Below are 72,089 nucleotides of genomic sequence, written 5' to 3' on the forward strand. Positions count from 1 at the left end.
ATTAGCATCTGCTGTGCGATATGCTTTCTGACCAGGAGACTTAGGGAGGATTTGTTCCTGTAAAGTACCCCTAGTTTGGCATAGGTCTTGGTTGTCAGGGTATCAATGTGCATTCCGAATGTTAAGTGGGAGTCAAACCATAAGCCCAGGTATTTAAAACTAGTGACAGGGGTTAGGGTGGTGTTAGCGTTGGTTCGAATCTGGAGCTCAGTTACTGGAAGCTTTAAAAATTTAGTCTTGGTCCCAAATACCATAGTTACAGTCTTGTCAGTGTTTAAAAACAGTTTGTTTTGGGAAATCCAGTTTTCGAGTATCAAAAAGTCAGACTGAAGTATGTGTTGAAGGTCAGAGAGGCTATGGCTGTGTGCATATAGGATTGTGTCATCTGCATACATGTGTATTGAGGCTTCCTTACAAGCTGTGGGAAGATCATTAATGAACACTGAGAAGAGTAGTGGCCCCAGAACAGAGCCTTACGGGACACCACAGGTGATATCAAGGGGGTTGGAGTTAGAGCCTGAGATGGACACATGTTGAATCTTCCTGATAGGTAGGACAGAAACCAGTTTAAAGCATGCTTCCCTATTCCAGAGCTCTGGAGTTTGTTAAGCAGGTGTCACGCCTGCATGCCCACAGACCTGGCAAGACCCCAGTACCGAGGTGGGAACGGTATGATACCACACACCCACAGCAGTGGGAGCAAGCACGGATTGTGGTATAGCATTGCTGGGCCTGTAGAAAGAGCTGTTAGCATATACTTGCAACACTGGGGATTGTCCGAGAGAATAGTCGTGTCCGTGTGCCAGATCCAGGAGTCCAGAGGTTAACATAGTAGAGGGCGTAGCAGTGTTCACAGGGATACCAGATAGCAGAGTAGTCCAGTACAAGCAGGGGTCAAAACCAGGGAGATCCAATAAAATCACAGGAGCAGGATACAGGGAGTACACGGAGAGAGCAAAGCATAGGTCAGGTACACACAGGGAAACAGGAACTATGCAGAGCAGGGAACAAGTGGACAGACAGGGATTATAAAGGAGGAGTTACCAATGGGAGAGAGGGGAGGAGTAGAGTGAAAAGTGGGAGAAGACAAGGATAGGACAGGAAGAGAAGAGGAGGAGACTGAAGGAGCGGACAGGGGAAAGGCCTGAAGGGATTGGGAGGCGGAGACCAGGGAAACAGGACAAGAGGAACCTGTGCGCGCGCACTGTGCAAGGTGGGAGTGCTCGTGCACTGGTTGCAACCCAGCAAGGGATCGCATGGAGCAAGGGAAGACCGCAGGGGGCAGACGGAGTTAAACGAAGGGGAACATGCGCGCGACGTTAGACTGCGCGATGGCGTACAGCGGCATATCGGAGGAGACAGGTGAGTCAGGGAGTGCCATGGCGGAGCGTGTGCATGTGCCCTCCGAGGATTGGCCGAGTGCACGCACTGGATGCATCACCAGGCGCGCAGAGCGCCGCGGGCACCATGCCAGGAGGAGGCAACGGCTCAGGTGGCGCTACAGGAACAAGTAATGCCGTGACCACGGGAGCAAGGGAGCGGGGAGGGTTAGAGCCGGGGCACAGGGAACGTGTGGGTACACGGGACCTACGGGGAACGCGCTGCAGCAATGGGAGAAGGGCAGGGGGAGTCACAGGAGATGGGAGAGAGGTACAGGGAATCTCCTGAGTTGTCACAGCAGGATAGCATGATCAACTGTATCAAAATAAATAAATAAAGACATACAAAAGCCTTTGCAAAATCTAAGAATACTGCACCAGTGAGTTGTCCCCGTTCCATTCCACAATGGATTTCATTGCAAACTTTTAGCAGGGTAGTTACGGTGGAGTGTTTGGGACAAAAGCCAGATTGGAATTGGCTAGGGAAATTTGTTTTGGTATAGAAATCGCTTAGTTGGGAGTGGACACATTTTTCCATGACTTTGGATAGAATTGGGAGAAGTGAGATTGGCCTGTAGTTTGAGACAGTGTTTTTGTCCCCACTTTTGAAGATTGGGACAACTCTGGCAGTTTTCCAGGTCTTAGGGATATGGCCTGCAGACAGGATAGAGTTGACTATGGAAGGAATTGGTTTGGCAATGGCTGGGGCACCAAGTCGTAGGAACCTAGATTGTAGTAAGTCAGGTTCGCATTGGCTGCTTAGTTTTAGTTTGAGGAGCGCTTGTGTAATCTCGTCTTCAGATACTGGGCCAAATTGAAAATTGTGGGCAGTGTTGGGAGGGGGTGGGGCTATGTGGGCCCTTCCAGGATGAGATTCAGGTTTGTGGTTTGGGCTGCGTTTCGCTAATAAGTTAGTGGCACACCCCACAAAGTAATCATTGAATGCATTTGCAATGTCAGTGGTGTTTGTCAGAGTAATATCCCCCTTAGTGATATTACTTGGTTGTTGATGGTTAGGAGGCTGGAATATATTGTTGATAACCTTCCAGAAGTTAGCTGGGTTTGATGTATTTTGGTGGAGATTGTCAGAGTAATGTGCTTTTGCGTGCCTTGTTTGCCTTGTGCACATGTTCCGCAGGCATCTGTAGTGATTGAGTTCCTTGGTAGTGCCAGTTATTTTGTAGCTTTTCCACAAGGTTTCCCTGAGCTGGTAGAGTGCAATAAGGTCAGTTGTAACCCATGGAAGATGGGCCCCTCGTACCCTTATTTTGCGTAGTGGAGCATGGGTATCGCAGAGTTTTAAGAACTCGGATTGGAAATAGTTGAGCGCAGAATCAGGGTCGGGAATTAAATCGATTCTGTGCCATGGGCAGTTGGTAAGGTCATCCAGAAACTGTTGTGGGTTAAAGTTTTTTAAATGTTCTAGTGAGGAGAACTTTAGGGCTTGAATGGGGCTTTTAATTTTCCTTTCACAGTACACTATTGCATGGTCACTGAAAATGTCAGGAAGGATGCCAAAGGATTGGATTCTGCTGGGGTTTGAGGAGAGAATCCAGCCTAGAAAGGAATGGTTATGCGATTTCAGGTTTGTCCGTTGGGTTGGGAAATGAGTTGTGATAGGTTAAGTGACTTGAGTTGTATCTGGATTTTATGGTTTTTAGGGTCAAGTCAGTTGAAGTTGAAATCCCCAAGAACTAGCAGCTCACTCTTCTCGTTCAGAGAGGAAATGGAGCCAAGAAACTGGGTGATATCAGCCAGGGATTGTAGAGGGGCTTTAGGGGGCGGTAGATGCCAGCGAGCAAGATGGGCTTAGAAAAGGGGAGGCAGATTTTGCCAACTAGAATTTCAAAAGAGGGTGGGCTTGCTAGATCTCCCTTGTGTTAGATTTCTGGATAGCTGCAGATGTTGTATTACAAGCTTGAATATTAAGCTTCTGGTTTCCATGTTTATGTTTTCTATAAGATCAATAGATTTTCAGTTGTATTCATAGACCAATATTCTTTGCATAAACAGTTAATGAATCAGAAACACTATGGATTAGACATGATAAATTAGACAAAAGTCTATTACAGACTTTCTGCATCATTCAGTGGAAATAAAATATGTTATAGTAACCAAGAGCAATTTTAAAATAAAAAAAATAATATAATAATAATAATTATTTTTATTATTATTTAAAAAAAAAACACTTAATACAGTGTGTATGCGTTCCAATTGAACATACAATATACTACAATATATGTCTTTACAATGCCAACTGTACTGTAAGTACATCTCTGGAATACATACAATATGCATATATTTCAGAATATCTTCTTATGGTTATTTGTTTGCTTTCATAAACTGTGCAATGGCACCAACTATCATAAATGAATGGCAACAGTCCTTGCGGGATATCTGTACACACCAGCACACAAAAGAAAACCATGATTCTCCTCACCTAATAATGTGTTAACAGTTATAATACATCTGTAGCAGGAGGAGACAGTCCAATGACCACTCAAAATGTGGAGATCCCAGTTTAAGGCTTCTGTTGCTAAAAATAAATGACACTCTTCCAATCAGAAAATCAGAGAATTGACGTATCTGTATTTACACACAGATGAGAATGTCTGAAAAAGTGTGTGGGAGCACTCAACATGTGAAAATCAATGTTACCGAAATCCCACTACATGTAAGTGTACTAGAGTGGATGAAAAAAACTATGTTTTTATTTCAGTGAAACACCCATAGTATAAAAGTATAATAATGTATATGTTTCTCTGTGCATACTCCAATTAATATATTTCAAGAGTAGAAAATATTACACTGAGTCACTTTGCCTCTACTTCCTATACTTGAATTCTCTAAGAAATAAAGGCTTATGATACTGTGTTCATGATTTGTCTATGCTCATCCGTGTCTATGGAATGCATGTGCGTCTTTGAATTTAAATTTATGAGTGGGTAGTCTTCACATGAATGAATGAAAGGCTGAAAAAACAGTTGGAACCCTTGACAATGGTATTTTGGTGCGGGCATGGCTAAGATGCACCACCACAATTAAAATGAATATCCTTCCTCGAATATTATATTTTTTCCAAACTCGCCCAATTCCGATCCATCAAAATAACACACATTAAACAAGTTTCAGAGTAAAATCGACAAATGTGTGTGCATGGCAAAGTAACCAACATCCTCAGCTACTCTTCTTCAAAGACTCACCTCCCAGGGAGGATTAGTTTTTCCCAATCTTATTGACTATTATGCGGCAGCCCAACTTTCACAGCTGATAACCAGGCATGATTCCAGGGATATAAGAGATGGGTATATATTGAGAAGTCACTGATCACACCTTTATCCATTGAAAACCTGTTGAGAATCAAGTAAACTATTAGACGCAAGAAAATACAAGACATACCCACAATAAATAATTCCCTACATGTAGAGGATAGGTGAAAAGCAAAAGTGAACCTGACAAACTCAGACTTTCCCTATAGCTACAAGGCTATTCCATATGTTCAACAAGGGGAAACTAAAACCCACCTCTGATTTCCACAAACAATTAAAGCTGTTCAATATGGAATTGTATCACTATTTACAAATTTGATATTATATATCTTCCTTGACCTATTAGGCGGCTCACCAACCTCAACCACACGATTCGAACAACTTTGTGAAGAATATTCACATAAAAAAGAACTGATATCAGCTTTATATAATACATTACAAGACACACAATAAAATATTAAAACCCCATATACCGTATGTTGAAATGGGAAAAAGAGAAGGGTCTTGAATTATCACTGAAAACATTTTGCTCAATTTCTGTAAAAACATCCATGCTTTCAATCTTTACAAAAATTAAAGAAATCTGATATACGATCCTATTCAGGTGGTACTTGGTTCCTGAAAAACTAAACTAAATATTCCCTGATGTGTCGAGCATATTCTGTGGGGGCTGTGGGGAAGTGGGCTACATGTTACATGTGCGGTGGAGTTGTTCAATAATTACCCAGACTTGGGTCCATATCTCCAAGGTCATCTATGATATTTAACAGTAAAAATTCCCCAAGAACCTTTGAAATTTAAACATACCATATCATGTACATAACAAAAAATGGTAAATTATTAATAACTCCTATTTTCACAGCCACCAGCTTCACCATATCAAGCTACTAGAAGCAGACAAACCCCCCACCAATTAAAACTATTATAAATAGAATTAAGAACGTTATGCTTATTTATTTTTTATTTTTTTCTAATGCGCAACACACCAAGAAACTTTGAACTAGAGCGCGTAGAGATTTAAATGCCCCATCAGTGACTTAAATTGCCTAAAAATGTCCTTTTTCAGCCCTAGAAAACCACTCACCATCCCCACCTCCCTCAACTTTTTTTCTGGCAACCTAAAAATCCTCCCTTGAAATTCTCCAATAGAGATTGGTGAAACTGTTGGAATCTATTCCATGAATTTGTGGCACTGGTTTAACCAAAATCCAATCCTCCCACCAGTAGACAACGGTGAATTGGGAGGGAGGGAGATAGAGGGGAAATTGGGGGGAACAAGGGGAGTAGAGGGAGTAAGAAAGGGGTAGGGGATAGAGCGAGAAAGCCCTAATTTATAGAAGGAGAAAAATGGGATGGGTAAGGGGGAGGGTACAATGGTACATTTAATACATTACAGTCAGTTCATCTGGCTAAACACTTTGCTAGAAAATACATAATTCAATTCTAGAAATAGGATCCACCTCAGACTCGTCTCGTTTCCTGTTCACAGAATTCCGGAAATTTGTTCTGTGACTCGAGCTGTTGCGTTCCTAGCCCTATAAGAGTAATGGATCTGGTGAGTGGTTTCTGACTCCGGCTATTTGGTCCACATACCGTATGTGAGGGAATGGAAAGAGTGGTTGAGTTTTGTAGCTGTGTGTGGTAGTGGGGAAATGGATAGTGCCCAGGGTGGTGAAAGCACCAGGTATCAGCTGGTGAATTTCATGTTGGGAATGCAGGTCAGCGGGGTCAGTGGAAAGGTTGCTGGTTGTTTTAGCCTTTTCTTTCGATTTTTAGGCTTAAAGGATTAGAAGAAAGATTTCCTGGTACCAGGTGGTAACAGGATGGAAGCAGTTAGAAGAGAGGATGATAGGATTCAAGCATCATCTGACATGTTCGTGAAGCTGGTGTGAGGGGTTAAGACTGTTTGCCAGTCAAGTTTTGAAGTGAAAAAAAATTCTGCTGCCTTTTCTTTAGCATTGTTTGGGATCAATGAGGGTTAGTGACCTGTTTATTGACTCCAGAAGGGAGGAAGGGAGTTTATAGAGTGGGGTTTGTAGAGTGAGGATGTCGTTTTGCATTGGAGGAGTACGATTTTTTTGATAAGGCAGTCAAAAACTAACCAGAAGGATAAAGGAAAGTGGGTAGCACTTTGTGAGCTTGGCAGGAGAGTCGTTTGCCCGGGAAGGATGGTGGACATTTGTTTGGATGTTAGATCAAAGGTTGGGGGCCCATTGAATATGCACTGATCTGCAGGGTTCTGAAGATGTCTTTGGGGAAAGGTGAGTTAAGGATACGTTCCCATTATTTTAGGATTGGTGTGGTCTCAGAGGCAGCAAGGCTAGGTTTGAGCTAGGAGGCCATCATGTGGTTAGGAAGGTGGTCTTCAGTGATGTTTAAAGGTTATTTAAGTTAGTGCATTTTGTGTTACAGGTTGTTCCCACGTTCAGTTTTGGTCGTGTAAGTTTGGTAAGAGGGGTATGAAGGTGTCGCAACTGGTGCCAGCGTTTTTTAGGAGGAAGTTTGTGTATGGACAACCAATGGTTTTGGTTTTGAACATTGGCAGTGACAACTTAAAAACAATTTACTTATTGGATTTGTTGAGGTTAATTCAGAGGGAGGTAGTACAGGTGTTTAGAGACTTCTGGGACCCTTTGTATGTCTGGTCTGAGATAACTCCAACAATGGTGTGGAAAAATGAGCCAGGATTTTAAGGGCGATTGAGGGATCTAGTAGCAAAGTGAACAAGGCTAGGGCTGAGTTTGTGATGGAGTTAGGTGGGGTGGCATTGATGCATGTGGATTTAGAGAGAGATCCGGCCGGTCTTCACAATAGGAGAAATAGTGCATTTATTGGATATCTGGAATTATATTTTTTACTTTAGACTGTAGTCAGGTCGTCAGAAAATGTTCTGTTTAGTGGAGGCTGCTAGGGCACTTTATGGGCGGTAACTGCCCTTACTGTATGCGGTAAGGTGTTAGATGGGTTGGAAACCCTGTAAAAGTTGGCTCCTTGTGGGGAGGTTTAGGCTACCTCCATAAAGTTGTTTTGGGGAAGGCAGTGTCATACTTGGCTTGGGTGGCCAGAATTGCAGTGACCACCCAGTTGTGTGTGTTTGGACCAAGTGGCCTGGGCAGCTGTTGGCATATACAGTAAAGGTACAGTACAAGCTAGGGGTATCCATGTTTGATAGATGGAGCAACTTAGATAAATACCCTAGTTTTTTGTGACATTTTGTATGTAATAAATAAAGCTGCAACCAATTTACAAGAAGGGATACAAGCCAAAGACTATTGCCAGAACTATTACATCTGCACTAAAAGCCCCACGAGAACACCCGCTACAATACAGACAGAAAGAACCACACGTATACCACTAGTGGCTACATACAACCCTACCCTAGTGGGAATACGAAAAACCCAACCCATGCTGGCAGAGGATGCAACATTAAAAGAAATCTTCCCCAAACCTCCCATTCTTGCGTTCCCGCAACCACCAAACCTCAAACAGAAATTAGTCAACAGAAAACTTCATAACGACTTAAAGACACAGATAATGGCACAAAACCAATGTCGGTCCAATATAAGGTTTGTGAATAATACTACAGTACCTATTTTATTTTCCTTTTACAAGTACACTTAAGCAGTAGTATACTTAATTTAAAGTGGGTTTGAATCCCAGTGTATACAAGTGTTCTTTAGCTATAGTTATTGTGGCTACAATTCTTTTCTGCCTTCAGTCCACAAATAAATATAACTTATAGAATAGACAGTAGGATAATGAGATACATAGACTAATGTGACTACAAATCTCTTTTATCTTCTTGTCCATTATAAAATCAATTCCTAGAGCACTATTAGGTTAATCTTTCAATTTTAAAATCATTTATCTTTATTATTTTAAGTGCCATCTCCTTAGGCCTTGCCCCCGCTGCATGCTGCAGCGTCCGCTGTGGCGGACGCTGCGCTCACCAGAGCCCTCCCCGCAACGGCGCCGGGCCCGCTGCGAGGGGGGGCCGCAGCGCTCGCGCGAGAGCTACTCCTGCTCTCAATAGAATTGAGAGCAGGAACTCGCGTCGAGCGGCTAGGCACGCCCCCCGGCGGTTCAGCCAATGAGGGCGAACCTGCCGGGTGACGTCATGGCCGCGCCCCCGTCACTCCTCCGGCACGCCCCCCCCCGGTCTCTGCTCCTGCAGTGAGCTGCAGACCGGGGAATCGCCGGAACGCACAGCCGAAAGCGCGGGCGCGCATTAGAGCGCCGTGACCGGGGCCTTAGCCTTATGAAACAACACATTCTGCAACATATGTGCTTAATATAAAGAATCAGTAACAATAAATACTTAGATCTACAGTATGTGAATTGAAAAAAATATATATATTTTTTAATTTCTAATCAAAGTAATTGTTCATTTTTTTAAGCTAAAAATATTGTTTAACACAAAATTGTAATTGAATGCTTAACTTATTAAAGTCCAATGAAATTTTTATCTAAAGGCAGAATATGGGGTTATTCATTAAAGCTCCGATAGACCCAATTGGAGAACTGTCACACGGAACCTCCCATTGACTTCAATGGCAGTTTCCGTGGTATAATGTCTCAATCGGCACTATCAAAGTTTAATGAGCAACCCCTAAAGTATCAGAATAAAACATTTTCATCTTACATTTGAGGGTGCAATTTTACGCATTAATTCCCAGTTACCATACTATTTGGAACAAAATGAATACAGTTAATTATACCATACGTTATTTATCGTCACACCGTTTTATAATGCACTGTGCAATTTAAGAAACTGAACTACTGTAAGCTCTCCATAACTATTCTATCCCATTTTATTTATTTGTAACAGAAGTTTTTTGTCTGCGCTCCTTCTTTTTTGTATATCTGTACCACATCGGCCTGCAATACATTGCTCTGCTTTACAGTTTGTTGCTGGACCCTCTGGCAGTGAAATGGTTAAACATACATCATACATTACAGCTTAGTACTTAGTTCTAGGTATAAAAAATCTCCCATCTCACCTCCTGTTTTTCCATCTGATCCTTACCATCTTGTTGATACATACAGTTGTATACTCTCTTCCTCCCTTAAACAGCATCCCCCCCACCTTTTTTCTCCAGCACACCCGCCATTATAACACGCAACCTTGGCTTCACACATCTACACTCTTCCTATGCTCATGCACTCGTTCCTCTGAACACCTCTGGAGGAAATCTCACCCTCTCACGGAAAAATCAAACCCACATCACATTTTCTCTATCTTTGACTCCTTCCTGCAACCTCCTTCTACCTGTTATTCCATCACAACAACTACATGTACTGTACAGTACTCCTCAAGACTTCGCTGACGGTTTCAAGGAAAAGGTTGATTTAATCTGTTAATATATCCGCCTCATACTCCTCACCTTCCTAATTCCCTTTCTCTCATCTGTGATAAGAAAGGGGAATTAGGAAATGGGGAGAGGGAAAACTCTAGCTACTGTTATAAGTAATGTTGGGGTGCTGGGTCTATAACATATTAGGAAAGAAATTCCTATGAAGAGACATAGGTTAGAGAAGAAGGCCCCTAGTGTAGCACTCCCAACGATGTGATATTTATATAATTAAAATGTAACCTTTATTGGTATATATTTAGAATAATGGCGGACTATACAACATAAAAGGTCTCAGAGGAACCACTTACTCAAACAGTCTCTATCGGATACATATATGTATAATATGCCATATTACTATCCTCCTCACCTTCCACTACGTGCAACCTTGACCTTTGTTTAACATACTTGTTTAACTTTGTATATTATCTCCCTGTCCCGTCTGTAGTATAACTCAGTAATGTGCTGCATATATTGGTGGTGGTTTAGAATTAAACATACCGTATACATACATAATATATAATCTAATTATTAACAACCTCAGACTCCAGGAAGTAATTTGGTTCAGCCTCACAAGAAGATATTAATTTGTAGATGGTCCGTGCCGGGAAATTGGAATAGCCATCATCCAATCCAGAGTGTATCTGAGTCCGTGAGATCAGCTAATTGAAGCCCAGCTTTACTGAATATCCATTTCCAGATACCTTTATGAGAGAGTATCCAGGAACCCGGGTGTAGAGATGGAGAAGTGGCATGCTGTGCTGTACAGATGTTCGATGGTCACTCACTGCCAGAAATATCAAGGTAGACAGCACCTGCTCTGAAGTTACTGAAACTGGGTTGCAAAAGACTGTCACCAAAAAGGACCGAATCAGGGTTTTTGTTATGCAGTACGGTTTGCTTTATGATTTCATGCTGTTCCCCTGTGTCGAGCTTCTCAGTATTAATGACACATTATTTCCAAAAACTTACACTAAATGAATCTGTTTTATTATAGAAATAATCTATACAAGTCAATTTCCTAAAGTGCTCGCAGGCTCCGTCTGCAATACGCTGGAAAGGAATGCATTGCACATTGTCAGTGTAATATAAGGCAATGGATCCGATGTTGGCAAAACTTTGTATTTTATCCAATTGCTCACAAGTCAAGCATGAAATTGTCTTTATCAGCTTAAACATGAGGTCGTTGACACATTAAAGCTTGAAAGAGTAACTTTCTGAAAATAGATACTATTGTATAATTATTTGTTTCTGTATTCCTTTGCTTCTGGTAAATTCAGCAACACGTTATTACAGCAGCAAAAAGGTTTCACCTGGGTACTGCCAGGTGAACCAATTTTACAATTCATTACTGCCTCTCTGTCACTTAATATTGTATCTAGATGGTACCAACATGTCGAGCAATACATTAAAATACAGTATATTCTACTACCTATACCGTACCAGGGACAACTATTATCCTATTCAGTGCTCTTGAACACTGCAATACATGGTACAGAAAATCAGGCACCTTCTGCTCATTAGACTTGTTCTATAATCAACTAAAAGCGATCACCTGATACCTGTGATTATTAATGGCACTGCCATGCAGTATCAGAGATCTCATGTAGCTAAATTGGTTAAGGATTGGAAGAGCTGCCCTTAAGAAGCACAAATAACCAACTGAATTAACTTTAAATCACTTATTACACAGTTACTGCACTGCGGGATTAGGAGAAAAACTGGGCAAATGTTTATACAGTATGCTGGTTTCGTGTTCCCTGTTTGGTCAGATCACTTACAAGCCTTTATGAAGGAAAGAGGCTGGCACTTGTGCTGCAATAATCGTTCTCATTATTAAAAACAATTTAATAGAAAAGGGGACTACTTTTCATATCACACTTATTTTATATGTGGTGGCTGGGGGTGTTGGCGCTGCTGCTATGACGTGTAACTTCTTCTGTGAACGAAAGATAACCTTAGACATTGGCTCCACTAGGATTACAGGTACAGATGTAGTAAGACTTTCTGTCCCCAGCGGCGAGGACGAACAAGCAAATGTCCGTGGCGATTGGCGACCGTGTCTGCCATAATCGCACTGCAGGAGGTGCATGCTTCTAAATGGGACCACCGGCAACCGTAATCCTACGGTGCGACAACAACTGTGGTGGCATGACCGTGTGTGGCCGCAGCACCGAAGACGTCAAGTCTGTACATCCAAATCATTGGTAATAATATTCCAAAAATCTGACTTATGATCCCAATACTAGAGATGGGCAATGAAGGCATGTGAAAACAGAATCTAATATTCCAAACCCAAATGTATACATGGGAAGGATGTTGATCCAGGAATTAATACGATTGCCAATTCTTGGAGTCAGGAAGGAATTTATTTTTCCCCTTATGAGATATCATTGGATGATGTGACTCTGGGGTTTTGTTTGCCTTCCTCTGGATCAATAAGTATAGATATATGATAAAATATCTGTTGTCTAAATTTAGTATAGGTTGAACTTGATGGACGGAAGTCTTTTTTCAACCTCATCAACTATGTAACTATGAATAGCGAAAGTTATAAGGTGCATTCATGAGCATGGGAACCACCATTTTAAGTGCAATCACACGCAGGACCACATGGTCCTCACGATTCCTACGAGAATAGGCTTCTGCCCAATACAGATCAATACAGGTCTCCAATCTTGGGATGGTCCCTGGACCTCCACTACGGGCCAAGGGCAGCCAAATCAGTCCTTACTCTTCCCTGTCCCTCTAGCAGGGACAGGGCAATGGTAATCACTCACTTTCCCCCAAGGGGAAGAGGAACAGGGGATGCCAATGCGCAGACAATCCTGTGTGTTACCTGTCTCTCTCAACGGTAGAGAAATCTGCCTAAATTTGATGGTGCAGCCGCTTAAGTACAGTGGAAGGAAGGTACAAGGTCTGAACCTAGGATTGGGTAGAACACAGGCCTTGTTCCACCTCCTCCCCTGTCACTCAAGGGAGCTGCTCTGTGGGGAAAACCCATGATTGGTCTTGTCACTGCCTGCACTGTTACCAGAGCTTCCATGACAGGGAGGGCAGACTGGTAGCCAAAACCAGGCATGGCTACACTTGCATATTGTACAATACCTACCAGTGGCAGCTTTCCAAATCCGCCGCCCCTAGGCACTTACCTGGTGCCGCCAGTGGGGTTCACACACACCAACTCGATGGGGTTCAAAGTAGGCGATCTGTAAGTATAGAGACAAACACAGTATGGCTATTGCCAAGAATAAAATAAATACGGTACACACAACAGCACAGGAAGCAGAGTACTACAGTATGTTATACAGGTAATAGTCTTTCTTTTTTTATGCTTCTCTATGGGCAATAGGGCTATTAGCCATTGCTGTGTACGGTGGTGGGAGATGAGTGCAGTTGCCCCGTGGAGGCTGATTACACCTTCTGAGGGAGAGGCAGGAGGTGTTACCAATTATTTACCTTAATGTTTAATTATTAATTAATTCCTTTGTAAATCTAACTCCTCTTTTTCCTCCCCCACATTTTTATGTATCTGCAAGCGCCTGTGGCACTCCACGACTACCCTATATTCGTATACAAAACAACTATGTGACGTGCTGACATCAGGATACTCCGCAATCTCCCTTCATGCACCTGGGTGTCGGCATGCATAACCACAAAAATGGAGACGCTTCTGTGAGGCTCCACCGATCCCCTTATGGCTTATTGAGTGCCACCACGCATCGTGCTAACATCACGGCCTTCGACGGCTCAGCAGCTCCTTGATGATATCATCAGAAAGAGGGGTTTTACAGACGCTGATATGTTGAGTCAACTAGGCGACCACAGGTTACACAGTTATTGGATTCATTTGGCTATGTCTGTGCTTTGAATCATGTTATTTTGCCTACTTCCTTTGTCTACTCTGGTTGCAAGGAGCTTGTCCTGCTTCCACGTGAAGTTTATTTTTTTGCATCTAGGTATTTATGGATAGATTGTTCCCTTTCCCAGTGATTCCTAATTAATTGTTCCCTTCCCCATTGCTTCCAAAATCTGATTGTTCCCCTCTCAGTGCTCTCAAAATGAATTACTCCTGTCTCAAATGCTAACAAATGACCGTCCCCATTACAAATGACTCCCCCACTAACTGTACCCTTTACCCCTACACAGACTGCCCCATCAATAACTGACACCTCCATCGACTATAAACCACAACAATTATGCCTATCCCTTGCTGAACTACCACTGTTCACCCCAACCTCACAAATCATTATCAGTCCCTCAACAACTATCCTCTCCTCTGCCCCATCCTCTCTCTCACTGAATCTCGCCCCACCCACATAAACGGAGGCACCCTCGAACTTATTCTCACGGCAAGATGCCATGCCGAATCCCCCACAATACTCATTGTCCTCACCTCCTCCTCTCCACCATCCTTTGCCTCACCCTCCCTGCTCTTCCTCCCTCCTCATCTCCACCCAATCCCATCCTTTGCAGAAACCTCAAATCCATTGACTCATCCTCCCTTATCACCTCCACATCAACACCTCACTCACATTATTTTCCTCTCTCCCACTGATCTCTGCCCTATCCACCCTCAAATCTGCATTATCCTCCTCCCTCAATTCAATGGCACCACTCCACCCTGTGGGTCCCACCACAAAGCCACCTCAACCCTGGCTCACAAGCCAACTTAAAACACTCTGTATCTCCTTTCGCACAACTGAGAGATCATGGAAATCTTTCCGTTCCCCATCCTCACTGGCCATCTTCCAATCCCTCCTCCAACAATACACCTCCACTCTCAAATTGAAAAAAAATATATACTATAACACCCTAATCAAATCACTATCACCTCTTCCACGCCAACTATTCTCCACCCTAAACAATCTGCTACGACCCTCCCCATTTCTATCACCTAAGCCACCCTCCCCCTCTCAGTCATGAACCTTGACTCCTACTTCTCACAAAAAATTAATATCATCCATGCTTCCTTCCCCACTGCTGTCCCCCCTCTTCCTCCATCCACCACACCTACCCACACTTTCCCCTCCTTCTGCTCAATCTCCGACGATGATCGCCTCTCAAAAATCAAACACTCATCTCACCACATCCCTTTCTGACCCTATTCCACACTCCCTCATCCCTTTCTCCTCCCATTCCTCCTCCCCTATCTCTCCTCCTTCTTTAACTTCTCCCTATACAGAGGACAATACCCAGACTCCTTAAAAACTGTGGTAATCATCCCTCTCCTCAAAAAAAATCTCTTGACCCTGCCCTTCCCTCCAACTTTCGCCCTATCTCACTCCTTCCATACGTCTCCAAACTCCTCAAACGCATTGTGCACAAAGAACTCTCCACCTTCATCCACACCCAATCCCTCATTCCCTCATTCCCATTGTCCAGTCTGGCTTCCGTCCCTCACACTCTTCTAAACCGCCCTCCTCACCATCCACAACTTTCACTCCCAAGATCACTACTCAAAACTCTCCTCCATACTCATACTCCTCGACCTCTCTTTAGCCTTTGACACCGTTGATCACCTCACTCTCATCTGTATGCTCACCAACCTTGGGATCACTGACACCGCCCTCTCAAGGCTCTCATCCTATCTCTCCCACTGCTCTTATTCTGTCATCTTCAACAATTCATCCTCTCGGCTCTCCAGCCTCCAAGTGGGCATGCCCCAAGGGTCTGTCCTTTGTCCTCTCCTCTTTTCCCTATACACAGCCCCCCTCTTTGATCTCATCTCCTCCCATGGATTTAACATCCATTTTTTTGCAGATGTCATACAAATCTATTTCTCCTTCCCACTTTTCTCACCTGAAATTTCCATCCGTATCTCGGCCTGTCTTATAAGCAGAAGGAGCCTGTTGTGTACTTCGGTAAGTGAATTGCAGACTTCAAGAGCATTGAAAAGTATAATAGTTGCCTCTGTTGTAAGGTAGTATATTATATTGTAATGTATTGCTGGATATGTTGGTACCATCTAAATTAAATATTGCCGCTCAAAAATGGCAGAGAGGCCAGCAATGAATTGTTAAACTGGCAGATCTGGCAGTATCAGGGTGAAAACTTTTTGGTGCTGTAATAATGTGTTGTAGAATTCTCCAGAGACAAAGGAATACAGAAAAAAAATATTATATATGTAGCCAGGTCCCCTGTTGGTAGCGGAGCCGTGCGCGAGCAGCGCGCCTCTCTCTCTCTTATGCGGCCGGTTGCCAGGGACGCGAGCGGGCCGGTTGCCGGGATCGCAAGCGGGCCGGTTGCTGGGGACGCGATCTGGCCGTTGCTAGGGTCGCGCCTGCGCAGTACAGGGCAGTCCACCCCCAGGGTGCACAGGGGCAGAGTCACATGACCCCAGGGAGCCAATAGGGCTGCAGCATCTCCCTGCAAGGAGATTGATACATTTTTCATGGGTTTGCAGCACGTTGGGCAGTTGGTGACAGGAGCAGCAAGGGGAAGGAGGTAGGGTGCAGGAGTCAGTGACTCCCTGCACTAGGCCAGCAGTCCCCTAGGCCCCAGATAGCCCTGAGTCACAGTAGCTGAGTTTGTAGGGACAGGCCCTAGGTTAGGGACCCTGCCCCATTAGCTATTTGTTAGTTAAGGACACAGCGGACGCTGCGTTTCCTGCTGAGAGACTTGGGTTCAAGTCTCTGTCACTAAAGAGAGCTGGGCTATCTTCAGGGAGGGATTGGCCCTGACGGATCACCACGCAGGAGTATCCAGGATATCGTGTAGGAGCTCGTCTGATCCTTTGCGAAGCCCGTTGCAGGCCCAAGCACTGGAGTGCTCGGCAGGTAATCTGAAACATCAAGTGCACCAACAAATCCTATTACCAGACATAGTGGCTGCGCAGTCACACACACACATTTATATGACTTGGTAGTGCGGGACATTGTGTGGGGTTACTGGACACGGGGTGGGATCATTTGGTGGAGTGTTGGCGTCCGCCATGGCGCGTGGAGGGTTGGTGTCCGCCGTGACGCCAGAGTGTTAGCGTCCTGCGAGACGAAGTAGTTAATGTCTCCTCTAGGGAGGGACACCTGTTGATATTACAAGCACGTACGTTCTTATGCTCGCAAGTAAAGTCATTGATTGGTTACATACGTTTTGCTGGTTATTTATATGTGTCCTGCGAGGAACCATTCCTGCTCTGCTAGAAACTATCTCAGGTGGAGGAGCTGCACCAAGTAAAGGGTTACTCATACTATAATTGCCCCAGGTTCCCCGTGGCGGAAGCTCAGCCCTCCTGTGAGCCAAGCAGGTAAAGCACCACACCTGGTAACATTGTATGTTCTCCGCACCCACACTATATATGCGATTGGGTGGGGTGGAATACCCGTTACATTTGGAGGCGCTGCTTAGATTCTATCTGGGGTGCCCTATTCAGTATCAAATTGTCCGATTTAAACGCCATTATGTCCGTGCCATCCAAGCAAGACGTCCATGACTGGGCCTTAGCGCGCCGCGTGTCCCCCAGGCGCGTGGTTGAAGTGGTGGGAATATCCAATGATACAAGCAACCCACCGTATGCACCCAAGTACGGGATTGTCCGGGACTGGCCACTGCCCGAATGATAGACTTTAAACGTGATGCTGACGGCCGGGGAACCACCTACCTCATGGCCACAGAAGTTGACATATGCTCAAAGACTGTTCCCAATGTATTGAACCTACCCAAGCCCTCCGCAGGGGAATGTATCATGATCTATCCTGACCCCCAGGCTTCCGAAGAAGCATCAGTACCTACTGGACCCATCGCGAGCCACTGGGCCATCAGTACTTCTCACGGGGCAGACCCCCCCAGAGTCTCCTTCACCCCGAGCGGTATCGGGGGGGATCAGCAGCTGGGCGGCGAGCCCACCCCCCTCGCCTATTCCTGATAGACGGCCCAGCCGGGACCCAACCATGCCTAGCGTAAGAGCTGGCACCAGTAGTCATCCCCGTAGTGGCGATCCTTCCTTGAATATGATCATGTCCCAACTAGTAGAAGCTGTCACCATCATGACCCAAGCCCAGAACTATCGGAAACTAAAGGTTTTTTCTGGGATTCTGCCGACGCCTGCGGGAGAGGAAGGGATCGAGGCCTGGAGAGACCAGACGCTCCAAGTCATAGCGGAGTGGTTGTGCTCCGAAGCCAGCAAAAGACAGAGGCTAGTCGAGTACCTCCGAGGCCCAGCCGCCGGCTGGTACGGACGCAGCGTGACGTAGAAGGAGAAGTTACGGCACAGGAACTAGTGGAGATGCTAGTTCAGTCCTATACCAGAAAAGACGACGAGGATGAGCTAATGGCTCAGTTCAAAGATCTTCGACAAAAAGAAGGAGAGGATTTATCTACTTTCGCTCACGAACTACAGCTGTCACTGGGGACCCTTGTGAACAAAAATATAATTTCTGCCGCCGAAGCGGACCGATACCGACTCAAACAGCTACTCAAGGGGTCGTTGCCTGATCACAACATAGCTATAATGATGCGGGCCGCACCGATCGCTATAGTACCCCCCAAATACGGGGAATTAATGGAGTACATCAGAGAACATGAAGTGCAGCGACATTTCCATGAATTCAAAAAGACCAAAGCTTCCATCAAGGGTGACTCCGCAGTTCCCGTTGCCCAAACGGGTAAGAAATCTTCCACCCCGAAGGAGGAAGTGACTCACCAGTCGCCTTCCAGGGAAGGCCGTGCTTCCGAGAGGTCCTCTTCCGCGTACAAGGCCCGCCCGGAGTGTCGCGATGTGTTTTGCTATACCTGCGGGAAGAAGGGCCATTTCTCCTACAATTGTCCGTAAAGGAAAAACCTCCCGATAGAAGAAACCCAGCCCGGTCAATGGTATGCCGAGTACAAACGGCCGAGTCTGAGTCAGAACCCCCTCCTGGAACCCCAGAGGCCCCGCCTGATGCCGGCTCCGGTGATGCCGTATCCCCAAGGGAAGCTTACAGTCAAGTAGGCCCCGTGGCCATTGTGCGGGTGGTAGTGGAAGGGAACTATGCATTGGCCCTACTGGACATGGGATCACAAGTGACCATTATATATCGCAAGTTCTATGACCAGCACCTTAGACACTGTCCCCTGAGGTCGGCCGAACATATGAAGGTTAGGGGGTTAAGTAATGAAGACTACCCCATCGATGGGATTGCAAGGGTGCAACTGCAAATACTTCAACTGAACACCGGCAATACACACCCCATGCATGTAGCGGCCATGGTATGCCCGGAGCCCCAAGATCAGTGCAAGTATCCAATCATCTTGGGAACCAACACTGATATAGTGCAAGCGGTAATCCGAGCATATCTGAAAGAGACTAACGAGTGGCCACTAGCCAATTCTCTCCTAGATCCCGTCCTACGAGAAGAGTGCAATCGGGTATATGCCCTGGAGCGTCACGGGGACCTCTACAATCATCAACGCGGACTGACGATCATATTACCAGGGGGAGTGCAACGGATGGCTGTCTGGTGCTGTTATCCCGAACGAGATGGGAGCGATCAGCCTTTCTCTCTGGAAAAGACCCCTGAGGAAGAAACTCGGAGAGGGTATAGGGTTGTACCCGAAGTGAGGGAGTGGACGACTAAGATCCCTCTACGAACCCACGTGTATGTGCAGAATCTCTCCCCCTTCCCGATGGAATTTGATGCCGACCAGAAGTTGGGTTGCATATATCCGGTCAGCCCTGTAGAGACCACGCCTTAGGTGAAGGCGGCAGCCGTGAATGAGCGGTTTGTCGATCTGGATTTCAACTTCGGCGAGTCGACGCTGCCCACCAAGTGGAAAGAACGGCTGACAACCCAGTTGAATCAACGACGACATGTGTTCTCCACAAGTGAGATGGATGTGGGGTGCAGTCGCAGCGCCCAACATACCATTCGACTGAGTGATGCCACCCCGTTCCGAGAAGGCTCTCGTCGCATCACCCCGCGGAATGTGGACAATGTGAGGAACGTCATTCAAGACATGGAGAATGCTGGGATTTTGAGTCTCGGGGGCCTTACACGTCACCCATAGTGGTGGTGCAGAAAAAGAACGGGTCCGTACGACTGTGTGTCGACTATTGAACTCTCTGAACAATCGTACGATACTGGATCAGTACAACCTTCCTCGCATTGAAGAGATCCTGAATGCCCCAATGCCCAATGGTTCAGCGTTATCGATCTACGATCTGGGTACTATCAGGTACCTATGAATGCAGATGATCAGGAGAAAACAGACTTCGTCTGCCCCCTTGGATTTTACCAATTTACACGTATGCCCCAAGGTATATGTGGGGCCCCTGCTACCTTCCAAAGACTGATGGAGAAGACTATCGGGGACATGAGCCCTCGGGAGTGTCTTGTCTACCTGGACGACATCATTGTCTTTGGAAGAACTCTGGAGGAGCATGAAGAAAGGCTGCTTAAATTAATCGACGTCTTGGGAAGGAAGGGCTGAAATTGTCCCTAGACAAGTGCCGGTTTTGTCACACTTCAGTGACCTACGTGGGACACATCGTGTAAGCTCAAGGGATAGCCACCGACCCAGCCAAAGTAGAAGCGGTCGTGAACTGGCCGCGTTCAGAGAATGTCACAGAACTACGATCCTTCCTGGGGTTCTGTGGGTATTATCGTCGCTTCGTGGAAGGGTACTCTAGTAGAGCAAAACCCCTGAACAACCTGTTGAAGATATACCCCGAAGAGACCGGAAGGAAGGCCGTATCGGCTCGCCAACCGTTTGGTGATAAATGGACGTCGGAGTGTGAACAGTCCTTCCTGAAATTGAAGAAATGTCTGACCGAAGCGCCGGTGCTGGCGTATGCTGATTCCGAACAACCATACGTTCTGCATGTGGATGCCAGTCTTAATGGACTGGGTGCCGTCCTGCACCAGAAGCACCCCGAAGGCCTTCGGCCGGTCGCCTACATCAGTCGCAGTCTGACACCCAGTGAACAGAGATACCCCGTCCACAAGTTGGAGTTTCTGGCTCTCAAGTGGGCGATCACCGAGAAGCTCCACGATTACCTTTACGGGGTAACGTTTGAGGTAAGGACGGATAACAATCCCCTCACGTACGTCAATACATTGGCCAAATTAGATGCAGCAGGACACCGATGGCTGGCCGCTCTGAACAATTACCGCTTCTCCCTGAAGTATAAGCCGGGACCATTGAATGTCGGGGCTGACACCCTCTCCCGAAGGCCAGGGCTACTTGCTACTCAAGACGACGAGGAATGGGAAGAACTCCCAGGACCCGGAGTGCGAGCTATGTGTAGCACTGCCGCCATCGTCAACGACCAATTGGCCTTCTCAGAATTACGAGTGGCAGATTCATTGGGATGCCAGTCGCAGGCTGTCCCAGCTGCTTACTGCGACCTAAAGGGGATGAACATAACGCACGACAAGGTGCTACGGTGGAAAGATCTGGTAGACTACCAAATACGAGATCCTGTCGTCAGTATCATTAGGCGAGCCGTTGAAAAGAAGAACCCAGCCCTTCTGAAGCGTGCTCCCAATGACTTGGTGGCCTTGCTCATGCGGGAAGTGGACAAATTCGAAATAGACAATTGCTTACTATATCGGGTGGTGCAATACCACAACCACCCGGATAGGCGACAACTAGTCCTCCCTAAGAACTTGCAATACATGGTATTGAAGTCCCTACATGATGAGCATGGACATCTGGAATAGAGAAGACCTTTGGGTTAGTCAGAGACCGTTTTTTCTGGCCCAAGATGCGAGATGCCGTTGAATGCCACTGTCGCCGTTGTACGAGGTGTATACAGCGCAAGACCCTACCCACCAGAGCAGCCCCTATGGGCCATCTGAAGAGTTCTGGCAAAATGGAACTTGTGTGTATGGACTTTCTGTGCATTGAGCCCGATAGCAGGGGAATATGCAACGTGCTGGTCATCACGGACCATTACACCCGGTATGCCCAGGCCTTCCCCACGAAAGATCAGAAAGTCCTCACAGTGGCAAAAATGTTATGGGAAAAGTACTTCGTGCACTACGGCCTTCCCAACCGACTTCACTCAGACCATGTGCTGGACTTCGAGAGCACCTTGATCAGAGAACTGCTCAAAATGCTGAACATCGCCAAGTCACGAACGACCCCGTATCACCCCGAAGGAGATGGACTGCCCGAGCGCTTTAATCGAACCTTACTGGACATGCTCGGAACACTACAGAGTGCTCAGAAAACTGAATGGAGTCGACACGAGGAGGCCCTGGTGCATGCGTACAATTGCACCAGACACGAGTCAACTGGATTCTCCCCATACTTCCTCATGTTTGGGCGAGAGGCGAGACTGCCAGTGGACGTACGTCTTAGAGTTTCGACGGATGGGATACACAATGCTACCCATTTCAAATACGTGCAAAGACTTAAAGACAGTTTACAACAGGCCTATCAACAGGCTGAGAAGGCTACAGCTAAGCTGAACGCTGGAAATAAAAGGCGATACAATCATAAGGTCAAATATCGGGAACTTCGTCCTGGGGACGCTGTGTTACTTAGAAATCTGGGAGTCCCGGGAAAGCACAAATTAGCTGACCGATGGAGAGACGGGGGTATATGAAATAGAATCTCAGATGCCTGGCATCCCGGTCTATCGCATCAAAGACACTGAAGGCCAGGTAAAGGTATGGCACCGTAATCACCTTCTCCCCATTCCACAAGTGGGAGATGAGGACGCAGAGAAACTGGCCACACCGGTCAACGGTGAGTCCGACTTATCAGAGCTGGGTCTAGAGACTCTTCATAACGAGACCCACTCTGAAAATCCTGAAGATTCTATGGAAGGACCCTCTCAAAGGGACTACCCCACAGAAGGGGCATGTCCCGGAGGAGCTACGGGTAAAGGGCCCCGTAGGCCAACGCCTACTAAGGTGGCACCAACAGGCCAGCCTTTGGATCCACAGAGCCCGAGCTTTGTGCCTAAGAGAGACTGTTCAGAGACATTTCTCCCCTCAAGGGAAGAGGCTGAGCCTCAGGACTGTGTTTATTACTCCCCAGAGGGAGTTGCAGAAGAACAGCTCTGCCGGAGTCAAAGATTCAGGTATCCTCCAACTCGGGTAACCTATGATCAAATGGGGGCACCCCATTATGAGGCTCAGCAGTACTCTCGGAGTAAGATCCAATCTGTGATTGTGATGCTCACCGAATTGTGCAATATCGTGTAGAGTCATGCATGTGCTAAGTTATAATTTGAAATGCATTTTTATTATATAAGTTCTGTACATGGTTGAGTTGTGTCCCAAGTGAGGACGTTGGGGTTTTTACCAGGGGGAGGATGTAGCCATGTCCCCTGTTGGTAGCGGGGACGTGCGCGAGCAGCGCGCCTCTCTCTCTCTTATGCGGAAGGTTGCCAGGGACGCGAGCGGGCCGGTTGCCGGGGACACGAGTGGGCCGGTTGCCGGGGACGCGATCGGGCCGTTGCTAGGGCCGCGGTCACGTTGCTGCAGTCCCGGTGGCTAGCAGAGTAGGGCGCCGCCATTGCTAGGTGTATTGCGCATGCGAAAGGGCACCGGAGCGCTGGGAAGAATACAGATAGGTCGCGCCTGCGCAGTACAGGGCAGTCCACCCCCAGGGTGCACAGGGGCAGAGTCACATGACCCCAGGGAGCCAATAGGGCTGCAGCATATCCCTGCAAGGAGATTGATACATTTTTCGTGGGTTTGCAGCACGTTGGGCAGTTGGTGACCGGAGCAGCTAGGGGAAGGAGGTAGGGTGCAGGAGTCAGTGACTCCCTACACTAGGCCCCAGATGGCTTTGAGTCACAATAGCTGAGTTTGTAGGGATAGGCCCTAGGTTAGGGACCCTGCCCCATTAGCTATTTGTTAGTTAAGGACACAGCGGACGCTGCGTTTCCTGCTGAGAGACTTGGGTTCAAGTCTCTGTCACTAAAGAGAGCTGGACTATCTTCAGGGTGGGATTGGCCCTGACGGATCACAACGCGGGAGTATCCAGGATATCGTGTAGGAGCTTGTCTGATCCTTTGAGAAGCCCGTTGCAGGCCCAAGCACTGGAGTGCTCGGCAGGTAATCTGAAACATCAAGTGCACCAACACATCTTATTACCAGACAAAGTGGCTGCGCAGTCACACACACACATTTATATGACTTGGTAATGCGGGACATTGTGTGGGGTTACCGGACACGGGGTGGGATCATTTGGTGGAGTGTTGGCATCCGCCGTGGCGCGTGGAGGGTTGGCGTCCGCCGTGGCGCCAGAGTGTTAGCATCCTTCGAGGCGCATTAGTTAGTGTCTCCTCTAGGGAGGGACACCTGTTGATGTTACAAGCACGTACGTTCTTATGCTCACAAGTAAAGTCATTGATTGGTTACATACGTTGTGCTGGTAATTTGTATGTGTCCTGCGAGGAACCATTCCTGCTCTGCTAGGAACCATCGCAGGTGGAGGCGCTGCACCGAGTACAGGGTTACTCATACTATAATTGCCCCAGGTTCCCCGTGGCGGAAGCTCAGCCCTCCTGTGAGCCAAACAGGTAAAGCACCACACCTGGTAACATTGTATGTTCTCCGCACCCACACTATATATGCGATTGGGTGGGGTGGAATACCCGTTACATATAGTATTATTTATTTCAGAAATTCAGTCTTTCAAGCCTAAGAGGCGTCTTATGCTATTTTTAAACAACCTCATGTTTAAGCTTATATTGGCACTACAGAGAACAATGTTATGCTTGATTCCTAGGGTAATTGCATGTTTTGCCAAAATGTTATATTTTCCTTATATTATCCTGCCAGTGTTAGAGAGCTGTGCAATGCAATCCTTTCCAAAGTGTTGCTGATTGAGCCTGAGAGCACTGTAAGCAATTTACTTGTACAGATAATTTACTGTATGTTTTTGGATATAGTTTTACACCTGTGTAAAGGAATAATGAGATGCTAAACATGGGGATCACATGAAACAAGGCAAGTGTTTTTTTCTTCTGCTGGATCACAGCAAGAAGTCATACAGCCAAGAATAGAACAAAACTTTTTTTTAAATGTTGTCCTAGTTGTCTTTCTTAAGCATAGAGTGGTGGCCCAGTATTAACAGCTTTCGCACAGGTGCAGTCTGCCCTGGGGTTTCAGTGGTGTTTCGTCACTGTAGCAGTGGTCCTCCTATACAGTAGCTGTCCTTTGACAGGAAACCACTGCAGACCAAGTTAATTCTCTTTGGACACCTTAGTGGAACGCAGCTGGTTAAAGCATAGTGAGTTGGAGCTGGTCCCATGCAACGGGGCCTCCAACACAAATCCCCTCTCTCCTAAGGATCCTGATCCACCTCGTGGGGTGATCTCCAGCTGGAGGGTCTCAACTGAATGTTCTGGAGTAATGCGGCTTGATTCCAGGTCGCAGAGCACCGCGTGGCCGTCCGGTCACCGGTGCAGAAGTATCAGTTGGGAAGAGTCCCTATCTGAGGCCTTCCCTACAACACTCCTCTATGGCTCAGGGCCTAACTGGGGCCAACGGGGCAAGATCTAGGCCTAGGCCAGGAATCACTGGAAACTACCTTATTCTTCACCTCCTGCGCAAGGACTGGCGCGTGTGTTCCCTGCAGGCAGAGGATATCCTGTTTTCCCCCTTGCTACAATCTTATTGGCTGGGCAGTCCCATGTGGTACAGTCCCTCCCCCTAGGGATTCTGAGACTTGTAGTTCCGCAGCTGCATCCACCACTGCGCATGCACGCCTCGCCGTACTGCGCATGCGCAACTCTCAAAATTTCCTCCCCCCCTCCCGATCGTGCGGAGCTCTGGGGAACCACTGACCAGCTCCCCCACACCGGAGGCGGGTAAGGGGACTCGCCTGCATTTGTGTTTCAGTAAATGTTACTAACTCTGATTAGGTTGCGTTCTATTTTTTAAAAGCTAGACTATATACTCGCATACACCAGAAATCTTCTAAACCAATAGCAGATACCACCTCATCTACTATTTCAACAGGTTAGTTTATTGTATCTCACAACAATTCTACCCCACGGCTTACTACTGGAGATGGACATATTTAAAAATGATATTATACTTGTGAGTGTGCTATACACTGTCTGAATTTTCAATATTTTTAATTAAATGATCATGTTTCTTATCCCCTTTGCTGTCCAGTTATAAGGTAGCCTTAACCAGTGAAGAAGATTTAAGTTTGGAATACTTTTTAAACTAGGACTCAGCACATGCGTGCTTCTGGCACCAACCCGCCTTCTGCAAAATAATGACAGGTTTGACTATTTTCTCCCCACTTTCTCTGCTCCATCCTCTCACACTCCTCTTTCTCCCTTCCTTCGCTCTCTCTACCGCAAATCTTTCATTTAATACCTTGTGATATCAATTCCTTCTGCCTCTTTCTCCTACAGCATTCTTGCTTTCTCCTCACATCAACTGACACTCTTTCTTTGTCTTATTTCTGTCTAAACTTTATAGCTATCTGACTCTCCATATCTGCCACCAGGCTATGTGCATTTTGAAGTCACTGATGAGCTATATCTCATGGATGGGTGGACAAAACATTTTTTTATAAAATAGTAAGATATTCATGTCTGTGTTCCATTCATCACTCATTTAAGTAGTGCATAATATAGATGTACAGAGGTAGCATGGGACTCCCCCACATAGACTATTTTCAATGGGATCTAGGAAGACATTTAAATGATGAGGAGAAAGTGGAAAAGAATAGTTTGCATGATAAAATGTTAATGGTTACAGTGGTAAGATATGCAAGTACAGTACAAAATAAAAAGGAGTTAAATGCAATAGGTCATAAACCGTGTATCCTTGGGAGGCCATGAGCCATCGCATCCTCATCCGATCCAGATCATCAAGGTAGGTGAGGGTTGCAAGGACCATCCTCCCTGGACCATGGGAGGAAAAGGGGTTGGGAGGGAACGCTAGATGAATAGATCCTCTGCAGGAGCCATCTGTGTCTCCTTCTGGTGGGTCTAGCGTGTTCCGCTGGAAACCGCAATTATGATGCTGCTCGGCCAGATAGAAAGAGGCACAACAGTAACTGATGCGCATCAGATGACATCAGCGTCTTCTGTGCCGGCTAAGTCCAAACCTTTGCCACGTGAATGGTAAAGTCTGATAAAGGCACTAAGTCCCAAGTACAATGACTAAACTGGCGGCACCAACACAATTCTATGCGTTGCATGGTCACTTCAACAGGGATGAATGTTGGAATTCACATCAGGCTTTAAATATCCTACCTGGATTTTCTTTTCCACTTTCTCTAGATTTGATGCCCTTTCATCCAACTTTATTAGCAGAAGACTCTCATATTTCCACAGGGGGTTACCTGCAATATTTATTCCGGGCTTATTAGTCACGTTCACATGCTTCCCTATGTTTGCCCTTTTTTTTTTTAGCTTATTTGCACATATTTTTGTTTACTGTATATTCTATGCACTAATTTGGTCAGTTTGATTCATTATTTTACGGTACAAATCCCCATTATTTGTATATGTACACATTTTTCTGTACTTCAGACCTTTGTCTTATTTAAATGATATGATGCATTCTCAGTTTCAAGCACGAGGGCCATTTAATTCTTATTTTCTTTCTGAAAGCGTTCTTAATGTCTTTGTTTCTCATACTGTATATGACCGGGTTCATCATGGGTGTTATTACTGTATAAAGCAGGGCCACAAGCGAGTCCACATCAGAGGAGTAGGATGCAGTTGGGCGGATGTACATGAATATAATAGGTAGGAAAAACATGTTCACAACAACAAAATGAGAAGCACAGGTGGAAAATGTTTTTCTACGTCCTTCATGGGATGTTATTTTGAGGATTGACAATATGATTTTAATGTATGATATTACAACCAGAGTGAAACATATTAAAAGTACAATGGCGCTTAACGATGAACCTACAACAACATTTAAGGAGGTGTCCGTACAAGCCAACTGGAGTAAAGGTGGGTGATCACAGTAATAATGGTGAATAATATTTGGCCCACAAAAAGGAAGCCTCAAAGCTAAAGTTAAACCGGTCACTGGAGCTGCAAATCCCCCAGTCCATGCTGCAGCAGACAAGAAGATGTATAACCTTCTGGTCATGGTTGTATGGTAATGAAGTGGGTAACAGATGGCTAGATAACGATCATAAGCCATTACAGCCAGAAGCAGACACTCAGTTGCTCCCAGAGAGAGAAAGAAATACATCTGCATGAAACAGCCAGTGTAGGAAATGGTGTCCATATTCATTAAGAACTTTGCCAGCATCTTAGGGACAGTAACCGACGTGTAACTCATATCTATGAAGGATAAGTTGCTGACGAAGAAATACATGGGAGTCTGAAGCTGCTTGTCCAGCATGACAAGGAGGAATATGGTGCCATTCCCTGTGACTGTGAAGAGGTATATAATGAGAAAAACACAAAACAGCAAAGTCTGGAATCTTTGTAGGCTTGGAAACCCAAAAATGATGAACTCTGTCACAGGGCTGGTGGTCAGATTGGAAGTTCCAATGTAATCAATGTATTCTCCATTTACCTGGGCATAAAGTAGATCACATTATCATGAACAAGGTCGAATATCTTAAAGCTATATAAATAGTTGCAAGTAATAAATCAAACTTAAACATAACTGTAACACATAATAGATATTTTATAAAAAAAATCCTGCATTTACAGATGTTATTTCAGCCGTTGGCTGCAACATTATCATAATATCTTCCAAATATAGCTGTGGATATCACAGATCACAGATCAATGATGATTCAATGGTTATATGGATTTAGCTAGAGGTATATTCTGTGGTCCTGCTTTTCTGGTAAGTTGCATTAAAGAATAGTGTGAATCCAACAGCAACAAGATCACAGAGCCTGTTTTGCAGTGCCCCAGAGAACATAAGTTGGGTTACACATGTACAGGTAACCGATTCGCGTTATAACGGGTCGCGTTATAACGGGGTTTACCTGTACTAAGATTATACTATACTGAATGTAACAATAGATCACACATATTTCTATGTTAGTCGATGGCACTGGACATACTGTAGTGTAGTGTTTCACATCTCCAGTCCTCAGGGAACCCCAACATGTCAGGTCTTAAGGATATCCCTGCTCCAGCACAGGTGACTCAGTCAAAATGACTGAGCTGCTGATTGACCCAACTGTGCTGGAGCAGGGATATCCTTAAGACCCGACCTGTTGGGGATCCCTGAGGACAGGAGTTGGGAAACAATGCTGTAGCGTATTTTGCAGGAGCCATTTGAAATGCATTGTCTGTTTGTGCATTAGTCATTACAATGTGTATTGTGTACAAATTCCTTTGTAACTTCATTAATCTGCCTTAGTGCAAATTGGGGCACTATTGGATGGAAAGTGTCATTGAAGTCAATGGGAGTTTCTACGAGAAAGTGACTCAATCACAACTATCACAGTTTTAATGGGAAAAAAAACCTTGTGTTGAAAGCACATAATTCAACCTATTGTTGAATACACAATTACGTCATTGGGCTTTAGCATGTTTAGTATTCAATTAATATATATTGTTTTGAATCAATATTATTTGCTTAGAAAACATAAACAATTACTATAATAACAAATAAAAAACTAAATACATATTTTTAAACAGTCATTGATTTTAATTCACATATAACATTTTTTGTTGTTGTTACTAATTCTTGATATTAAGCACATATATTGCAGAATGAGTTGTTTTAGAATGGGATGGTATTACAGCAAAGATGGATGTTTTCATAATTGAAAGCTTAACAAAATATTGCTGTATGAATGTAATTTATTTTAAATTGGTCAAGAAGATAAAATATATTTGTAGTCACATTAGTCTATGTATCCAAGTATCCTAATGTCTATTCTATACTTTATATTTAATTGTGGACGGAAGGCAGAAACGAACTGTAGCCACATATGTCTCTTATTTCTCGTGAAAAGAAAAACAGGAAAATGAAAAAGGCAAAAATAGCCATACCTGAAGGACACTTGTATACGCTTAACCATTGTTGGTTCAATATAAAGTATCATGTTACTGCTGCGACACACTTTATTCGAGCAAATGCCCAGTTTGTACCTGGCAGATACCTGGAATGCGCCGCTCCTCACCTCAAACAAGCCCCGTTGCGTTTGCCTTCCCAGCCATGGTTCATGCCTGGCTGACGGGCGGCTGATCTGTTAAATGATAATGATTAGGATTTAATAGGCTGCAATGCTTCGCGTGTCTACCAGATGGCATAAATTCATGAATTGTAATGCAGTATATACATATATACTGTGCAGTATTGCAGCCAGCGGGAATAAAATGCTTCAATCCCTGCCTGGAAAATAACGCAATGCACTCGGGCAGAAAACAGTCACAAACCTCAATACACCCGAGTATACCCGAATTCGTGGGACTAGCCGAGCTCGAATAAAGTGTGTCGCCAGTGTACCTACTTTCTTTTCCTTTTTTACATCCCTACCTCAGGCCAAGACCATCCTTAGACATGATGGCTCCTGCCACCACACGTAACCTCCAATAACATAAGCCACAACCATGGCACACAAATTTTACACGAAGAAACCAACTTTTAAAAAAAAAATGGACCGAGGTGGGTATGTGCTCTGAGGTTGGGCAGTTGGCGAATAGTTGCAGCCAAAATTGGAATAATAGTATCTCAGACTGTATTACGTTGGGTATACCTTTGTTGCCTGTTGAAGGTCAGTCTGATAGGTTAAACAGGGGATAGCAGGGCAGATGTGGATAGCACTAGAGCATTGGCAAATCTACTCAGATGAACCACCTAACCAATCCGTAAAAATAATCTTTTCCTGGTAAGTTATGCCGTTGCTGGTGAGGGTGGTGAATTAAGTGGACTTAAAGGAGAGAGGGGAGTTCCTCGTAGTACACAGCAGCTAAAAAGTGGAAGCCTGTGAGGTAACCTCTACTATACAGTAGAAAATGAGCAGCCCCTATGAAGGGACTCGGCCAGTCCTGTCTAAATAGATGTCAGCTGAAAAAAAAAACTATCTCTTGGAGTAATACACAATCTCCTTTAGTCTTGCTATAAATACCAGCTGAGCTGAAACACAGGTCTTATGTAAGTATTGATAAAAGGTAGGTAAACTGCATTAAATAAGTATGCTCAGTGCTAACTCTCTTAGATCCCAATATAGCTAGCTACAGTAGTTCGTTGCGGTAAACTAACTACTATGAATGTTATCCCTCCCTCCGTGATCAGAGCACTGTGCTGCCCATGGATGCAGTCTCCTAAGCACTCTGACTCGCACAACCTACACACCTCTACGAAGCCGACATCACGTAAATCATGAAGCCGAATAGTGAAACGTCGGGTATCTCTGATGTTACTCCCATGTGACGTCGGCTTCGGAGGGGTGGGTGCAGGTTTTGCAGACGGAGTCCTTAGAAGACTGCACACTCTAAATCCGATTTCCTCCACTATAAATTAATACTGTCCTCCCATAACTCTGCCCTTTCCCTTGCCAAACAAACCTGCTTTTCCTCACCCATACTAACTCTGTCTATTAACCCTCCACATCTGTTCGCCACTTTAAACTCCCTTCTCTGCCCAACCATACCTGCACACTCTTCCACCCTCATGGCCCAAGACCTTGCCGCCTTCTTCACAGATAAGATTGAGTTCATCAGACATGACATATCTTCATGTCAGGCTCCACACACTCCAACTTTCACCCTTTGCCCAACTACATCCACCCTCAGGTCATCATCATCTTACCCTACAACTTGGCCCCTTGATCCTTTTCCTTCAAATCTCCTCCACTCCCTCTGTGGTGCACTAAAACCTAACCAAGTCAATTTTTTAACCTCTCTCTCATTTCCGGCACATTCACAGCTTCCTTTAAACATGCACTCATCACGCCCATTCAAAAGAAGCACCTCTCTTGACCCAACCTCCCTCTATATCTCCTTACGCCCTCTCTCCTCCCTTTTGCCTCCATGTTACTTGAGTGGCTTATAAACAACTGCTTGACTCACATTCTCTTCTCCAACTCTTTGCAATCTGGTATCCATCCTCTGCACTTCGTCGAGACAGCACTAACAAATACCTACTCATAGCTAAGTCTAAGGGTCACTTCTACTTTCTAATTCTCCTGAATCTCTCTGCTGCCTTCCACACTGTTGATCACCTCGTTCACCTGCTCACTCTTTACTCCATTGGCCTCTGTCAATTCTCTGTCAATCGTCCAATGCTTTCACTTTTTTTTTGTATCTGTGATGGAGATACAGTAATAAAGTAATATATTTTTTTTTTTTTTAAAGGAGTGTTGTGGACAATTCTCCTTTTTTCCTATTATGTTACAGTAGTTTCAGGGAAACTACGATTGTCCAACCTGCTCCCACTTAAAAATAAATAGGAATATTACCTTTATCTATGTGAGGAGTACATGCTACTACAGAATATAGCACGTCTCATATATATTTTTTTAACTCACACAGATTTTCTTCAGCCATAATACTGCTAGTGCCATAAGTAAAGAAGAACCATGTATGGTTTGTAATCTTGTATACTGTAATCTATTTGTTGAAAAGTATCATGCTACCTATTCATTTGTAGCAGGTTGGAATAGAATCATGTTTATCCTACATTATATATGTATTTTTTAATAGTTTTCATGCCTGTTCTTTGAGTATTTTGTGGGTGGGAACAGTAAGCAAATGCAAAGTTCCTTGAGAAGAGCTAGACACTGAAAGTACCTTATAGGACACCATGCATATATATTATATACTGTCTAATCATTAGCTCATCAAATAGACTATGTCATGAAAATGTTTAATACCTGATTAAATCTTCTTTCCTGTGACCTGCAGTTATCACACCTAATGCCTAATGCCACCTAAGGAAAACAATGGCACTCCCTATGTGTAATGTAACCTGCACTATGGGAGACCTTGTTATACTGTACAGTATGTGCAGTATGCATCGTTGAAATTAACTACTGTAAGTGCAAGAGTGCCAGACAAATGAAACATAGGAAAACAATATTTCCACTGCTTTGGTGCAGCACTTACCTTTTGTAGATAAACTTCCATAGCATAAGAGGTTATTGTTAATGTTTAAAATACTAAAAAGCCAACTCAGCTGTGTTTTTCATGTTTACAAATAGAATATGTTTAATCTCTATCTTGCGATGCACACTTTGTGTGTGATCTCTATTCTACATTCCACTTCTAAGCCTCCTAATTGGAAGAGCGGGTATTTAAATGATTTTTTTAACATCCCAAGAGAATGATTAAACAGAAGGTTGATACTTTTTTGACATCTGAGCCATACTTAATTGTATGGCTAGAATTGTGTCATACAGTCATGAAAATAGCACACACCAGATACCTTTGTGCACCTTTGGGGACTAATAATATAGGGGATAAACCAAGCCAGACTCATTTTACTCACAACAAATACACCTTGAATAAAGTCAGATTTGAAGGTTAAGTACGATTATTACTGTAGTAGTACCAACATGGTAAATGTGAATTTAAACCCGTGTAGCATAACATACTGTATAGGCACTCTACAGCAGTACCAACCTTTACCTTAAGTACCCTTAGTAACACACACAAAGTCCTACTCTATAAAGTGATACTTCATACCATTGCACTTCTAAGTTTCAGGTTACTGATGTAGGAAGGTAGATAAAGGATAAGGAAAAAAAGCACACTATCTAACCTAAAGGGTTTATTAAAACTAAATTACAACAATTAATAATTCTGGATGGACTGAAATGTACAATGTCGAAGACAGAATCCTTATACAGTACTCCTTCCAAAGTCTGGCGCTATTGTCCACTTACTCATTATTTTCAATAGCACTATCATCAGTTAATCAGCATGCTGCCTACGTGCCACATTTGACTCGTACCTCCCATTCACACTGTCACTAAAACTTTTTCCTCTGTAACATTGCTAAAATGGAAGAGAAGGAGGGACCTACTGACTGGAATTGTGTACTGGTGTCAGGCCCAACAGGATTAGAACCCACAACTGGAGACACTACTAAATTGAAGTCCTCCTACACTTTTGTTTCTCTTTGTCTCGTGTGAAACACTCATATGTCTGCAAAAGACTATTTATTGTGTGACTGAGCACTGCCACAGCTGCCAACATACAGTAGTCTAGTACTGTATGTCAGTTCATCAAAGACTCAAACCTACAACTCAAAGGCCGTAGCTCTGGTGTACAAGTACACTTCTGAGCACTACCTGTCCAGCCTACTGCGCACCTGTTTACTTTCAGCTTCTTGAACAAACCACATACCTTCCTTTATAAGCAGACGGTTTCCAGTTCCTGCAAGTCTGTGTCAGGCCCAGACGGGGGGGCAAACAAGCCAACCCAGCACACAAACAGCTTTGCAAGCCACAAACACAACTTCTAGGTTGACATAGGTCATGATTTGTTAAGTGTACTGTATGAACTACTATAACTGTTCCATCTATAAAGCAATAACGGGAGGGCCCATATTTCTTTAATTTTTTTGTTTCCATTTTTCCCCTGGAAAACACATACAGATGTTCCCATGACAATATCAGGAGAGGTCTCCACTCTAGTGCCCCTTTGTCTCGATGATCTCCAAACCAAACAAAGAAAAGATGTTCAGAAATCTGGCATTAAAATCAGGTGTAGTTTTATTCCATACATAAAATCCATCAATTTGGTTACAGATTATTTATAATGCAGATATTATTGGACATTAACTCATCCCACTAGAAAGCCTGACAATGCTTCATTTACATGAGGTCCCTAATCAAGGATTAGAATCACTAGAATACAATTAGAAATCTAGTTGTAAAACAAATATAGAAATCTATATTAATATAATCTGTCACCGAAGAATAGTGATTTACACTGAACTCGCAAGCACCAGAAAGGACTAAGGGCTAAATAAATTAGGGGTTTATTCTGATAGGAGCCAGCAGGGAACAACACATGCAAAAACACAGTTTAAAAAACCACCATTAAATAAAACGAGGTAACAAGGGTCTCCTAATGCTCTAGGTGCTGAGCACCAGCTTGAATGGCTTACCCAGGTAAACAAAGCTGTTGCAGGGGTTCCTGAGTCCTTAGGCACTGGGCGCTATCTTAGATAGCTTACTCTGCCAAATGGGGAGGTTGCAGTGGGCTTTAGATCTTCTAAATGATGGGGACTAGCTTTCCCAGGATGTCCTCCTTGAGATCGAGAGTTGCTGACAGTCCCCGTGCTGCAGAATTTAACATGGTAACTCTGCTATTCAGAGCATCAGCTCTGACAACGAGCTGGATCAGCTGCTGGATAGTTCTACTGCCTAGTGTGCTTTTAAGATGAAAGAAGAAATACCCACCAAAGACATTCTTCAATCAACAGAGGAACGAGGGCCTTGGGAGAAGTTGAGGATCCCACGTTGCAGGCCACCTTAGATTATCAGAAGGCCACCTGGTTTTGGATTATTTGTCATTGCTTTGGTTTTGGAGGTTTTGTTTAGGCCATCAGGTCTTGGATTATTTATAATTAACTTTTTTATGGTGGCCATTGGGCCCTGGATTTGTTAATATGGATTTTTTATGTTTCGGCATTGACACTTTATTGGATTGGTTCTTGTGGGCTTCTGCCTTGACGATGAGTATGGTCTTCATCCAGGGTGGGGTAAGTAACCCTATTTTTATTACAAGTCACCATTGATATCACCCAAACAAATTAGCAAATAAAAGTTAAAAAATAACAGAACAAATAAGATGTTTAAAAGGATATTAAATCCAATACAACATTGTATTAGGACAAAACCCTGAATGATATGTACAATTTTGGATTAAATGAAGAAAATTATTTCTCATGTTATTTGTAAACTAATATTGTAATATGTGGATTGACTGGGAAATTACCATCATGATTATTATCATAATATTAATTTATTTTGATCATTTAGATGTGCCTTTATTGATCAACCTCTGCCTGATCTAGTGTCATGGGATTTACAGTATATTATATCCCTCTGTATTGGTTATTAGGATAAAAAAAAGTTCCTATTATTGATTGTTTGCTTTTGATTATCTTTATTGTGTTTAATTGTATCTTTTGTTATAGATACAAAATCTTAGAGCCCTATGTGTGATTGCTGTATATACAGTATGTTCTGGACACTTCACAGTCAAAATGAAGATGTCAGATTACTGGACTTTATTGTTAAAACTAATTGCTCTATTTGTATTTATCTTTCTTCTTTACCAGATTTTCAAAATAATCAGTAGGGAGTTGTCATCACTTCATCAGCTTTGACTCAGGTATTAGAGTAAAACTGAATGATTTTTTGTCTTTAATCGTGTGAGGCCTTTAAGGTTTTTAGTATAATTCCCTGTTGGCTAAAAAAAAGGCCTCTGCTAAATGGGTTATCATTGGATTTTATGACGTTTTCAAAAGTAATTAGAAAAAAATATACTGTACTTTTAATTGGAAGTGATTAGCAGTCAAGTGCTTATTAGATTGTTCATTACTCATTGGATGGTTTCCATAATTGTTTATAATTATGGATTAGATGTCACAATGTGCTGTTCTGTTTTATAGGTATCATTTTGCAGAGTGAGTCTTTTTTTTTCTTAACAGGAATAATCACAGAGGATGGTGGGGAGCCTCCGGAGACCCGCAGGGACCCCCATGGGTCTCTAGGGGGTTTCTGGGGGTCCACAAAGGTTTCAAGGGGCCTACGGAGGCCTCCGAGTTGTCCACGCAGGTGACCGGTATCTCCGGGTGGTCCCCACGTGTGTCTGGGTATCTCCGGGAGGTTCCCGAGTGTGTCCGGGTATCTCTGTGTGGTCCCCGTGTAAGTCCGGATATCTCCTGTTGGTCCCCGCGTGTGTCTCTGGTTGGTCCCAGGTGGTGTTCGGGGGCCTCTGGGTGGTCCACACGGGTGCCCTAGTGTTCTCTGGGTGGACTCCGCAGGTGTCCAGAGGTCACCGTCATCCTTAGGTATAAATCTTGGGGAGGAAAAAAAACATTGCTGCCGTTTTCATTACCTTAGCGGCTAACTGCTAAGGTAATGAAAGGGTTACAAATCAGGCACTGCATAGTTGTTGGTAGGTGGGTGAAGCTTATAGTTGCCACAGGGTGGGGGCTTAGCCTTGTGGGAGGGTGGCAGCAGAAGTTAAGCACTTCATTACCTTAGCTTTTAAAACCACTAAGATAATGTTACCCTCCCACAAGGCCTAAACACCCACCCTTGGGCAACTACAAGCTTCACCCAAACCCAGAAGCAACAACAGAATGGGTAAAAGTGCTATTAACCAAAGATGGCTAGACAGTGCTTTTACCCATTCAAAAAACAAACAAAATACAAATAAGCAATATAAGCATTTTGGTTGTTCCAAGTAATCAACTTATATGATGTGATGAGTTGTCACTGGAAGGACAGGATACTCCCGGCAAAGGAAAGCAGAGGACACAGGGATAATGTAGAAAACTTTATGTAAAGCAATAATAACAAATAGCAAACACTTACAGGTGTCAAGGATTGGACTTCGGCTGAAATGGATCCCAGTGGCAGGAACAGCAGGGAGCGAAGTCAGGAAACAAGCAGGGGTCCGAGGCAGGCGGCAGGTAGCGAAGTCAGGAAACAAGCAGGGGTCCGAGGCAGGCGGCAGGTAGCGAAGTCAGGAAACAAGCAGAGGTCGGCAACGAGGAAACTGGAACAGGATGATAGCAATAGCTAGCACAACAGTAAACACAGGAACCTTGCAGAAGCTAAGGAACCAGTATAAACAGGCAAAGAGGAACAGGAAAGGGAGGTTTATATACAGTAGGCAGGCTGGGAGGTGGAGCACAGGTGCAGAGGTGTCAATATCAGAGTCTGGAATGTTCCTTAGTTTAGCAGCAGCACTCCCGGTGGGCAAGTATAGGTACTGCAGGCTAGAACCAGACATTGAGAGTGGCAGCAGTCCCGGTGGCCAAGCATGGGAACAGCAGGCTAGAGAATATGACAACAGGTAAGTAAGCAAACGTAGACAGAAGTATCTTCTGGGTCAGGTAGTGAGTGGTGCAGTCCTGGAGAACCCCTGGTTATAGCAAGCCCTCGTGGTGGCCATCCACAGAAAATCAATATATGTAAGGGTTCAAATGTCCTGGGTGATCCTCCACACTCCCTCTGGTTCAGTAGGCTGTACTTTTTCTCTGCAGTGGAGCCCAATGCGTTTTGTCAGATTCGACTTCTTCAAGGGGCGTTTTGATCCTACCCCTAACGCCCTTTCAAGAGTGCGCTTCAGACCCTTCTTGCTGCTACCTCTATAGAGGATTTGGAACGAATCTACACCATTGCTGCACCCATCACAGAACTATTCAACAACTTACGTCATATTTATTATCAAATATACACTTTCTAATACACAGCATTTTGCGCTCAATTTCTTGTTCTCATCAGGCCTTATATAAAGCCTGTGTAGAGGGAGAGGGGGATTGGCCCGGTATTAAAGGGGTTGCACCCCGTATGGCCACCCCCTGACCTCACATGGGAGGCAAGGGGTTAACTGGACTGTGGTCCAGGAATGTGGTTTTACCTTGCTGCAACATCCAAACGTATATTCCCCTGTTATAATGTATTGTCACCATTCCCGTGTCTGCACCACACACGCACACTGGGATCCGTTCGGGAGGAGAAGGGTTAATAGTTAGGAAGTGATTATAGCCCTTTGTTCCATGTTCCCGCCTTTTCAGGCTCCATTTTGCAGTGTCCCATAAATCGCCATTGCAGCTCCATTTAATCCTATGGCGAATCCGGCGGTTTGGGCCCGTTTCCATAGAAGATCAGCAGGTGGCACCCCAAGAGGTGGAGCGGCAGTTCCCCATTGTAAGTCAATGGAGCCATTCATTTCAATGGGGATTACTCGACGCTGACCTCCAGGAACGGGTTGGCAGCCATCCAAACCGCAAACCGCAGAAGCGGATACAATATCTTAAAAAGAGCTTTTATCACACTTGTTCAAGGTCAAGCACAATTGGTGTGGGAAACTTAGGTTCTAGGGCACCCAGGAATAAAATTATTTTCGCCTAGATCCTAGGAACCCCCACACTCGACCACCACCGGGTCCAAGAATCAAGGAACCCCGTAAAGGGTCACGCTCACTAAGAGGGTCGCGCAATTGACTCCAATGGTGGAGGGAAAAGCAGCGGGAAGAAATGGCTAAGTCCGAAAGTGTAAAATGTGTAGCTCGTATCTCCGGTTCTGTGAGGACCAGAGGGCTGGGATTTTGTTCTCATGGCCATTCCCAGCCCTCTCCGATAAACCAGACGGAGTATGGGCGAATATAAAGAATGGTGGTTTTCCTATAGACTTCAATGGCGGAGTTGCTCCATTGAAAGATTATAGCGGCGGAGCCCATTGATTTCAACGGCGGATTTGCTCCATTGAAAGCCTATAGTGGCGAAGCCCGTTGATTTCAATGGGAGAGTGGAAAGCAGAGATTTATTTATAGAGCAGAGAATCCTGCATTAAAGTAAAAAGGGTTTTAAACTGTATTTGTGTCAGGACGTGCTCACCACAAACGAGACGGGACCGCGGTGCTGAGGTGGGATAGGATATAACGCCACCCACAGCCACGAGGGCACGTCTTGAGAGTAGAGTGGTCTGGGAGTCCAGGTCGGGGCAGGAGAGGTACGGATGGTAGAGGGTGCTGTTTGCCAAGTCCGGGGTTAGAGAGAAGGACGTAATCGTTTACCGTTTGCCAGGTTCGGGATGCCAGAGGTGCGGAGAATCATGTTGCTGTTTGCCGAGTTCGGGATGCCAGAGGTGCGGGTAGTCGTAGAGGAAGCCGGTTCAGTACACGAGGAAGACTGCAAAACAAGACAGGACAAGACAGGACTAGGGAGGCAGAGAGTGATGAGAACAACTGGTTCTATGCTCAGCTGAGGAGTTAATGAAGCTGTAGGGTATATATAGGCACGAGGGTCCAATGGCAGAGTAGCAAGGTGGGGGTGTGTGAATGGGCCAGGCTGAGGCAGGGATAGGTCCAGAGAAACCCCTGGAGGAGGGACTAGACGAACAAGCACATTTGATTGAGGCATTGTAAAGAGGAGATATGCCTTTAAGAGGCTGGGGCTCCTCCATGTGGACGCGCCCCCGTGTGGCAGTACTTGCGGGCGCGTGACCGAGTACACGCCCAGGCCTGACACTAGAAGGGGAGCGCAGACGTTCGCGCGCGCGCCTTGGCAATATGGCGATCGGCTTCCTGGAGGGAGGATCGCTACGAGACGCGGGAGAGCCCGGCGGCACCACGGGTAAGTGAGGAGCACGCCAAGGACGACGTGACACCCAGGACCTTACAGTACCCCCCCCTTCAGGGGCGACCTCCGGGCGTCCATGACATGGCTTGGAGGGATTCTTACGATGGAAAGCCTGGACGAGTCGAGGCGCTTGGAGATCCCGGTGGGGAATCCAGGAACGTTCCTCTGGTCCGAACCCCTCCAGTGGACCAGGTATTGTACTCCTCCTCTGGAAATCCTAGAATCCAGGATAGACTGAACCTCGTACTCCTGTTGACCTTCCAGAAGAGGAAGTGGAGGAGACGTGGTCTTAGAAAAGCGAGGACTGTGGAATGCTGGTTTAAGCAAAGATACATGAAAGACTGAAGGGATCTTCATCGAGGGTGGAAGGTGCAGGCGATAAGCCACATGATTAATCCTCCTGACCACAGGAAAGGGACCGAGGAACTTGGGTGCTAGCTTCATGGTAGGCACCTTTAGTCGGATATTCCTGGAAGAAAGCCAAACCCTGTCTCCTGGGACGAATTCCGGGACCGGGCGTCGAAGGCGGTCTGCCTGGAGTTTCTGTCTCCCTGTGGCAACCTTTAAGTTCTCCTGAATCCTCGTCCATAAGTCTTTCAGCCGGGAGATGCGCTTGTCAACCACTGGTACTCCTGAGGATAGAGGGGTTCTTGCGTGTGATGTTATTCAAACCCCGGTAGTCTATGCATGGACGAAGAGAACCGTCCTTCTTTTGGACGAAAAAGAAGCCTGCTCCGACTGGAGAGGAAGACTTTTGGATGAAACCCCTCTCTAAATTCTCTGCAATGTAAGTGTTCATGGCTTTAGTCTCTGGGAGAGAGAGAGGATAGGATCGTCCTCTGGGAAGAGGTGCCCCGGGTAGTAGGTCAATTGGACAGTCGAAAGGACGGTGCGGAGGTAGAACCTCGGAACGTGCCTTGTCGAACACATCACGGAATTCCCAATACACAGAAGGTAGGGAGTCGACCTTCTCTGGCAGGGTAGACAACCCACCAATCTTCTGGAAAATCCTGGTACATGTCTTGGCACAAGGAGCACCCCACTGGATGGGTTCCCAATCCGTCCAGTCGATGCAAGGATTATGGAGTTGAAGCCAAGGAAGACCCAAAATCAGCTCAACAGAGGGAGTGTGGATAACATCGAGGGTAATGATCTCCGCAGCAGTAGGAGAGGCACCGTCTGTAGCGTGATGAATGCCGGCTGTAGAGGTCGACCGTCAATGGCCTCCAGACCTACTGGCGTCTTCTTACTGATAAATGGAATATTGTTCCGTCTAGCAAAAGTCTCATCGATGAAATTGCCTGCGGAACCGGAGTCAATGAACGTCCGTGCTTGAGTGTGAAACCCCTCTCCAGACAATGTTACTGGCAACATTATCCTGGTGGGAAGGACGTCTTTGATGATGGGAGAAAGTGTCAGTATTCCCAACGAAACTCTCCGGGATTTTATTGGGAGTTGGCGTTTCCCGGCTTGTGGGGACACTGGGGTACTATGTGACCGGAATTGCCACAGTACATGCAGAGACCGGCATTGCGCCAACGTTGTTTCTCGGCAGCAGACAGCTTGTTACCTCCCAACTGCATTGGTTCCGGGGCGTCCCCGGAAGGGAGTGTAGGAGCCATGAACAATGGAGCAAGATGCCTTGAAACCCGTTGACGGTAAAGAGAACGTTCAGTCCTCCGCTCCTGCAGACGCTGGTCCACTCGAACGCACAGACCGATCAAATCCTCTAGGTCAGTGGGACGTTCCCGCGCTGCGAGCTCATCCTATAGGGATTCAGACAGACCTTGCCAAAACGCTGAAGATAGTGCTTCATTATTCCATCCCGTCTCAGCAGCAAGTGTGCGGAACTCCACAGCGTACCGGGCAACGGGTCGATGTCCCTGGGTTATGTGATGATGCTGCCGTTAATTGCCGTGCAGGGGTGTCGAAGACTCTTCGGAACTCCTGAACGAAGAGATCGATGTACTGTGTGAGGGGAACTTGTTGTTCCCAGATGGGAGAAGCCCATGCCAGCGCCTCGTCGATGAGAAGAGCCACGATATAGCCGACCCTGGAGACAGAAGAGACAAAACAAGAGGGCGAGAGTCGAAATTGGATGAGGCATTGGTTAAGGAAGCCCCTACATCTTTGGGGATCCCCAGCATAGTGTTTGGGAGCAGGAATACGAGGTTCCAAAGCAAACGGAGGTGCTGGAAAGGCGGTTGCGAAGGCTGTGGAAGCCACGGGTGAAGGTTCCCGACTGAGAGCTCGGACTTGAACGGTAAGGGAATGAAGGATTTGCTGTAACGTATCCATCCGCCTATCAGCTTGTTCCAGATAAGTCTCTAGCCTGGTGAAGAGATTTGTATGGGCATTTAAAGTATGCTCCACCTCAGCGGGGTCCATGTTTGTTGGGCTGAGCATAATGTCAGGACGTGCTCACCACAAACGAGACGGGACCGCGGTGCTGAGGTGGGATAGGATATAACGCCACCCACAGCCACGAGGGCACGTCAGGAGAGGTATGGATGGTAGAGGGTGCTGTTTGCCAAGTCCGGGGTTAGAGAGAAGGACGTAATCGTTTACCGTTTGCCGGGTTCGGGATACCAGAGGTGCGGAGAGTCGTGTTGCCGTATGCCGAGTTCGGGATGCCAGAGGTGCGGGTAGTCGTAGAGGAAGCCGGTTCGGTACACGAGGAAGACTGCAAAACAAGACAGGACAAGACAGGACTAGGGAGGCAGAGAGTGATGAGAACAACTGGTTCTATGCTCAGCCGATGAGTAGCTTGAAGTTGTAGCTATAGGCACGAGGGTCCAATGGCAGAGTAGCAAGGTGGGGTGGTGTGAATGGGCCAGGCTGAGGGTCCAGAGACACCCCTGGAGGAGGGACTAGACGAACAAGCACATTTGATTGAGGCATTGTAAAGAGGAGATATGCCTTTAAGAGGCTGGTGCTCCTCCATGTGGACGCGCCCCGTGTGGCCGTACTTGCGGGCGCGTGACCGAGTACACGCCCAGGCCTGACACTAGAAGGGGAGCGCTGACATGCGCGCGCACGCCTAGGCAATATGGCGATCAGCTTCCTGGAGGGAGGATCGCTACGAGACGCGGGAGAGCCCGGCGGCACCACGGGTAAGTGAGGAGCACGCCGAGGACGGCGTGACTCCCAGGACATACAATTTGTGTATCTCCAGCCAGGTAAGTAGCAGCGAGCTGAAACTTGGCCACCATGGAGAGTCACCTCCGGCTTGAGGGACTGGCAAGTTTCAGCCCGCTTGGCCCAGCCAAACTGATTATTTTACTATGTCTTGATATTAAAAACTATTATGTATTTCGAAGCAGGGAGAAAAGCCAGCGAAGGTTTCTGAATCTGGTTAATGTAAATGCTCAGGGGGGCGACCCATTGTCTACAACAGACCCCCTGATCAAAGGCTCAGCCACTCTGGCTGTATAATTAGGGCGGAGAAACGCAGGGCTTGAGTGGTCTGTAAGTGTTATAATTCACACCTACAAACAAAAGGTTTCCTGACCAGATCCAGGTCTGGTAGACATGTAGGCGCCCTGACTTTTGGTGTGGGGCTCAAGAAATGAGACCCCCAGGGCTAGGAGTACGCATGTGCCAACTAGCTGGGGGCATGGGTTATCAATGTTCCCACGTTAGAGACTGGGTGCAGATAATTGTTCTCCAATAATCTACACTCAATGATAAGGTATAGGACTGGAATTACATATAAACCAGTGTCAGTCCTATACTCAGTGTCTTCATTCTTACCAACAACTTGATGCCTGATTGATATATGAATTGCTAATCCTGTTTCCTGATTACTTCATCATTTCAATCCCTAAGTAAGTGTTATTTCTTGTCTGTTATTTGTACCATCTGTTGTGTTCACCTATCTAAGGAATAAATTCCCTTTATTATATCTAAGTCGTGTTCAGTTCAACCCAGTTATTTGGTGTATATTACACCTGATTACACCTTCTGAGGGAGAGGCAGGAGGTGTTTACCAATTATTTACCTTAATGGTTTAATTATTAATTAATTCCTCTGTAAATCTAACTTATCTTTTTCCTCCCCACATTTTTATGTATCTGCAAGCGCCTGTGGCACTCCACGACTACCCTATATTCATACAGAAAACAACTATGTGACGTGCTGACGTCAGGATACTCCGCAATCTCCCTCCATGCACCTGGGTGTCGGCATGCACAACCACAAAAATGGAGACGCTTCTGTGAAGCTCCACCGATCCCCCTATGGCTTATTGAGTGCCACCGCGCAACGTGCTAACATCACGGCCTTCGATGGCTCAGCAGCTCCTTGATGATATCATCAGAATGAGGGATTTTATCAGACGCTGATATGTTGAGTCAACAAGGCGTCCTCAGGTTACACAGTTATTGGATTCATTTGGCTATGTCTGTGCTTTGAATAGTGTTCTTTTGCCTACTTCCTTTGTCTACTCTGGTTGCAAGGAGCTTGTCCTGTTTCCACGTGACGTTTATTTTTTTGCATCTAGGTATTTATGGATAGATTGTTCCCTTTCCCAGTGATTCCTAATTAATTGTTCCCTTCCCCATTGCTTCCAAAATCTGATTGTTCCCTTCCTAGAGCTCTCAAAATGAATTAATCCTGTCTCAAATGCTAACAAATGACCATCCCCATTACAAATGACTACCCCACTAACTGTACCCTTTACCCCTATACAGACTGCCCCTTCAATAACTGACACCTCCATTGTCTATCCCCACTACAATTATGCCTATCCCTTGCTGAACAACCACTGTTCACACCAACCTCACAAATCATTATCAGTCCCTCACCAACTATCCTCTCCTCTGCCCCATCCTCTCTCTCACTAAATCTCCCCTCACCCACATACACGGAGGCACCCTCAAATTTTTCCTCATGGCAAGATGCCATGCCGAGTTCCCCACAATGCTCATTGTCCTCACCTCCTCCTCTCCACCATCCTTTGCCTCACACTCCCTGCTCTTCAATTCTCCTCATCTCCACCCAATCCCCTCCTTTGCAGAAACCTCAAATCCATTGACTCATCCTCCCTTACCTCCTCCACCTCAACACCCCTCCCCCCACTCACATTATTTTCATCTCTCGCACTGATCTCTGCCCTATCCACCCTCAACTCTGCATTATCCTCCTCCCTCAATTCAATGGCACCACTCCACCCTGTGGGTCCCACCACAAAGCCACCTCAACCCTGGCTCACAAGCCAAATTAAAACACTCTGTCTCTCCTTCGCACAGCTGAGAGATCATGGAAATCTTTCCGTTCCCCATCCTCACTTGCTATCTTCCAATCCCTCCTCCAACAATACACCTCCTCTCTCAAATTGTAAATATATATATACTATAACACCCTAATCAAATCACTATCACCTCTTCCACGCCAACTATTCTCCACCCTAAACAATCTGCTATGACCCTCCCCATTTCTCTCACCTAAGCCACCCTCCCCCTCTTAGCCATGAACCTTGACTCCTACTTCTCACAAAAAATTAATATCATCCATGCTTCCTTCCCCACTGCTGTCCCCCCTTTTCCTCCATCCACCACACCCACCCACACTTTCCCCTCCTTCTGCTCAATCTCTGACGATGATCGCCTCTCAAAAATCAAACACTCTCATCTCACCACATCCCCTTCTGACCCTATTCAACACTCCCTCATCCCTCTTCTCCTCCCATTCCTCCTCCCCATATCTCATCTCCTTCTTTAACTTCTCCCTATACAGAGGACAATACCCAGACTCCTTAAAAACTGTGGTAATCATCCCTCTCCTCAAAAAAAACTCTTGACCCTTCCCTCCAACTTTCGCCCTATCTCACTCCTTCCATACGTCTCCAAACTCTTCGAACGGATTGTGCACAACTAACTCTCCAGCTTCATCCACACCCATTCCCTCATTCCCAATGTCCAGTCTGGCTTCCGTCCCTCACACTCTTCTAAACCGCCCTCCTCACCATCCACAACTTTCACTCCCAAGCTCACTACTCAAAACTCTCCTCCATACTCATACTCCTCGACCTCTCTTTAGCCTTTGACACCGTTGATCACCTCACTCTCATCTGTACGCTCATCAACCTTGGGATCACTGACACCGCCCTCTCAAGGCTCTCATCCTATCTCTCTCACTGCTCCTATTCTGTCATCTTCAAAAATTCATCCTCTCGGCCCTCCAGCCTCCAAGTGGGCGTGCTCCAAGGGTCTGTCCTTTGTCCTCTCCTCTTTTCCCTATACACAGCCACCCTCTTTGATCTCATCTCCTCCCCTGGATTTAACATCCATTTTTTGCAGACGACATACAAATCTATTTCTCCTTCCCACTTTTCTCACCTGAAATTTCCACCCGTATCTCGGCCTGTCTTATAAGCAGAAGGAGCCTGTTGTGTACTACGGTAAGTGAATTCCAGACTTCAAGAGTACTGAAAAGGATAATAGTTGCCTCTGTTGTAAGGTAGTATATTATTTTGTAATGTATTGCTGGATATGTTGGTACCATCTAAATTAAATATTGCTGCGCAAAAATGGCAGAGAGGCCAGCAATGAATTGTTAAACTGGCAGATCTGGCAGTATCAGGGTGAAAACTTTTTGGTGCTGTAATAATGGGTTGTAGAATTCTCCAGAGACAAAGGAATACAGAAAAAAAATATTACATAGTATTATTTATTTCAGAAATTCAGTCTTTCAAGCTTAAGAGGCGTCTTATGCCATTTGTAAACAACCTCATGTTTAAGCTTATATTGGCACTACAGAGAACAATGTTATGCTTGATTCCTAGGGTAATTGCATGTTTTGCCAAAATGTTATCTTTTCCTTATGTTATCCTGCCAGTGTTAGACAGCTGTGCAATGCAATCCTTTCCAAAGTGTTGCTGATTGAGCCTGAGAGCACTGTAAGCAATTTACTTGTACAGATAATTTACTGTATGTTTTTGGATATAGTTTTACACCTGTGTAAAGGAATAATGAGATGCTAAACATGGGGATCACATGAAACAAGGCAAGTGTTTTTTTCTTCTGCTGGATCACAGCAAGAAGTCATACAGCCAATAATAGAACACAACTTTTTTTAAATGTTGTCCTAGTTGTCTTTCTTAGGCATAGAGTGGTGGCCCATTATTAACAGCTTTCGCACAGGTGCAGTCTGCCCTGGGGTTTCAGTGGTGTTTCGTCACTGTAGCAGTGGTCCCCCTATAGAGTAGCTGTCCTTTGACAGGAAACCACTGCAGACCAAGGTAATTCTCTTTGGACACCTTAGTGGAACTCAGCTGGTTAAAGCATAGGGAGTTGGAGCAGGTCCCATGCAACGGGGCCTCCAACACAAATCCCCTCTCTCCTAAGGATCCTGATCCACCTCGTGGGGTTATCTCCAGATGGAGGGTCTCAACTGATTGTTCTGGAGTACTGCGGCTTGATTCCAGGTCGCAGAGCACCGCATGGCCATCCGTTCACCGGTGCAGAAGTATCAGTAGGGTAGAGTCCCTATCTGAGGCCTTCCCTACAACACTCCTCTATGGCTCAGGGCCTAACTGGGGCCAAGGGGGCAAGACCTAATCCCAGGCCAGGAATCACTTCTCCCTGGAAACTACCTTCTTCTTCGCTTCCTCCATTAGGACTGGCGCGTGTGTTCCCTGCAAGCAGAGGATATCCTGTTTTCCCCCTTGCTACAATCTTATTGGCTGGGCAGTCCCATGTGGTATAGTCCCTCCCCCTAGGGATTCTGAGACTTGTAGTTCTGCAGCTGCATCTGCGGAGCTATCCTAAGATGGCCGCTGCCTCCACCACTGCACATGCACGCCTCGCCGTACTGTGCATGCGCAACTCTCAAAATGTCCTCCCCCACCTCCTGATCGTGCGGAGCTCCGGGGTACCACTGACCAGATCCCCCACACCGGAGGCAGGGTAAGGGGACTCGCTTGCATTTGTGTTTCAGTAAAAGTTACTAACTCTGATTAGGTTGCATTCTATTTTTTAAAAGCTAGAGTATATACACGCATACACCAGAAATCTTCTAAACCAATAGCAGATACCACCCCATCTACTATTTCAACAGGTTAGTTTATAGTATCTTACAACAACTCTACCCCATGGCTTACTACTGGAGATGGACATATTTAAAAAAAAATATTATACTTGTGAGTGTGCTATACACTGTCTGAATTTTCAATATTTTTAATTAAATGATCATGGTTCTTATCCCCTTTGCTGTCCAGTTATAAGGTAGCCATAACCAGTGAAGAAGATTTAAGTTTGAATACTTTTTAAACTAGGACTCAGCACATGCGCGCTTTGGGCACCAACCCGCCCTCTGCAAAATAATGACAGGTTTGACTTTTTCTCCCCACTTTCTCTGCTCCATCCTCTCACACTCCTCTTTCTCCCTTCCTTCACTCTCTCTACCGCAAATCTTTAATTTAATACCTTGTGATATCATCAATTCCTTCTGCCTCTTTCTCCTACAGCATTCTTGCTTTCTCCTCACATCAACTGACACTCTTTCTTTGTCTTATTTCTGTCTTAACTTTATAGCTATCTGACTCTCCATATCTGCTACCAGGCTATGTGCATTTTGAAGTCACTGATGAGCTCTATCTCATGGATGGGTGGACAAAACTTTTTTTTATAAAATAGTAAGATATTCATGTCTGTGTTCCATTCATCACTCATTTAAGTAGTGCAAAATATAGATGTACAGAGGTAGCATGGGACTCCTCCGCACAGACTATTTTCAATGGGATCTAGGAAGAAATTTAAATGATGAGGAGAAAGTGGAAAAGAATAGTTTGCATGATAAAATGTTAATGGTTACAGTGGTAAGATATGCAAGTACAGTACAAAATAAAAATGAGTTAAATGCAATAGGACATAAACCGTGTATCCTTGGGAGGACATGAGTCGTCGCATCCCCATCCAATCCAGATCATCAAGGTAGGTGAGGGTTGCAAGGACCGTCCTCCCTGGACCATGGGAGGAAGAGGGGGTGGGAGGGAACGCTAGATGAATAGATGCTCCGCAGGAGCCATCTGTGTCTCCTTCTGGTGGGTCTAGCGTGTTCCGCTGGAAACCGCAATTATGATGCTGCTCGGCCAGATAGAAAGAGGCACAACAGTAACTGATGCGCATCAGATGACATCAGCATCTTCTGTGCCGGCTAAGTCCAAACCTTTGCCACGTGAATGGTAAAGTCTGATAAAGGCACTAAGTCCCAAGTACAATGACTAACCTGGTGGCACCAACACAATCCTATGGTTTCGTGGTCACTTCAAAACGGATGAATGTTGGAATTCACAACAGGCTTTAAATATCCTACCTGGATTTTCTTTTCCACTTTCTCTAGATTTGATGCCCTTTCATCCAATTTTATTAGCAGAAGCCTCTCATATTCCCACAGGGGGGTTACCTGCAATATTTATTCCGTGCTTATTAGTCACGTTCACATGCTTCCCTATGTTTGGCCTTTTTTTTTTTTTAGCTTATTTGCACATATTTTTGTTTACTGTATATTCTATGCACTGATTTGGTCAGTTTGATTCATTATTTTATAGTATAAATCACCATTATTTGTATATGTACACATTTTTCTGTACTGCAGAACTTTTTTTTATTTAAATGATATGATGCATTCTCAGTTTCAAGCACGAGGGCCATTTAATTCTTATTTTCTTTCTGAAAGCGTTTTTAATGTCTTTGTTTCTCATACTGTATATGACGGGGTTCATCATGGGTGTTATTACTGTATACATCATGGCCACCAGCGAGTCCACATCAGAGGAGTAGGATGCAGTTGGGCGGATGTACATGAATATTAGCGGTAAATAAAACATGTTCACAACAACAAAATGGGAAGCACAGGTGGAGAATGTTTTTCTACGTCCTTCACTGGAGGCTATTTTGAGGATTGACAGTATGATTTTAATGTATGATATTGCAACTAGGGATAAACTTATTAAAATAATAAAAGCACCAATTGAAGAACCAACTGCAACATTTATAGAGGTGTCCGTACAAGCCAACTGCAGTAAAGGTGGGTGATCACAGTAATAATGGTGAATAATATTTGGGCCACAGAAAGGCAGCCTCAAAACTAAAATTAAAACAGTCCCCGGAGCTGCAAATCCCCCAGTCCATGCTGCAGCAGATAAGAAGATGTATAACCTTCTGGTCATGATGGTGTGGTAATGAAGTGGGCAGCAGATGGCTAGATAACGATCATAAGCCATTACAGCCAGAAGCAGACACTCAGCTGCTGCCAGAGAGAGAAAGAAATACATCTGCATGAAACAGCCAGTGTCGGAAATGGTGTCCATATTCATTAGGAACTTTGCCAGCATCTTAGGGACGGTAACCGAGGTGTAACTCATATCTATGAAGGATAAGTTGCTGACGAAGAAATACATGGGAGTCTGAAGCTGCTTGTCCAGCATGACAAGGAGGAATATGGTGCCATTCCCTGTGACTGTGAAGAGGTATATAAAGAGAAAAACACAAAACAGCAATGTCTGGAATCTTTGTAGGCTTGGAAACCCAAAAATTATGAACTCTGTCACAGGGCTGATGGTCTGATTGGAAGTACCAATGTAATCAATGTATTCTCCATTTACCTGGGCATATAGAAGATGACATTATCATGAACAAGGTCTAATATCTTAAAGCTATATAAATAGTTAGAAGTAATATATCAAATTTAAACATAACTGTAACACATACTAGGTATTTTATAATAATTTTCATGCATTTACAGATGTTATTTCAGCCGTTGGCTGCTACATTATCATAATATCTTTCAAATATAGCTGTGGATATCACAGATCAAAGATCAACGATGATTCACTGGTTGTATGGATGTAGCTAGAGGTTTATTCTGTTGTCCTGCTTTCCTGGTAAGTTGCATAAAAAAATAGTGTAAATCCAACAGCAACAAGATAACAGAGCCTTTTTTGCAGTGCCCCAGAGAACATAAGTTGGGCTACACATGTACAAAGATTACACTATACTGAATGTAACAATAGATCACACATATTTCTATGTTAGTCAATGCACTGGAGTGCAGTGTTTCCCAACTCCAGTCCTCAGGGAACCCCAACAGGTCAGGTCTTAAGGATATCACTGCTCCAGCACACGTGGGTCAATCAGCGGCTCAGTCATTTTGACTGAGCCAGCACAATTGACCCACCCATGCTGGAGCAGGGATCTCCTTAAGACCTGACTTGTTGGGGTTCCCTGAGGACTGGAGTTGGGAAACACAGCTGTAGTGTATTTTGCAGGAGCCATTTGAAATGCATTGTCTGTTGGTGCATTAGTCATTACAATGTGTATTGTGTACACATTTCTTTATAACTTCATTAATTGGGGCACTATTGGATGGAAACTTTCATTTAAGTAAATGGGAGTTTCCACGAGAAAGTGACTCAATCACAACTATCACAGTTTTAATGGGAAAAAAAACATTGTGTTGGAAGAACATAATTCAACCTATTGTTGAATACACAATTACGTCTTTGGGCTTTAACATGTTTAGTATTCAGTTAATATATATTGTTTTGAATCAATATTATTTGCTTAGAAAACATAAACAATTACTATAATAACAAATAAAAAAATATATCCTTTTTTAAACAGTCATTGATTTTAATTCACATATAACATTTTTTGTTGTTGTTACTAATTCTTGATATTAAGCACATATATTGCAAAATGAGTTGTTTTAGGATGGTATGGTATTACAGCAAAGATGGATGTTTTCATAATTGAAAGCTTAACAAAATATTGTTGTATGAATGTAATTTATTTTAAATTGGTCAAGAAGATAAAATATATTTGTAGTCACATTAGTCCATGTATCCAAGTACCCTAATGTCTATTCTATACTTTATATTTAATTGTAGACGGAAGGCAGAAACGAACTGTAGCCACATGTGTCTCTTATTTCACGTGAAAAGAAAAACAGGAAAATGAAAAAGGCAAAAATAGCCATACCTGATGGACACTTATATACACATAACCGTTGTTGGTTCAATATAAAGTATCATGTTACCTACTTTCTTTTCCTTTCTTACATCCCTACCTCAGGCCAAGACCATCCTTAGACATGATGGCTCCTGCCACCAAACGTAACCTGCAATAACATAAGCCACAACCATGGCACACAAACTTTACACGAAGAAACCAACTTTTTTTTAAAAATGGACAGAGGTGGGTATGTGCTCTGAGGTTGAGCAGTAGGCGAATAGTTGCAGCAACATTGACATAATAGTATCTCTGACTGTAATAAGTTGGGTATACCTTTGTTGCCAGTAGAAGGTCAGTCTGATAGGTTAAACAGGGGATAGCAGGGCAGATGTGGATAGCACTAGAGCATTGGCAAATCTACTCAAGATGAACCACCTAACCAATCAGTAAAAATAATCTTTTCCTGGTAAGTTATACCGTTGCTGGTGAGGGGGGTGAGTTAAGTGGACTAGGAGGAGATAGGTTAGTTCCTCGTAGTACGCAGCAGCTAAAAAGTGGTAGCCTGTGATGTAACCTCCACTATAAAGTAGAAAATGAGCAGCCCTAATGAAGGGAGTCGGCCAGTCCTGTCTAAATAGAATAGTCAAATAGAACAAAGAGAAAAACCAGCGCACCGCCAAAGTGGGTCCCAAGCCAAAGTATTGTAAAAAATCTTCTTTATTGATCCATCTAAAAGTGGAAATTAAAACCCTCCTACACGTTTCGTGTAAACATACACTTTATCAAGGAGTATGCAATACATGTACATCACTACCTTTATATACACAAGACCATTTCCTATTTTCGCGCCAAAACTGACGTCATGAACACGCCCATAATGCATGAAGACGCGACTAGTTCTCTGGGATCACCCCATGAGATCCTCCATGACATCTAAAGGAGTATTTGTAGTGTGAAGATAGTCAGCGCAAACCTCATGGGCCTCCCGATGTCGATGGAACCGAATGAAATAAAAGGATATGGATAAAAAGAATAAAAATAAAGGAGTATGCCACAAATCCCCTCCTACCTTGTGTTCAGCCATCTATTGAGAAGGAGACCCGGTAAACACGACCATAATCCCCATGGCGTCCCTCCCCCAGTGATCGCCGAAAAGAGCCACTCCGCCAATCACTGGGGGAGGAGCGCCATGGGGATTATGGTCGTGCTTACCGGGTCTCCTTCTCCATAGATGGCTGAACACAAGGTAGGTATTGTTTATTTGTCAATTACAATCATACAAGGGATGAAGCGTTGAGCGCCTTTATCACTTCAATTGTTATTTTAAATAGAATAGTCAGCTGAAAAAAACATCTCTTGGAGTAATGCAAAATCTCCTTTAGTCTTGCTATAAATAACAGCTGAGCTGAGACACAGGTCTTAGGAAAGTATGGATACAAAGTAGGTAAGCTGCATTAGATAAGTATGCTCAGTACTACGTCTCTTAGATCCCAATATAGCTAGCTAATTTGTTGCGGTAAACTAACCACTATGAATGCTATCCCTCCCTCCGTGATCAGAGCACTGTGCTGCCCACGGATGCAGTCTCCTAAGCACTCTGACTCGCACAACCTACAGACACCTCTACGAAGCCGAATAGTGAAACGTCGGGTATGTCTGACGTTACTCCCATGTGACGTCGGCTTCGGAGGGGTGTGTGTAGGTTTTGCAAGACAGAGTTCTTAGAAAATAGCACGCTCTATACCCTATTTCCTCCCCTATAAATTAATACTGTCCTCCCATAACTCTGTCCTTTCCCTTGCCAAACAAACCTGCTTTTCCTCACCCATACTAACTGTGTCTATTAACCCTCAACATCTGTTCTCCACCTTAAACTCCCTTCTCTGCCCAACCATACCTGCACCCTTTTCCACCATCATGGCCCAAGACCTTGCTGCCTTCTTCACAGATAAGATTGGGTTCATCAGACATGACGTAGCTTCATGTCAGGCTCCACACACTCCTACATCCACCCTCAGGTCCTCATCATCTAACCCTCCAACTTGGCCCCTTGATCCTATTCCTTCAAATCTCCTCCGCTCCCTCTCTGGTGCACTAAAACCTACCCAAAGTCAATTTTTTAACCTCTCTCATTTCCGGCACATTCAAAGCTTCTTTTAAACATGCACTCATCACGCCCATTCAAAAGAAGCCCTCTCTTGACCCAACCTCCCTCTATATCCCCTTACGCCCTCTCTCTTCTCCATGTTACTTGAGTGGCTTATATACAACCGTTTGACTCACATTCTCTTCTCCAACTCTTTGCTTTGATCTTTGCAATCTAGTTTCCATCCTCTGAACTCAGTCGAGACAGCACTAACAAATACCTACTCATAGCTAAGTCTAAGGGTCACTTCTACTTTCTAATTCTCCTGAATCTCTCTGCTGCCTTCCACACTGTTGATCACCTCCTTCACCTGCTCACTCTTTACTCCATTGGCCTCTGTCACGCAGACCTCTCCTGGTTCACATCCTACCTACCAAACCACTTTTTCAGTGTTTCCTTCCCTGCTGGATTCCCCTCTTCAGTTCCTCATTCTGTAGTGATCCCACAAGACTCTGTTCTTGGCCCTCTGCTATTCTCACTCTACAGCTCTTCTCTTGGTGAACCAATACAATATTGTGGCTTTCAGTATCTTCTCTATGCCGATAATACCCAAATTTAACTCTGCTCCATCACTCTTGACTCGTGTCACCAAGTGTATATCCACAATCTCTTCCTGCATTTCCCACTGTTATCTGAAGCTTAAGCTTATCAAATCCAAATCAGAACTTATACTCTTTCCCCCTTTTACTACCACCCATATATTGAAAAGCAAAATTGTCCATAGCACTCTTTCTTATAAAAATATATGACTTAATTATCTCCATCTCAGATAAAAAAAAAAAAGTTTTAAAAAAATGGTGCCCTGTTTCAGACCACAAAAGGTCCTATGGCAGGAAGGGGAAGCTATGATGTAGATACTGAGCTACCTCTATATGCAAGGTGAAGACTGCAATATGAGCTTGTGTGCAAAATATCGTCCAATGCTTTCACTTTTTTTTGTATCTGTGATGGAGATACAGTAATAAAGTAATATTTTTTTTTTTTTTTAAAGGAGTGTTGTGGACAATTCTCCTTTTTTCCTATTATGTTACAGTAGTTTCAGGGAAACTACGATTGTCCAACCTGCTCCCACTTAAAAATAAATAGGAATATTACCTTTATCTATGTGAGGAGTACATGCTACTACAGAATATAGCATGTCTCATATATATTTTTTTAACTCACACAGATTTTCTTCAGCCATAATACTGCTAGTGCCATAAGTAAAGAAGAACCATGTATGGTTTGTAATCTTGTATACTGTAATCTATTTGTTGAAAAGTATCATGCTACCTATTCATTTGTAGCAGGTTGGAATAGAATCATGTTTATCCTACATTATATATGTATTTTTTAATAGTTTTCATGCCTGTTCTTTGAGTATTTTGTGGGTGGGAACAGTAAGCAAATGCAAAATTCCTTGAGAAGAGCTAGACACTGAAAGTACCTTATAGGACATCATGCATATATATTATATACTGTCTAATCATTAGCTCATCAAATAGACTATGTCATGAAAATGTTTAATACCTGATTAAATCTTCTTTCCTGTGACCTGCAGTTATCACACCTAATAGTGTAGGTGGGGTTTTTTAACCAAAAATGGCGCTCATATACATTTATAACAACAGTGATATAATCAATAAAATATTGATAAAGTGATACTTAAACATCACACCTAATGCCTAATGCCACCTAAGGAAAACAATGGCACTCCCTACAGTATGTGTAATGTAACCTGCACTATGGGAGATCTTGTTATACTGTACAGTATGTGCAGTATGCATCGCTGAAATTAACTACTGTAAGTGCAAGAGTGCCAGACAAATGAAACATAGGAAAACAATATTTCCACTGCTTTGGTGCAGCACTTACCTTTTGTAGATAAACTTCCATAGCATAAGAGGTTATTGTTAATGGTTAAAATACTAAAAAGCCAACTCAGCTGTGTTTTTCATGCTTACAAATAGAATATGTTTAATCTCTATCTTGTGATGCACACTTTGTGTGTGATCTCTATTCTACATTCCACTTCTAAGCCTCCTAATTGGAAGAGCGGGTATTTAAATGATTTTTTTTAACATCCCAAGAGAATGATTAAACAGAAGGTTGATACTTTTTTGACATCTGAGCCATACTTAATTGTATGGCTAGAATTGTGTCATACAGTCATGAAAATAGCACAAACCAGATACCTTTGTGCACCTTTGGGGACTAATAGTATAGGGGATAAACCAAGCCAGACTAATTTTACGCACAACAAATACACCTTGAATAAAGTCAGATTTGAAGGTTAAGTACGATTATTACTGTATTACAGTGGCGGCCGCCTTTATCCTAATGCGGCCGGATCTGCGGCACTCTGATAATCGTGGACAGATGCGTTTTTTTTTTGGGTCCGGTGTGAATTGCGTTATTTTGGCTCTCGTAATATTAGCATTTTATTATCGCTGTCTGCAATACTGCAATACTGTCTAAAAACTCAGGGGGGCGTTCGCGAGCTGTTGTCTTCGCAAGTCTAATACTTTAGCACTTCAACCTACGTCAGTACACAGTCTGCGTGTGCATGCGCAGTAATTGTAAATTTGCATATTTACTGTATACAGTATATGCATTTGGAGTTCTGTATGTCTCATTTGAAAATTGTTGAAACGCATAGGCGTGTACAGTACTGTAACAGTATCACATTTCGGCATTTACAGCGCTCTCCCCTCGCTCGCCCCCGCACACACACAGGATAATGTACTGCACTGCAGGGTATTTCAACTTCTTATCTTCTCTACAGTGCAGTACACCTCTCCCACACCATTCCTTTGAATGTGTGTCTTTCTGGTTTCAATCACATTCCATGCTTGACAGCTGATGATTACTGCGCATGTGTCTGAAAGTTCACCACTGCTTGCTTGAGTGATTGACCAAAAAAAATAAATTCTTCTCATTTTTTATTTTTATTTTCTCCACAAGCCTGCCTAGACCAACTTGATCTGTGCTGTAGCTTTTGACTGCGACCCTGTGCGTTTGACTGCACATGGTTGATTTGTGTGCTTTTTATGTACAGTACTGTATTTGGGAGTGTAGGGATCATATTATTATGATGAACTGCCTTTTGAAATTATGTCATTTTCTTTGAACTTCATGTAGCTGTACCCTGTACCCCCCTCCCCCACGCACACACACAAGGCTCACTCAAGGATTTGAAACTCTTATCATCAGACACCTCTACAGAGTCATTCATTTTCTGAAGCTTGCCATTGTGTTTTTAATCCGTCCCTAGCCGAGCGTCACCTCACTGCGCCTGCGTGTAATCCTCTTTGAGATGGGAGCTAGCTGATTCCTGCGCATGACTCACCCAACCCCCCCCCCAACCCTTTGAGGCTTTGTTTACGGTAACGCTTTGGAAAATCCCTTCTCGAATTTGATATGTAAATCTGATTTGCACAGCACTGTGAGAATTGAGAGTTAAAAAAAACATTATCTGATTCATGTTGTTTTGTCATTCTTTCTTTTTCTTTGGTGTACTGTAGGTGTGGGGGGGGAGGTTGTTGTCAATGATTATGATTATCATGAATGTAAATAAATATTTATTTTATTTTATCAGGAACCAAAAAAACAAATATAAAAAAAATCATGAATAATACATAATGCAGTCTTTATTAAGTTCTTCTGTCAGATGGAAATTGAGGGCCGGTGGATAATCATGAATAATGCACATTGATAATAATATTAATTAATAATATATAATATATAATAATATATATATATATAGTAATATAATTTTTTCCGTCTTTATCTTCTTCCTCATTCTGTGTACAGTACAGTAGTTCATTGAGAGAGGAGAGGTTTTGTGTACATCATTACTGCAGTTTAGATACTGTACACTTAACTGTACAAACAATTCACAGACTGTACACGACACCCCCCTCTCCCCCAGTCCATCCTTTTTTTCTGAAAAAACAAGAAAACAAAAAATTAGTGCAGTTATGTGCATACTGTATTATGGCATTGTGTGCTGTGTAGTACTGCTAAACCAGTCTATACTGGAACTACTGTATACTGTGACTACTGTTAAATAGTTTGGAACCAGATGGCTGGTGCTGCTCTCTCTGGAAATAAATAAATTGAGCAGTTAGGTGCATACTGTACTGTATTATGGCATTGTGTACTGTATACTGTAGCTACTCCATATTGGACTACAGTACGCTGTTAGTACTGTCAAACAAGTCTATACTGGAACTACTGTATACTGTTAACTACTTTGTAACCAGGTGGCTGGTGCTGCTCTCTCTGGAAAGAAAAAAATTGAGCAGTTACTGTACTGTAGGTGCATACTGTATTATGGCATTGTGTACTGTATAGCTTCTCCATATTGGACTACAGTATGCAGTTACTGTAGTACTGTCAAATTAGTCTATACTTGAACTACTGTATACTCTGACTACTGGGAAAGAAAAAATATGTGCCATACTTACCAGTATCATACTGTACTTACAATACTACAGTACAGTACTTCAGTATACCATACTACCTTCCTGATGCTTGCCCATTATGCGTGATCACAATGGGCAACACAGTCGCAATATGGTCAATATATTTATTGCATCGTTCCACGGTGAGTACATTGTTCCAAAAACTCAGTATGCCTAGCACCATTTCATCCTTTTTGGAGGGTTTCATGACTTTTCGGATATGGTCCTTCAGCTGATGCCAGACCATTTCGATCGGATTAAAGTCTGGCGATCTATCATTGGAGGGGGAAAAAAAGGACAATTAGTTTAAGAGATACAGTACACAGTAAAAACAGTGGGAAAAAATGAGACACGGTTACCGCACTTACTCCGCTGGCGTCTTCACCCATTTGATACCGCGCTCAAGGATATGCGCTGTTGACGCGGTGTGCTTCGGATCGTTGTCCTGGTAGAAACGGTGACCATCCGGGAACTCACGTGTGATGTATTCCACAATCTCAGGCACAATTTTGTCTTGGAAGAAAGCTTTATTCATGATTCCTATAACAAAAAATAAAAGTGCTGAAAAAACTGCACACTAGTACAGTACAGTGCGTAAGGCAAAAGCGTGTGATATACATTTTACTGTACATTCAAAGATAACGATGCATCCTGGTCCACGCCTAGAGATGGCACCCCACACATGCATCTTCACTGGGTGTTTTGGACGCGGCTTCATAGATATGCGACCTTTTTTGTGGAATGCAAAGGTGGCAAATCTCTCCAGCGAAACAGTAGACTCGTCAGTGAAGATGCAATCCTGGAAAGTTTCTCTACTGTCGATCCATGCCTGGGCCTGGACCACTCTCTTGATTTTGTTAATGTCCCTTATCATTAGTTACGCTCTGTAATGACAAGGAATAAATAATTTTAGAGGCACAGTACAGTTTCTTGGGTTAGGTTTTTTCCTTGGCAGCCGTCCTGCATTTAGTCACTTGTCACATTGTGTTTATATTGTGTATTATTCACTTTATTTTTATTGTTAGCGCTATATACACCATTCTTTTTTCCTAGTCACAGTTTCTTAAACAACACTTTTACCTCTGTACTGTCCAGTACTAACCTCACACGTTCATATTTTCATCCAATTCTGCGTCTCATCTTCTTTATGCTGGTCTCAGATACAGTGAAATTGTGATTTTCCTGCAGAGTGTATTTGACCCTTAATGCACTCTTCTCATCATTCTCCTCACTTATTTTGTCGACCAGAAGAGTTGTCTCCCTACAATGTACAGAAAAACAACAATCCGGTATTAATTAATTAATTAATTAATTAATATGCAGCAATATAAACAATATATATACTGCTGTTATAAAAATATACAGAAAGAACTATAAAATTTGATAGATCTACACAATATATTGTTCTATTAATATGCAGCAATAAAAAAAATGATAGATGTACTGTATTATATAGTTATATAAATATACTTACGCGTTAGTTACCGTTGGTGTCCTCGTTTGTTGTCTGGTTTTTCCGTGTGCATAATAGCACACGGTGGTTGCTGGCACAACGAGGCCAGAAGTAGCTAACCAGCATTGGATAGCAGCAATTCGGTGTCCGCTCGTGTACATCTCCTTAATACTCATGCTGAGATCCTTTGAAATCTTTTTAACAGGCATTGCTGCGAGTAGAAAGAAATACAAACACAAGAATGTATATTCGATGTTTAGTCGATGTGTATTCAATGTGCAGTGAATCCACAAAATGGATGGTGTATTTTTACGTTAATGACTCACATTTGCGTACGCCCACTTTCAACACCTGTACCTCGTTGCCATGCATAAAAGGTTACACACTTTGCATAGCCCACCACTCAATGATCTTTATCTGAACTTGCCCTTGTCCAGATACTGCATTGTGCCATCTGCTTCCATGGATCAACCCCGATTCTATGGACGAAAGAAGCCACTCGCCTCTGCCGTGCCTGTCACACAGAAAAAGCGAAAGGCAGGAGCCGTTCCCAAGCCAAGGCCAAAGCGACAGGATAAGGCCAATAAAGAAAATCTTCTGCTGACCCCAAAGGCTAAGGGTTTTAAAACACGTAAGCCTTATTATGTAAATAAGAAATACGGTGATGTACACTAAACGCAAAACAAATGGCAGCCAACCCATCGAACCCACAGACCACTTCCTCCAATACACTTCGACGACTCTGCCGCCGCTCTCCTTGAAATCTACAGCCCATCTTCTCCACTACTCGTCCACGACGCTGCCGCCGCTCTCCCGAAAACCCACAGGCCATCTTCGCCTCTGCTCTTCGACTCCGCTGCCGCTGGTGCCCCTGAAATCCACGGGTCACTTTCTCCATTGCGCTTAGACGACTCTGCCGCTTCTCGCCTAGAAATCCACAGGTCACTTTCTCCATCCCTCTTCGACGACGCTGCCGCTTCTCCTCTCCTGTAAATCCACTTGTCACCTCCTCCACCCTTATTTGGCGACGCTGCCGCTTCTCTCCATGGAACCGCCATCCCATCCTCTGTAGCACCCATCCACCCAGATGTCCACAGCACGCCATGCACAAGAACCAGCTCGTTAGACCGCATGCTGAATGGGATAAGTGTGGATATCCCGGGGAACTCTATTGTGCTGGCAAAGATAGATCTGCTTCTGGAGACCATGCTAAATTTGGATCAACGGATGCAGAAGATGGATCAACGGATGGAGAAGATAGAGACTGACATAGCGGGGATACATAATTTGCTCGGTGTTCATGCCCCTGTATCCCCGACGCCGGAGCAGGAGGGTGGCATGGATGTGATGAATGGGACCTTCGACCGCCTTCCAACACCAAGCGCACCCCCTCCACCAGAAGAATTTGTGTACATGTATGCCGTTGAGGAGGAAGATAACATGACAACCCCGTCAAGACAACACCAGGAGACAACACGGCGACCAAGACAGGAGGAAAGCTACCTCCCAGACAACCTACCCTCGCCCGCCGCCACAATCACATCCGCTCACAGAAGCACACCCGCTCCCAGAACCCAACCTACATACGCTTACATCGATATGGTGCCCGACATCATCCTGCGCGAGCTGCCACCGGCACTCAGGGAGACGTATAGGGTGAAGAGTGCTGGTGTACCCCACAAGTATGCCTTGTTAATTTTTAAGCACCACGTGTCTTACTTGGTGTACTGCGAGTGGGCCTACAAAGTGAACTATGAAGGAAATCGCGAAAAAAAGGCGCTTCCTGATAATTTAAGAAAGACAACTGTGGAGGAATTGCGGCGCTATTTTTCAATTACAGATCCTTTAATGAAAAGCGTTCGAGACTGCATTAATGGCATTTTGCGCCATACAAGGCATCGGCCCTGGAAGGACAATCTGTTGGGGTACGCATTTGCGTGAGTGTTCAACTGTTGTTTATTTTTTGTAAATGTTTTGTTCCAGTCCCCGAGGGCCGCAAAAAGGCCTGGTTTTCTTTCAGCTTCTTGAACAAACCACATATCTTCCTTTATAAGCAGGCGGTTTCCAGTTCCTGCAAGTCTGTGTCAGACCCAGACAGGGGGGCAAACAAGCCAACCCAGCACTCAAACAGCTTTGCAAGCCACAAACACAACTTCTAGGTTGACATAGGTCATGATTTGTTAAGTGTACTGAATGAACTACTATAACTGTTCCATCTATAAAGCAATAACGGGAGGGCCCATATTTCTTTAATTTTTTTGTTTCCATTTTTCCCCTGGAAAACACATACAGATGTTCCCATAACAATATCAGGAGAGGTCTCCACTCTAGTGCCCCTTTGTCTCGATGATCTCCAAACCAAACACAGAAAAGATGTTCAGAAATCTGGCATTAAAATCAGGTGTAGTTTTATTCCATACATAAAATCCATCAATTTGGTTACAGATTATTTATAATGCAGATATTATTGGACATTATTAACTCATCCAACTAGAAAGCCTGACCATGCTTCATTTGCTTGAGGTCCCTAATAAAGGATTAGAATCACTAGAATACAATTAGAAATCTAGTTGTAAAACAAATATAGAAATCTATATTAATATAATCAGTCACCGAAGACTAGTGATTTACACAGAACTCGCAAGCACCAGAAAGGACTAAGGGCTAAATAAATTAGGGGTTTATTCTGTAGGAGCCAGCAGGGAACAACACATGCAAAAACACAGTTTAAAAAATCCACTATTAAATAAAACGAGGTAACAAGGATCTCCTAATGCTCTAGGTGCTGAGCACCAGCTTGAATGGCTTACCCAGGTAAACAAAGCTGTTGCAGGGGTTCCTGAGTCCTTAGGCACTGGGCGCTATCTTAGATAGCTTACCTTGCCAAATGGGGAGGTTGTAGGGGGCTTTAGATCTTCTAGATAATGGGGCTAGCTTCTACAGGATGTCTTCCTTGAGATCGAGAGTTGCTGAGAGTCCCCGTGCTGCAGAATTTAACATGGTAACTCTGCTATTCAGAGCATCAGCTATGACAACGAGCTGGATCAGCTGCTGGATAGTTCCACTGCCAGTGTGCTTTTAAGATGAAAGAAGAAATACTCACCAAAGACATTCTTCAATCAACAGAGGAACGAGGGCCTTGGGAGAAGTTGAGGATCCCACGTTGCAGGCCACCTTAGATTACAAAAGGCCACCTGGTTTTGGATTATTTGTCATTGCTTTGGTTTTGGAGGGTTTGTTTAGGCCATCAGGTCTTGGATTATTTATAATTACCTTTTTTATAGTGGCCATTGGGCCCTAGATTTGTTAATATAGATTTTTTATGTTTATGCATTGACACTTTATTGGATTGGTTCTGGGGGGCTTCTGCCTTGACGATGAGTATGGTCTTCATCCAGGGTGGGTAAGTAACCCTATTTTTATTACAAGTCACCATTGATATCACCCAAAGAAATTAGCAAATAAATGTTAAAAAATAACAGAACGGAGACTTCCGGTGACGTCAGCTGGTATGGAGTAGCAGCCTGGGAGCTCCGCGGACTCACCCGAATAAACTTTAAAATAAACACCCTTCCACCTAATATTCTCAACTAAAAAGAATATCCTCTAGAGGGGGAAACATCGGCAAGATGTCCAGGCAACAAAAGAAACCGGCATCACAAGTGGTAACGAAATACTTTTCCCCGCAGCAGACAAGCCCCGAACAGCAGCCTACTACACAAGATGGCAGCGGCGCACGCGGTGAACAAGCAACACAGGGCAGGACTGCCAAAGCTAAAGAGACCTCCACGCAGGAGCAGCCTTTAACCAGGGCCTTTATGGAGCAGCTGATGGCGGCCCAACATACCAAAATGCACGCATCCCTCCAAATGGAAATAAAAGCCGCGGTCCATGATCTCACGCAGCAGATTAATGGCCTAGCGGACAAAACCGCCACACTAGAAGGCGAAATGGAGGAGACCCACACACGCCAGACAGCAACGGAGAACGAGATCTTCAGGCTCCGAGAGGAAATCGCTATGCTCAAAGACGGATTAGAGGACCAGGAGAACAGGGATAGGAGGCAAAACCTCCGTATTCGTAATATCCCCGAGACAGTTCTCCCTGGCCTCCTCCGTCCATACCTTTTGGACCTGTTTAAGTCTGTGTGTGACACAGTAAAAGAAGAGGACTTGGAAATAGACCGAGCCCATAGGGCCTTAGGGCCCAGATCTGAGGAACCTGGAAGAAGGCGATATGTGATTGTAAGGCTGCATAGCTATTCTGCTAAAGAAAGTATACTCCAGGCATGCAGAGAAAAAGAACCACTTACCTTCCTCAACGAAAAGCTGCAAGTCTTCAGCGACCTGTCAAGCAAAACTGTGCTGCGGAGAAAAGAGATGAAACCCCTAACGACCCTACTGCGGGATAATGAGATCAAGTATCGTTGGGGGTTTCCCTTTAAGCTTACAGCCAGCAACAGCAAGGGCAAGTATCTCACGATTAGATTTCCTGAGGACATGGGCCCGTTTGCGCGGGCGCTGGGGCTGACCCCGCCCGCGGCATGGATGCAGGATCAGCAACAAGTCCCAGCCCAGAGCGAGGAGGAGGACAGTAACACCGAGCCGAGAAGAAGAGACGCCTCAAAACGCAGCAAGATGCCCAAACGCTGAGGGGACCGGCGGAGAAGTCGATCACGATCCAGCGTTGCCTATACTACCACGATATTTCCCAGCGCACACAACGCGGGAATAACTCCCCCACCACCGAGGGCACAGCCTAACAGCGAAGGAACCCAGAAGCCTAAGACCAGACACCCCAAGACGGAGAGGCATCCATTAAAGTTCGTGGCCGGACAGCCACAAAGATGTTTAAGTTTATAGTTAATTGTTTGCCAGTTTTACCCCTTGAGGAGGCGGCCCGTCCGGCTCAGATTCCCACAGTTGTGGGCCAAGTATGGCTCCGGGGGTCGAGGCCTGGGGGGAGGGGGGAGGGAGACGGTGGGACCCACAATATCATGGCGGAAGACTCCGAACAGTAAGTACTGCTCCCTCAAAAGCCCGCTGAGGCCCCCCCCCCCAATGAGAACGGTCCCAGTTGCCGCTACTGAGTGACAGGGAAAAAAAAAGACACAGCCCTAGCCGCCGAGAGAGCACCCCTTCCCCCCCCCCCCCTCCCTCCAGTGGCCGAACCATTACCTCCCCCGGCAGGTGCTCGCACTCAAAGAGGCAAGCAGAAATGCACGTCCCTTTCTGGGTTGAGCTGACTCACCAGAGTACGACCTGATTTTGTCCCCTATAATACACGAACAAGGGACACATTTGCTAACAGGCCAAGAGGGCCTAACAAAGTTAAAACGTCACACAATGTACAACCCTGCCAACAAGCAAGCATATACTTTGCCAAGTAACCCATGTCTATTTAGAAAGGAATACACAGAACTCATCCCACCCGTCCCCCCCCTCCCCTCCCCCCCTTACCCCCCACCATTCCCCCCCCCTCCCTCCACTCCCCCCCCCTCCCTCCAGTCCCCCCCCCTCCCCCCTCCCCCCCTCTCCACTCCCTCCCCTCCCCTCTCTCCTCCCCCCCCTCTTCCCTCCCCCCCCAGCCCACCCCCCCTTCCCCTCCCCCCCATCCCCCCTCCCTCTCACCCCCCTCCCCCCTCCCTCTCACCAGGGTTGCTAAAGACAAACCGTGTTATTCTGTGTCATCTGAGATAATCTTAGCCTGAATTGAATGTCAACGCTGATTATATAACCTCAGGTGGGGAAACACATAATACTTGCCAAGCAGGCCTGCCGGATACAGACTGTGCTAAAACACACGTCCATGAATGTTAACTATGTGAATGTATCACCTTATGCATTTAGTTGAACTGTTGGATAAATATGTCTGCTTTAAATGTAAAAACTATAACAACATGTCCACCTCTCCCCCTTCCCCCCCCCCCTCCCTGTACCACTTTATGCATATATCTGCACTGTCTGATAAAAATGTTCATTCCAAATGTAAACAGTAGAGAAGCACGCACCCATAGATCTCACCTTATCCCTACATTTGTTAAAAATACGCAATACAAATGGAAGTTAAATGACTCCATGCTAAACTACCCAGACACGGAGGCAACTATCCGACAGAAAATCTCACTATACTTCCAGCAGAACACGGGGACTGCCTCCACCCCAGCCATGCTCTGGGAGGCCCATAAAGCCACAATTAGAGGAGATCTAATTTCCTTAGCCTCATATAAAAATAAAATAAAAAACAAACTCCAAAAAGAACTAACAGACAAAATTGCTCACCTTGAACAACAACACAAAGCTACAATGTCAAAAAAAATATTTAAACAACTAAACCTAGCTAGGTCGGCCCTCAAACAGTCTCAGTTGGAAGATGTCGAAAAGGCACTCAGGTGGACTAAACAAAAATACTTCGACAAGGGCAACAAGGCAGATAGACTGCTGGCCGCCAAACTTAGGGGAACTAGAGTTAAGTCCCAGATAACCCGTATTAAGACCAAAAAGGGACAGGTTACATACATTTAAAAAGAAATAGCGCAGGAATTTGCGGATTTCTACTCCGATCTATATAACCTACACCCCCCGGGACAATACCAGGTCAGTCTTGATGCTATCTCCCATTATTTGGAGAAATGTTCCCTTCCAATATTGTCCAATGAGGAAATAAAGACACTCAATAAAAAGATAACTCAGGAGGAATTAAAACAAGTCATAAACTCTCTGAAACTATCCAAAGCCCCGGGCCCGGATGGCTTTTCTAACTCCTACTATAAAGTGTTCAGGTCTATCCTCTCAGCTCATCTACTCAAAATGTTTAATTCCTTTCTCCAAGGTGAACCAATCCCCGCAACAATTACAGCCGCTAATCTAGCAATAATTCACAAGGAGGGTAGAGACCCGCTCCTTTGCGGGAATTATAAGCCCATCTCCCTACTAAATACAGACCTCAAGATCTACAGCAAAATCTTAGCAAACAGGTTAAACCCAATTCTCCCTAGACTTATACACGTTGATCAAGTTGGTTTTGTGTCGGGAAGACAGGCCTCCGACAATACCCGCAAAATTGTGGATATAATTGACCACGTGCATCTCACAGGCTCCAAAGCAATGATTATTAGTCTGGATGCCGAAAAGGCATTCGACAGAATCAAGTGGTCATTTCTAGATCAAACCATGCAGAGGTTTGGCTTCTGTGGACCCTACCTAGAGGGAGTGAGAGCCCTCTACCAAAACCCCACGGCTCACGTAAAACTTCCAGGGGGCCTCACAGACCCAATACAAATCAGGAATGGGACTAGACAGGGCTGTCCATTATCACCTCTCTTATTCGCCCTAACCATTGAGCCCCTCGCAGCCACAATTAGGGACAAAAAAAGTATAAAAGGAATACCAATAGCAGACAGGGAGCATAAAATCTCCCTGTTTGCGGATGACGTGATTTTGACACTTGTAGACCCCCATGTCTCCCTTCCTAATCTCCAAAGAGCCCTAACCCAATTCGGAACAGTCTCTGACTACAAAGTAAACATGGACAAGTCAGAGGCCCTAAATTTGTCCCTATCTGATCAAACATGGAAACTAATTCAAGCCAACTACAAGTATAAATGGAGTAATACCTGTATAAAATATCTGGGAGTTAAAATATCCAACTCCTATAATACACTCTATCAATATAACTACCCCCCCCTATTCGATCAAATCAAAAAAGATCTAGAAGCATGGAAAAAGTATCAGATATCGTGGTTTGGAAGGATAGCCTCATTAAAAATGAATATCCTTCCAAGACTACTTTACTATTTCCAAACACTCCCAATCCCTATCCCACAAGCAATCTTAAAAAACGTCCAATCTCAATTTTCCCAATTTATCTGGAACGACAAAAAACCTAGAATCCCCAGAACAGTAATGCTCTCGCCAAAAGAGAGAGGAGGTCTGGGTGTCCCCAACTTAGTTAAATATTACCAAGCGACGCAACTGAAGCAGGCTGTAGTTTGGAATTGCGGGATGGGTTCACAGAGGTACGAACTAGGAGCAATGAGATGCACGTGGAATGTATGGCTTAAAAGCAAAGGGAAGTACGGTCTGCTAGCATCCCCTTCCCAGCTCACACCACTCTTCGGGAACCCCAACTTCCCACCAGGGTGTTCCCCAAGACAATTTGACCAATTTCAGGGTCACAATATTAAGCTGGTTGCTGATCTGCTGCAGAAAGAGAGGATATTGACCTATCAAGAGCTAAAAGGCAAATATCAGATAGAAGACCTTCACCTATTTAAGTACCTCCAGGTTCGCCACTTTCTGCTGGCACTGGCCCCAACCGCCAAATTCCCTCCACTCACCAGATTTGAATCTCTCTGCACTAAGACCACACATCAAAGGGGACTGATATCAGAGATCTACAAAGGTCTGGAGATTACATCCCACGACCCAGACCATAGGTATATGCAAAAATGGTCAGAGGACCTCCAACTCCAAATAGATAGAGAAGACTGGACAGATATCTGGGAGCAAGCAACAAAAACATCAATCTGTACAATAACAAAAGAAAACATCTATAAAATTATGCATCAGTGGTACCTGACTCATGTTAGACTGAGCTAAATCTACCCCGGCACGCTGGACCTTTGCTGGCGGGGATGTGGTGAAAAGGGGGACATGGCCCACATTTGGTGGTCATGCCCGGAGATACAAATGTTCTGGACCATGATCCAGGCGCTTATTTTTGGAGTGACAGGACTCTCCTTACCCCTCGACCCACTGACTCTGGTGCTGAACAAACCAATAGAAGATGTCCCCTCCCCAATGTCCAGGCTCATCATGGCCATACTAACGGCAGCCAGGTGTTCTATAGCAGCAGCCTGGAAACAAATCAGGGCCTCCTCGAGAACCTCAGTGATCAGGAGAATAGAGGAGGTGATGTCAATGGAGAAGCTGACTGCCATGCTCCAGAAGAGGATGCCTCAATACCAAAATACCTGGGACCCTTGGATAGAGAGATAAGTTCTAAGAACGACAAGCGGGGGAAACCCTGAGCTAGACAAAACTGTAATGAATCTAAGGCGAGGATACTAGAAAGGTCTCAGGGCCCCACATTCCCACCCCCTGTTCCCCTTTGTTAGTCTGCCCCCCCCCCCTGCCCTCTACCCCTCCACATCTTTTACTTGCTCTTTTCTTTCTTTCTCACCTCTTTCCTCACACTAGAAAAACGAGAAAAAAAGATGTTGGTCATGATGTATCTAAACAACGGTAAAGGTCATGGGCCCATGACAACAATGTATGTACAGTAGCGACATATCTTATTGCACTAAATACCAGCGGCATGCCGGGATCTGCCCCAGCTGCCGCCAGTAATGCACGCGCGCCGCCGCGTTCCCCCACTCACCCCCCCTCCTCCATCGCGCGCAATTTACACACCCTTCCGGACCCCTGTACCCCATCTGCTCTGCCACTCTGCTTCCCCGAACACCCGCTTACCTTAATTTCATCTCCAGGGGTGTCGGGGAAGCCTGGGGAAGCCGGGGAAGACGGGGAAGCCGGGCGCGCCTGTGACTGTGACGTCACAGTGCGCCGCCACGCGCCGCGGCTACCCGCTTCCCAGCCACATACAGCCAGCGGCTTTTGCTCGAATAAGAGCTGCCGCTGCTGTACATTAATATGTGAACATGACCAATAAAAAGAAATTGTTACATAAAAAATAACAGAACAACAAATAAGATGTTTAAAAGGATATTAAATCCAATACAACATTGTATTAGGACAAAACACTGAATGATATGTACAATTTTGGATTAAATGAAGAAAATTAGTTCTCATGTTATTTGTAAGCTAATATTGTAATCTGTGGATTGACTGGGAAATTACCACCATGATTATTATCATAATATTAATTTATTTTGATCATTTGGATGTGTCTTTATTGATCAACATCTGCCTGATCTAGTGTTATGGGATTTAGAGTATATTATATCCCTCTATATTGGTTATTAGCAGTGGTCGACAAATCACCAAAAAAATCTACTCGCCACACAAAAAAATCTACTCGCCACCTAGTACCAAACGTGTTCTGCTTTTATTGATTGTTTGCTTTTGATTATCTTTATTGTGTTTAATTGTATCTTTTGTTATAGATACAAAATCTTAAAGCCCTATTTATTTTATTTATTTATAAAATGTTTTACCAGGAACTAATACATTGAGAGTTACCTCTCGTTTTCAAGTATGTCCTGGGCACACAGTTAAGACAAATAATACATGGTTACAAATACAGTTACATAAATGAACAGGGTATACATACATTATATACAAGACAAAGCATGCACAGTTAAAGAAAATATATATTATGGGCGTATGAAACAGTTACAGACCAGAGACAGCCTTAGATTTGAAACTGGTGGTGGATGTGAGAGTCTCTGGTAGGTTGTTCCAGTTTTGGGGTGCACGGTAAGAGAAGGAGGAACGGCCGGATACTTTGTTGAGCCTTGGGACCATGAACAGTCTTTTGGAGTCTGATCTCAGGTGATAAGTGCTGCATGTGGTAGGGGTGAGGAGCTTGTTCAGACAGCTGGGTAGCTTGACGATAAAGAATTTAAAGGCAAGACAGGAAAGGTGAACTTTGCGCTTAGACTCTAGTGATGACCAATCTAGTTCTTTGAGCATTTTGCAGTGATGTGTGTTGTAGTTGCATTGGAGAACAAAATGACAAATTGAATTGTAGAGGGTGTCAAGTTTGCTACGGTGGGTTTGAGGTGCCGAACCATATACTATGTCTCCATAATCAATAATTGCGTGATTGCTGTTTATACAGTATGTTCTGTACACTTCACAGTCAAAGATTACTGGACTTTATTGTTAAAACTATTTGCTCTGAGGGACTTCCGGTGACGTCAGCTGGCATGGAGGAGTAACTTGGGAGCTCCGCAGACTCTCCCGAATAATCTTTAATTTAAGCACCCTTCCACCCGAAATTTTCGCCTAACCTGTAGATCCCCAGGCGGGGTAATAACTGGAGGATGTCTAGGCAAACAAAGAAGCCGGTATCACAAGCTGTTTCGAGGTACTTCGCAACACAGCAGAAAAGCCCTGAATCGCAGCCTGGAACACAAATGGCGGAGGCGCACACGGTGATCAAGCAGCACAGGGCAAGACAGCCCGAGCCAAAGAGGCTTCCGCACAGGAGCAGCCACTGACTAGAGCCTTCATGGAGGAGCTGATGGCGGCGCAACATACCAAGCTACATACCTCCCTCCAATCGGAAATAAAAACCGCGGTTCACGATCTTACACAGCAGATTAACGGCCTAGTGGACAAGACAACTACGCTAGAAGGCCAAATGGAGGAGACTCACATACGCCAGACCGCAGCCGAGTCTGTGTGCGAGTCCCTCCAGGACAGAGACTTAGAAATAGACCGGGCCCACAGAGCTTTGTGGCCCAGATCTGAAGACCCGGGAAGAAGGCGAGATGCAATTGTAAGACTGCATAGCTACACAGCAAAAGAAAACATACTTGTAGTATGAAGAGGAAAAGTATCACTGACCTTCCTGAATGAACGGCTTCAAGTCTTCAGCAATTTATCCAGGACAACGGTGCTGCATAGAAAGGAGATGAAACCCCTAAAAACCTTCCTGCGTGAGAACGAGATCAAGTATCGTTGGGGGTTTCCCTTCAAGCTCACAGCGAACCACAAAGGCAAGTACCTTACAATCCGATTTCCGGAAGATATGGCTCCGTTCGTGCGGGCCCTGGGTCTGACCCCACCAGCTGCGTGGACATCCGAGCAACACCAGGCCCCAGCTCAGAGCGAGGAAGATGAGGACAATAATGCCGAGCCGGGAAGAAGAGAGGCCTCAACACGCACGAAGACGCCCAGACGCTGAGGAGACCGACGGTGAAGGCGATCTCGACCCAACGTTGCCCACACCGCT

The 72,089-nt window shown here is 44.7% G+C and overlaps 3 protein-coding genes across 3 annotated transcripts in view; 1 reads left to right on the plus strand and 2 right to left on the minus strand.

Annotated features, from left to right (window-relative positions):
• LOC142490837 (olfactory receptor 6N1-like) overlaps positions 1-3,960 on the plus strand; it is a 12,768-nt gene extending 8,808 nt beyond the window's left edge. The window contains exon 4 of the mRNA XM_075593257.1: positions 3,847-3,960. Coding sequence (XP_075449372.1) covers positions 3,847-3,960 — 114 coding nt within the window. The remainder of the gene's footprint in view (positions 1-3,846) is intronic.
• A 23,489-nt stretch (positions 3,961-27,449) lies between these two features.
• LOC142490838 (olfactory receptor 6N1-like) lies at positions 27,450-38,245 on the minus strand. Its single transcript, XM_075593259.1, has 3 exons — positions 38,241-38,245; positions 36,514-36,874; positions 27,450-28,445 (listed from the first exon to the last, which is right to left on the minus strand). Exons 1-3 carry the CDS (start codon positions 38,243-38,245, stop codon positions 27,450-27,452), a joined length of 1,362 nt encoding a protein of 453 aa, XP_075449374.1.
• Positions 38,246-49,779: 11,534 nt separating this feature from the next.
• Positions 49,780-54,094, minus strand: LOC142490839 (olfactory receptor 6N1-like). Its single transcript, XM_075593260.1, has 5 exons — positions 54,021-54,094; positions 53,193-53,207; positions 52,239-52,289; positions 51,348-51,459; positions 49,780-50,775 (listed from the first exon to the last, which is right to left on the minus strand). The coding sequence occupies exons 1-5, from the start codon at positions 54,092-54,094 to the stop codon at positions 49,780-49,782; spliced, it is 1,248 nt and encodes a 415-aa protein (XP_075449375.1).
• Positions 54,095-72,089: the final 17,995 nt, after the last annotated feature.

Source organism: Ascaphus truei, chromosome 3 (assembly GCF_040206685.1).
Source record: "Ascaphus truei isolate aAscTru1 chromosome 3, aAscTru1.hap1, whole genome shotgun sequence".
Classification (NCBI taxonomy): Eukaryota; Metazoa; Chordata; class Amphibia; order Anura; family Ascaphidae; genus Ascaphus; species Ascaphus truei.

Excerpts from the sequence above, each read along its gene's own strand:
- LOC142490838 (XM_075593259.1), bottom strand. Across the intron at positions 28,446-36,513 it reads GAGGCTCCCCACCATCCTCT|GTAAATGGAGAATACATTGA; the intron begins GTGATTATTCCT and ends CTTTATGCCCAG.
- LOC142490839 (XM_075593260.1), bottom strand. The coding sequence starts at position 54,094 with ATGTCTGATGAACCCAATCTTATCTGTGAAGAAGGCAGCAAGGTCTTG. Across the intron at positions 51,460-52,238 it reads AAGGATGGTCTTGGCCTGAG|ACAATGCATTTCAAATGGCT; the intron begins GTAGGGATGTAA and ends ATGCACCAACAG. Across the intron at positions 50,776-51,347 it reads AGATCCCTGCTCCAGCATGG|GTAAATGGAGAATACATTGA; the intron begins GTGGGTCAATTG and ends CTATATGCCCAG.